The sequence below is a fragment of the Myotis nattereri genome (genome assembly GCF_964212035.1).
Source record: "Myotis nattereri genome assembly, chromosome: 10".
Classification (NCBI taxonomy): domain Eukaryota; kingdom Metazoa; phylum Chordata; class Mammalia; order Chiroptera; family Vespertilionidae; genus Myotis; species Myotis nattereri.
The window spans coordinates 27,714,360-27,785,132 of NC_138085.1; the positions used below are offsets into that span (position 1 = coordinate 27,714,360).

A 70,773-nucleotide genomic window follows, 5' to 3' on the forward strand; every position below is an offset into this window, starting at 1 on the left:
CACACTATATATAAAATTAAAACCACTGCCATTCCACCCTGGCAGTGGCGTTGCTCATGATTAGCTTCGGCCCACACACTGAAGGATTGTGGGTTTGATTCCTGGGCAAAGGCACTTGCCTGGGTTGTAGGTTCAATCCCTGGCCCGGGTCGGGATGCATGGTGGAAGCAACCATTTGTGTCTCTCTCATCAATGTTCTCTTTCTCTCTCCCCTGTCCTCCCTGTCTTCCAGTCTCTCTAAAAATCAATGGGAAAAAAAAGATTCTCTGGTGAGGATTAACAAAACAGAAAAAACAAAAAATTCAAAAAACAGAAACCACTGCCATTTCCATTCCTCAAGGATTAAAATTCTATCACACACAAAAATATGAATTATTTTACTTGTAAATACAGGCTTTAAAAATAAAACTTCCCTTTTAACTGATACATTAGAAAGCTTTACCCTTTTTATAATTTATCTTTATTGTTGAAAGTATTACAGATGTCCCCTTTTGTCCCCCATTGACCCCATCCACCAGGCTCCCCAGGCCTTCACCGCACTGTTATCTGTGTCCAGGGGTTAAGCATATATGCATGTAAGTTCTTTGGTTAATCTCACTCCACCTCCACCCCCTTCTCTCAAATATGTCAGTCTGTTTGTTGCATACTTCAATGTCTCTGGGTCTGTTTTGTTCATCAGTTTATTTTGTTCATTAGGTTCCACATATAAATGAGTTAATGTGATATTTGTCTTTCTGACTGTCTTATTTCACTTAGCATAATACCCTCCAGGTCTCTCCATGCTGTCTCAAAGGGTAAGATATCTTTTTTTTCTCACAGCTGCAAAGTATTCTGTGGTATAAATGTACCACAGGTTTTTTTATGTTTATTTATATATTTTTTAATTTTGTTTTATTGCTTAAAGTATTACAAAGAGTATTACATATGTCTCCTTTTTACCCCCTTAGACGTTCCCCTGACCTCCCCTACCCCCAGTGGCTTGTGTCCATTGGTTATGCTTATATGCATGCATACAAGTCCTTCAGTTTATCTCTTACCGCCCCCCCCCACACCCCAACCCTCCCCAGCCTTCCCGCTGTAGTTTGACAGTCTGTTCGATGCTGCTCTGCCTCTATATCTATTTTTGTTCATCCGTTTATAATGGTCTTTATTATCCATAAATGAGTGAGATCATGTGGTATTTTTCTTTCATTGACTGGCTTATTTCACTTAGCATAATGCTCTCCAGTTCCATCCATGCTGTTGCAAAACCACAGGTTTTTCTTTCTTTTTTTTTTTTAATTATATTTTATTGATTTTTTACAGAGAGGAAGGGAGAGAGATAGAGAGTTAGAAACATCGATGAGAGAGAAACATCGATCAGCTGCCTCCTGCACATCTCCTACTGGGGATGTGCCCGCAACCCAGGTACGTGCCCTTGACCGGAATCGAACCTGGGACCTTTCAGTCCGCAGGCCGACGCTCTATCCACTGAGCCAAACCGGTTCGGCAAAACCACAGGTTTTTCTATCCACTCATCTACTGATGGGCACTTCGGCTGTTTCCAGATCCTAGCTATTGTAAATAGCGCTATGAACATAGGGGTGCATATGTTCTTATTGATGTTTTAGGCTTCTTAGGTTCTATTTCTAGAAGTGGGATCGCTGGGTCAAATGGCAGTTCCATTTTTAATTTTTGTAGGAAACTCCACACTGTTTTCCATAGTGATTGTACTAGTCTGCATTCCGATTAACAGTGTATAAGGGTTCCTTTTTCTCCACATTCTCGCCAGCACTTGTTTGTTGATTTATTGATGATAGCCATTCTGACAGGTGTGAGATAGTACCTCATTGTCCTTTTAATTTTTATCTCTCTGATGATTAGTGACGTTGAGCATTTTTTCATATGTCTCTTGACCATTTATATATCCTCTCTGGAGAAGTGTCTGTTCAGGTCTTCTGCCCATTTTTTAAGTGAGAAAGCTTTATCTTTAACTGACATACTTTGTGAATATAAAATATTCCACATCTCTAATATTTCAAGATCTGGAGGCGAAGAATTGGACCTGATAAAGCCAGTAACCTGAAACAATAAGAAAACTAAAGTCACCAATAAAAACTAAAACGGTTCCACTTACCTATAAATGGTTTATGCCCTTGCATCATAGTAAAGGTCCCTTTAAGGAAACAAAAAGCAGATGGACTGGACTCATCTGAACCAATGATTTGAAATTTAAAACTTTGTGGTGAGTTATGTGTGTATAGTGAACACCCTGAGCAACCAGTAAAACGCTGTTCACAGATCCATGGCACTGCACATGCTTCAGAGGGTCTGTGAGAGTATGTTCCAGTAACACACCAAAGCCGGAGAAAGAAACAGAAGAGAGAAAAAGAGAGGAAATAAAGAGAAAACCCCCAGCAAACGAGCGATTTCCAACTCCTCTCCAGTATCTGCCTGCTTTCAGATGCTTTTCAACAGGTCACAGTGTGGCTTTCAGACAGTTGCTTTTTGTACATCGCCCAGAATTTACAGTTGTCACCACTGGGCAAGTTGTTCTGAGAGGAGCTTACTTGGCCAGCATTAGAAGCAAGCAGTGTCTTGTTAATCAGTTTTACAAAAATGCTTTTTATTTGGAATGAGGCTTAGATGTAATAAAGAAGCACTCAAGTCAATAGCAAAAGTGTTTGTTCTATAGCTTCCCAATTTGGAAAGGTGATGTACATTGGTTTCATAAATTCTATTATTTTATGTGAAATAACTTGTTATTCAGAATAAAATTCCAGTCTTTGTTTTTTGTTCTCATATATGAAAACGGACAGGAATAGTGAAGAGTGTCAAACAAGATCCATGGGAAAGAGGCAATTCATCTTTTCTTGGCCGCTGATGACACCTGCTGGCTCATGTATGGCAGTGGCTGGTGTTGTGCAGAGTGTGGAAGTGAGGGAGGATCCCTGTAACACAAGTTCATTCATTTCCTCCCAGTTCAGATGGAGGGTCAGCACTTTTCTCGTGTCATGAGTTAGAAGTCTACTCAGGGCAAGTAAAGCAAAACCCACCAACCCCTTCAGAGCTGATCTGCTTTCAGTGTCCCCACCAAACTGTACATCAGCACCATGGACAGAGCCCACTCTGGTGTCCACAGGATCCTCCAGGGCAAGTGAGTCTGGGAGTGCACTGGGTCCTGCCTGACTCAGAGACCCAGGCAGACCAGGAAACACAGCTGCTGCTCTCGGTCCACACCCTCCACACCCGCTGCCTGAGGCCCCTCCACTCTTCTCTGCAGTCAGGCACCCGGGACAGGGCTGGAGCCCCTTCCTAAGGTGCCTGGAAAGGGGGAGGCACTGGAGAAAGCCACCACGCCAGCAAGGCCTCCCTTTGCCCACCCTCACCCTGACAGCACCCTTTCATCCAAAACACAGGGGCCTGCAGGGAGTGAATCTCTGGGTCCCGTGATGGAAGGTTTGCAGCAATAGTTCCAGGCCTCCTGCCCTCTCCCACCCCATCTGCAAAGAAACGGCCGCTTTTCCCATAGAGAGGGAAATCTGTTTTCCCACCTCTCGGATCTGAGCTGGCCTTGTGACCTGCTCTGGTCAACAGGATGCAGTGGAAGCAAAGTACCAGTCCCAGGACTGGGTCTGTTTAACCACATTGTCTGGTTTCTGTGTCTGGTGTCCTGGCTTCTGGGGCCTGTGGACTCAGGCCAGCCAGTTGCTGGAGCCCTGGGACAACGGAACACCCTCCCTGCCCCCAGCACACCTTTTACATGCAAACCAGCCCATCCCCCTGCCTTTTCTACTCTTACTCTCCTGAGACACCAGTGCCCCACACCCACCCACCCCAGTCCATCCGCCTACCCAGTCCATCTGCCCCAACAGCCAGTCTGGGTCAGGCACAGACAACTAAGGCACCCCACACTGTGACCTGCTGAAATCACTCCAGCTGGCCAATTGTCACCTCCTTAGCCCGTTACCTGTCTCACCCACTCCTTCCCTCAAACTTTTCCTGAAGTTTCCCTCCACCTCTCTGCTTGTGGCCCCCCTGCAGCCTGGTGTGCCCCCTCCTCCTAGGAACTGTGAGTAACAAACTGCCTTTTTATAAATATATTTTTATTTATTTTCAGAGATGAAAGTAGAGGGAGAGAGAGTAAAAACATCAATGATGAGAATCATTGATTGGCTGGCTCCTGCACGCCCCCTACTGGGGATGGAGCCCGCAGCCTGGCATGTGCCCTTGACCGGAATTGAACCAGAGACCCTTCAGTCTGCAGGTTGACGCTTTATCCACTGAGCCAAACCAGCTAGGGCACAAACTGCCTTTTCAATGACAGGCGTCTCCTAATCTGTGGGCCTCACCACACCTGGATGGACCTAACACCCAGGCCGTGCTAGGACAGGGTCTCAGGAGGTCTGGCACATCCTGCTCGGTCTTGCCCTGCACCACTGCCTGCTGACAGCCGGCTGGTTTGGTGGAGTGTTTGGGTCCAGCCCCAGCAGGTCCAGGGGTTCCCAAAGGTGTGGACGGAGTCGGCGAATATGGAATGACATGGAGGCAGCGTTCAGTTGATCAGCATAGCCAAGTTCTCCAGCCAGGTTTGGTAGCCAGGTTCTAGCCAGGTTCTCCATCCAGGTTCTCTCTTTATTGTCCTGTTACATCTGTATTTATACCAGTTGATTTTAATCCTATCTATTCTATTCCAAAGGTTAGGGGGTTTGAATTAATCTAGTTCCGTTGAGTTTAATCCTGTCTAGGTTAATCTCTGTGTTCCATTATAAGGGCTATTCCAAGGTCACTGCTCTACTGATAAGCTACAAGGAAGTGACTGAAGCAGATTATCCTACCCAGTAAAGGTTATGTCCTCCCAGCCTCGCTGCTTGCCTTCCCTGGGACTGCCCTGTGTCGGTGGGTCTCCAGGGATACAGGCTTTGGTGCTTTCCCTGGTGGGCAGACTCCTGGGGATGTGGGCCCAACAAGTTCCAAATTTATTGCCAACAGTCTTAGTCCAAGTTCTTCATAAGTAGTACATGGTATTTTTGTAACACTAGGGGGGTTTCACTGATTATTCTCTTCTTTAGTCCTGTTAATCCCTAACTCCAGGGAAAAATTCCTCACCTGGGGAAACAACCTTTCTCGGAGAGGTGACCTTGGTTAAAACACATAGTGCTAAGAAGGGGAGCAAACATATTAAGAACAGTATGCCATATATGCCAGGCCCCTTGAAACATATGCTGTGCAGATGTTTCTTCCTTGCAGCGACTGTGTCTAGCAGCAAGGATGGACTAGCTTCTGGCAGTGGAGGACAAGAGGTCTGGTAGAGCAGAGCCCACATGGCAGCCTAGACCCACCAGCCCAGCCAACCTAGCGCTGTGCAGAGACCACAAGGAGCCCAGTCCTGGTCCCAGTCCAGGATCAGCTGTCGCTGTTGGGCCCAGAAAAAACTGTCTGGGGCTCCTGGTAGTTCTGGCATCTTCCCAGGCTCCAGAAGGCATGAGGATCCCTGGAAGGTCTGAATAAGAACTGAGGTTGCCTAGAATTCTGGTTCCTTGGACCTCTACATTTCATTACACTCTTCACTAGGGATCATTTAAAACAAATACGAAAGTGGACTAGAATGACAAGCAGCCTTCCAGCTCTAATGATCAACTGCCAGAAGGGCCAGTCTCCAACTCCTCCTCGTCCAAGCTCCTTAGCGAGGCAGCTTGGTCACTGGATGTCTCTGCAAGGTGTCACCGTGGCTAGACTGAGTGCTTCCCCGAAGTTCCGTAGCTCCATGTGGGCTGATGGCTGGTCACGTGTCACAGCCAGAGCAGCCTCAGTGTGGAGAGAGCCATTCTGCTTCTGCACCCATGCAGGATGCCACCCCCACCCTGTGGTGTCCGTCTCAGACATGGCCTATTCTGTGGACACGCTCCCACTTGTACCTGGGCCCACTGAGCACTGGCATCACCACCAATTGCATTTGTGAGAAGCTACTATCTGGATTTTGTTCAAGCAAAACGTGCATTAAATGAAGATGTAGTAGGAATCATCTTCCGAGTCCTAGAAGGCGGGCCCGTTGGTGGGGACTCCCCTGGGGAGGGAGTCACTTTTTGGTTTAGTGTCTCAGTGGTGAGGGGGCAGGGAGCAGTTTCAGGAGCTTCCACTTGGTCTGTCCCTTCACAAAAGCCCTTACTTGGGTCCGGGGAGAAATGTGGCAGTTCCGTCAGTGAAGTATGCCTAATGTGACTAGGGCAGCCGTGGGCAAACTACGGCCCGCGGGCCGGATTCGGCCCATTTGAAATGAATAAAACTTAAAAAAAGACCGTACCCTTTTATGTAATGATGTTTACTTTGAAATTATATTAGTTCACACAAACACTCCATCCATGCTTTTGTTCCGGCCCTCCGGTCCAGTTTAAGAACCCATTGTGGCCCTCGAGTCAAAAAGTTTGCCCACCCCTGGACTAGGGACACAAGATCAGTCCAGGGTCCCACTGGACCCACTGTGAACTGAAGTCCAGCCCAAAATATGCCCGTCTAGTGACCATGGGTCTTTGGCTCCTTAGACCTTAGGGGCAGCCACCAGCCAGGATCTACAGTGTAGCTTCCGGTGGAATGAGCACAGGCTCTAAAAGAGACCAGGATCCGATTCTTGTGCTCATTTTTTCCAGGATTTTTCTTGGGAGAGGGAATGGGTTTGGGGGAGGGGGAGGCAAGAGCCTTACACTCCCTGCGCCTGTTTGCTTGTCTGATTGTTGGCAGGATGCGGTCTGACTACCCATGTCAAGTGTTTCCAACGTTGCCTGGAATAGCCTAATGACACCAACACCATCCACTTCTTTGGAAAGAAAATACATACCTCGGCTCTTCCCATTCCTTCATCAGTATTTTAATAACTTACTTTCCGTAGTGTTTTCTTATTTTTCTAATTTACTTTCAAATCTTTTACATCATTTAATTATTTTTTAATCCTCACTCTAGTAAATGTTTATTGATTTTAGAGAGAGAGGAAGGGAGGCAGAGAAAGCGAGAGAGAGAGAAACATCATTGATTGCCTCCCATACGTGCCCTAACTCAGAATTGAACCCTTAACCTAGGTATGTGCCTTAACTGGGAATCAAACCCTCGACCTTTTGGTGTATAGGACGACACCCCAACCGACTGAGTTACCTGGCTAGAGCCACCATTTCGTTATTTATAATATTTATTGTAAGTGGGTTAAGCTGATATAAATTTCCCCTTGAGAGTTCAGGTGGCTTGACCCTTATATTCAAATTATGAACCATACAATTTAACTAGTAACTGTGTTCCCTACACTAGCATTTAATTTAGCAAGTTGCTCTTTTTAAATGTCAGTGAGGGTGTTGGTATGTGTGTGGAATTCTGAACCGTGGTGAATGGCTCAGCTAGTTGGTCAGGGACCTAGAAGGAATAAGATGGGGAGATTAGAGACAGTGGTTCGGAGGAAGACACTTCAGGAGGAATCTATGCACTGGGCACAAGCTGTGGGCATGAAGATTGTGTTTCCTGTCAGTGCCCACCAGGACATCCACATCCAAAGACTCACTCAGAGCCGGGAGACAGGAGGGCTTAGCTGGGGCCTCGCCTGGCCGCGGTGTGGTCCAACTCCAGGGCTTGCTTGGTTGCTACACCGAGCAGCAGCATGGGCTCCCTCTCCTCAAGGCTGACCTGGCTCAACATTTATCTACCACCACCCGATGCCATCTCTGGGAGGATATCCGCCAGTCGCTTGGCAGCAACATGGTTCCATCAGCCCTCTTCTATGCTGGAGGGGACCATGGCTTGTTACCGACACCTGCCCCACAGGCGGCTGTGCCTCTGCCAGCACCACTGTGCAAAGGCTCACTGAATGCCTCATGTTCCAGCGTGGGCTTCTGGGTAGTGTCACCTCAGAACATGGGATTCGTGGGTGTGAATGAGGCACAGCAAGACCAAATAATGGCACCCACTACTTCTTCCGTGTTCCATCCCATCTGAAAGAGTCCAGCCAAGCAGGAGTTTAGAATGGCCCACTAGACCTGCAGCCCTGGTAGGGTCTTGGGATCAACCTTCAGGGTTCGGACAGACCTCGTCTTCCACCCAGCGTGGGGATCTGTGCGCTGGGCCAACAACCAGGGTGCCCGGTCCTGCAGCTGGGGGAGGGGAGCATGCCTCCCCCCCTCACTCACAGTGAGCCAGGCGCCAGCTCTGGGAGTCCCATTCTGGCCACGTGAGGCTCTACTGGATCCAAAGGCCCGGCCTAGGAAGAAGGAACGCGGCACTAGGGGACGAAGTAAGGTTTCCGTTTCTGTGGATTTATTTGTCCTTTTTACAACCTCTCAAGTGGGATACTTTTCTCTAACATGACCATTTAAGGCTCCAATTACCTATAAAGACTGCGATAGGGTGTATGGTCATTATTTTTCATTTCTGCACACTAAGTGATTTCTACTATGGTTTCTTCTTTGGCACATGAATTATTTAGAAGTTAGTTCATGAATCTCCAAATATAGCATTTTTCTGATTTTCTCTTGGTGAATACTTTCCAATTTAATTGTGGTGCGGTCAGAGAGTGATAGCAGTCCTTTGGTGAAATATGCCTTGTAGGGCCAAAACCGGTTTGGCTCAGTGGATAGAGCGTCGGCCTGCGGATTGAAAGGTCCCAGGTTCGATTCCGGTCAAGGGCATGTACCTGGATTGCGGGCACATCCCCGGTGAGAGATGTGCAGGAGGCAGCTGATCGATGTTTCTCTCTCATCGACGTTTCTCTCTCATCGATGTTTCTGACTCTCTGTCTCTCTCCCTTCCTCTCTGTAAAAAATCAATAAAATATATTTTTGCCGAAACCGGTTTGGCTCAGTGGATAGAGCGTCGGCCTGCGGACTGAGAGGTCCCAGGTTCGATTCCCGTCAGGGGCATGTGCCTGGGTTGCGGGCATATCCCCAGTGGGAGATGTGCAGGAGGCAGCTGATCGATGATTCTCTCTCATCGATGTTACTAACTCTCTGTCTCTCTCCCTTCCTCTCTGTAGAGGATCAATAAAATATATATTAAAAAAAAAAAAGAAATATGCCCTGTAGAATCTTTTTCCATAAAAGTTCTATGTGAGAGTCAAAACAATAGCTGTTGTTCTATTTCTCCCTCAAAGTTAAGCTCGTTGGCTGGAGAGCTTAGTCTGTATGATAACGTCATGATCTAAATATGACAGAAAGTGAGGTGGAGAATATCCCACGGATGGCAGCATCGTGCATTTCCCCTTGTAATCCTGTCCATTTTAAAAATATGTTTTTTATTGATTTTAGAGAGGAAGGAAGAGGGGGAGAGAGAGAGAGAGAAAAAACAACATTGATGTGAGATCAGTTGATTCCTGCATTCTCCCTACCAGTGATTGAACCCACAACCTGGGCACCTGCCGTGACCGGGAATTGAACTGGTGACCTTTCGGTGCATGGGATGATGCTCAACCTACTGAGCCACACTGGCCAGGGTGTTCTGTCCAATTTTTTTATAATGTATTTTTATAAGGTATTTTGATGCTGTTTAGGTGCATACATATTTGTACTTGTTCTATGTCCCTGGTGAATTAAATCTTATATCACAATGTGGTGATTCTCTATTGCTAGTGATACTTTTTGCCTTAAATACTATTTTGTCTGATAATAGCAAGGCTATATTCACTTTCTTTTTGTTAGTTTGTCTAAATATATCCTTGTGCATTTCTTTACTTTAAATCTTTTGGAAATCAAATATTTAGACATTTCTTGTCAACAATATCAAAGTTCTATTTTTTTGTAATCCATTCTGAAAACCTTTATCTTTCTGAAGTGAGAATTTTCAGTCATTTGTATTGTATCTATATTATTACAATTTATATGATAACCAGCGATCTGTTGGATTTTTTTGGCTACCTTGTTTTGTGCTTTATATTTGCCTTCTCTTCCATTAGTATTCCTCTCCGTCTTCTTTTGGATTGATTAAATATGTTTTCTAATTCATATTTTTTCTTTGTACAAGTGTGGGATTTATATTTCTAACCTAGTAATTTTTACCCTAGATATGTTGACATTCATGATGAATTTATTACAATCTAAAATGAAGTAACAGCCCTACCCAGATTGCTCAGTGGATAGAGCATTGGCCTGCAGACTGAAGGGTCCTGGATTCGATTCCAGTCAAGGGCACATGCCCGGGTTGCGGGCTAGATCCCCAGTAGGAGGCGTGCAGGAGGCAGCCGATCAATGATTCTCATCATTGATGTTTCTATCTCTCCCACTCCCTTCCTCTCTGAAATCAATAAAAATATATTTAAAAATAAAAATAAAATGAAGTAACAGCTCCATGGTCCCACAAAACGTACATAGACGTTTGACTACATTGACCTTACATCCCTCCCCCATGTGTTGTTCATCTCATCATTTTCAGCCCAGCGGACATCATAAAGTGTCTCACACCATCCTGTTCTTCATGTTTTTCCGCCTCTCTGATCTTCCTTCCGGATCATTTTCCTTCTGTCTGAAGTGCATCCTTTATAATTTACTGAAGCTCTCTTGGGGGAAAACACGGTATTTTGTTAACCTGAAAATGTCTCTATTTTGCCCCATTCTTGAAGCATATTTTCGTTGAGTGTAGAATTCCAAGTTGGCAATCTGAGCAGAAAAGAGTGAACATACAGGCCCGAAACTGCTGTCCTTGGGAAGGCCTGCCTGCAAGGTTGGCCCTCGGTGGCGCCTGGACCCTTGATTTCGGGAGGGCGCCCACCGTGCCCTGGCTGATGAATGGCTCGCGGCCCCTCCCTGTTGGTACAATGTAGTTTATGCTGGCCATCTGCTTTCCTGCTGGGAGTCTGGAATTTGGGCATTTGCTAGACAAAGGATGCGTGCTACGTGACCAGTCCCAGTGACGTCTTACCCGTGGAGCCTCTAATGAGCTTCCCTGGTGGCCGCCTCTCACGTGTGTCCCAGTTCACTGACCTGGGAGAGCCTGGCGCCCCCCCACACACCCCCCCCCCGCGTGTTCCCCCCACCTCTCGCTTGGTTGATTTTGCACTGTATCTTTTTACTGTAATAAACCATAGTGGAGAGTCGTCTGATGAATTGCTGGGCCTGGGCGGTCCTGGGGACCCCTGATACAGTCTTTATCTCAGAACACTGGGTATGTTCCATTCATCATCTTCTGGGGAGAAGTCAGCTGTGGGTCTGGGTGGTACCCTGACATTCTCAGCTCTGGCAGTGACTGGCATAGGGTAGGAAGGCAGATACCGCTCTCAGTGTTGGAGAGAGGGAATAGACCGAAGAAGAGGTGGTCACATAACCAGGGACTGTCCAGAGTCCAGGTCACCAGAATTCATGCCCCAGGGATGCCGGAAGCATTTCTCGGGCCTGAAATCAAGCAAGAAGCCGTCTCCAGGGGGAAGGGTCAGAGTATTCTTTTAAAGGAAGGTGGGCAGCTCTGGGGCATTTACCTGTGTCTGCTGGACTCACATTAAAGCTTAATGGGAGGGTGTGGGGGGGGGGTGAGGGGTGGTGGTGTAGTGGTGTCCGGTTAAATGGGGCCACAGGCTGGGAGTCTTAGAAGCCCAGGGTCAAGCATTCCTGGGAAGCTGCTGATGGGGGATGGGGATGGGGGATGGGAGCAGGGTAGTTAAGGGCCCAACAATGGGCAGACAGGAAGAGGCTGGAGGTCTGCTCCCCCTTGTATCTCCTGCTCCCCCCCCCCCACCTCCGTCCCCGACCCCAGCTTACTTTTAGGTGAGGAGAAGGAGCAGACTTCCTGTTTGGAATGGTTGGGATCTGCAGGTGGGATCAGGCCCTGATCCCAGGGGAGAAAATTGGGTCTTGGCTGAAAGGCACACAGAAGTAACCCTTTCATTATTTTCAAGGTCTCTGGCCCAGTCCCCCCTGGGGTGGGGGTGAGGGGTGAATACCAGAAGTGAACACAAATCTCCTAACCAAGGGAGCCTAGGGCATCTGCAAAAAGCTCCTGCAAACATGTCAGCTGGTGTACTCCTGCTTGGACACTGCAAGATATTTTCACCTAACCCAGACGTGCTCCCAGGGCCCGAATTCTAAGCCCCATCCCTTCCTGATCCTAACCAGAGGAATGCAGAGGAGCCCTTTTGCCAGATCGCTGACCGCACTGCGCACCTGATATCCGGCACGCCTACCCTACGGAAGCTGGAAGATGACCAAGTGCGTCTTCAGGCTGTGATTTTTTTTGTTGTTGTTTGTTTTTTTTTGTTAATCCTCACCTGAGGATATTTTTCCATTGATTTTTAGGGAGAGAGGAAGAGAGAGGGAAAGACAGAGAAACATCAATGTGAGAGAAACACATCAACTGGTTGCCTCCTGCATAAGCCCTGACCAGGACCAGGGCCCAGGCCGGAGAGAAGCCTGCAACCGAGGTAGATGCCCTTGACTGGAATCGAACCCGGGACCTTCGGTCCGCAGGCCAATACTCTATCCGCTGAACCAAACCGGCTCAGGCAGGCTGTGGTTTCAATGGGGGATGGAAGGGACCTCTTATAATGTTATAAGGAAACCCCTCTAATGTGTGAAATAATTATTGTGTGAAATGTTTGCTGTATGGAGACCCCAATACTCTGTAACTTCTAAAATGTTATAAACAAGGTGAACGCCCCACTATCTTGATGTGAACGCCCTAAGCCCCCAAAGTGCCAACGCCCTGCTCCTAGCGTAAGGCACACCATCTGGCCCACACCGATAAGACACAAAGTGTTTACTACCGGCACCGGCCCTTCTTCAGTTGACGTCTCCTGCCTGATCAGAGGGGGACTCCACGAACCCCTGCCTGACTGCTGTGCTGTGAAAGCCTGAACCAACTGCGGCCACCGGGCTGTCGCCGTCTTCGTCGTCCGTCTTTCGGTGTGCATCGCCAGGTGGCCTTTGCCAGAGCCTAGGACCCACTAGGAATAGGTAAATAAACCTTGTGTGATTGCAGACTAATTCTGTCTTGTGTGTTCATGTGTTCCGGTTCGGCTCAACTGTCTAGACATTGAAGTACCAGGGGATAGGCTGTTATTGCTGGCCCCTGGTCACCTGCATATGTCCCACTAAATCTAGGCAGATAATTAATTGGGACAGGACCCCCACCTGGAGCTATTCTTTGGTTGATTTGCAGTCATCCACTGTCTTCTGCTGGAATACAGTAGTCCCCCCTTAACCCTGGAGGACATATTCCAAGACCCCCAGTGAACACCTGAAACCACAGATAGTGCTCCTATGGCATACAGTGGGTTAGCACCTGCTGCAAACCCTACACATACCTACCTATGATGACGGTTAATTACAAATAAGAACTGTAAGAGATTAACAGCAATAACTGATGATAAAATAGAACAATTGTAACAATAAACTATAATAAAAGTTATGCGAATGTGGTTTTTCTCTTTCAAAATATCTTATTGTGCTGCACGCACAGCATGGAGACGCCAGACAAAGGGCCGACTCATGCCCTGGGCAGGATGGAGAGGGGCACAGCTGAATGGGGGAGATGACATCACGTTACTCAGATTATTATGCATGTTAAAACTTACAGAGTGTTTATTTCTGGAATTTTTCACTTAATGTGTTTGGACCCCGTTGCGGGTAACTGAAACTGCGGAGAGTGGACCCCAGGTAAGGTGGGCCCACTGGGCATCTGTGCAGAGCAGATGTGATTTCAAAGGGGGGCGGGGGAGGCGCCACCACCCCTGCGTGCTCGTCTCTTTATGGGGGCATTAGGCAGTGCCAAACCCTGCCAGGTGTGGTATCCTCTTTGATAGGCTGTTTTGGTGTGTGAAGCAGTTTCAGAGGCTTCCATTGGACCTTTCCACTGCAATAGTTCTTCCTTACAGGCCGACTATGTGGAATAACCATGTCCTCCCCACTTGCGTATTTGTGGGTGGGGAAGTGCCCGCCAGGCGGACCCATGGCCGACATGCACCCACTCTGCCTGGGCCTGGCCCGGGACTCCGTCTATTACACGGCCTCTGGAATGATGATGCTTGAAATCTGTGGTTTTCAGTGTTAACTCACAGCCAATCGTCCTTACCATGTCTGGCTGTGCCCCTGTCTTCACGTCCAGTTCCCTACGCACATGGCGCCCAGGTGCCCTTGGAGAAGGACGGAGGGGCGGTCAGCACTGCGTTTGCCACGATGAGGTGGGACCTTCCTCCTGCAGCCTGGCCTCCTTTCGGTCAAAGGCCTGAAACTAGGCACCGAACCTCATTTACTGGGACGGCTGCCTTGAGTCTCTCCTGTCCACCCAGATCCCCTTTGGTTACAGAGGGAAGCTCTGTCTTGTCCCAGGGGCACGGTGTCTGTCACCACCTCGCAGTCCTCGCTGGAAACAGACTCCTCGGGCTGCCAGGTGTGACCGCCGCCCTTGCCATGTGTTCCAGGCAGCCACGCACCCGTCCCTGGCAGTGAGTGCTGTCGCCTGGCTTCTGTCACTTCAGGACGCTGCCACCCCCTCAGGGTCGGGAGCACAGTTCTGTAGCGGCGTCTCCCACCAGCAGCCCTGGCCCAGAGAGGAGCCGCCACTGAGCTCCTCGCTGGTGCTGGCGGCCCCTTCACAGCACATGCCTTGGTCCGCAGGTGGACAGGTGTTCTCCAGGGCCTCCTGAGGACAAGCACCTGGTGGCTGTTCCGTCTTCAGGAGTCTCCTCTAGCATGCCCTCCTCTCCGAGCTCGGAACCTTTTTCCTGGCTCTGCTTCTTTCCGTGGAGCCATGGCTTCCTCTAGGCTTGCACAAGCCAGCCCAGCAGAGCAGCAGCGCCAGGCCCAGCTCCTTGCCAGGTGTTACACCTGGACCCCATGACGGTGCTCCCAAACCAACCAACTCTCTTTTACCAACTTAGACGGCTTATTGTTTATGTGGAGAGAGACATGACTAGTTTGAGGTGCCAGTCCCTGCGGTCCTTGCTCTATGGGGGGGGGGGGGGAGGGGGCGGATAGAACGCAGGGTTCTAGGTGGCCCCCTGACCCCACCCTGCTGCAATGCACTGCATAGTCCCTCCCCTTGAGTGTAGGCGCCACCCCTAAACTGCAGAGTGCTGTGGGCAGAATAGCAGATCCACACCCAGCATATGTGCTCACTTCCCCTCATCCCCAGCACCGCTGCCTTTCACACTGACCAAACAGGTGATAGTGCAGAGGCTGCAAGTCTCCAGGCCTGCCTCCTGCACATCTGTATGGAACGAATGTCTGCCATGTGCCCCGGGCATAGAATGGATTTTAGGTTATTATCGTGGCTGCAGGAGGCCCCTTGAAAGACTCCAATCGGCCAGTCTAACCAAAATAGACCTCATTCCTCCGTCCAGGAAGTAAGGCTGCAACACAGGCCAGCGGAGTGTCTGTGATGGGCTCAGGCTGGGACGTGTCTCCCTCCTGCCCCCCTGAGCCTCTGCCCCGTGGATCACAGAGCACCAGGGACGAGGCCCAGATAAGCACCAACATCCACAGCACAGGCCGCTCCTCTTCTGCTGGGAGCTTAACAGGCCAGATGCTTGAGGCCCTGTGCCGGTTTGCTCATCTGTAAATCAAACCAGTTAACGGCCACACGTCCAAGCGGAAACCATCCCCACATGCCATGATATTTTGAATTTAATTTAAAAAATCAATTTGCAATGAATATTATAAAAATAAACATAGTACTCACAATTCGGGTGTTCTTGAATATTTTCAGCTGAAAATTCTCAGGAAGAATGATTTTAAAGTTGGTCAGGGCTGCCTCTTAGGGAAAACATCTTTTCTTCATAAATGCGCGTGGCGTGTGGGGAAGGTCCGCCGCTTGCGTCTACAGACGCCTATGGCATACAGTGGGCTAAAGCCAAAAGCATTCTTCTGATTGTTTGGCGTTAGCACTGATGCGGTAAGTGCATATGCCAAGCGCTGTACCACTGCCTAGACCGCATCCTAACAACCATCAATAGCATTCGCTTCTTCTGAAAAGTGTAAAGAGGGACAGAAGTATATGTTACTATTTATCAGCATATTAATAACTCATTTTATGCATTTTTAATTAATCCTTACTTATTTCCAAATTTTGTCATTTTTTAAAAAATATATTTCATTGATTTTTTTACAGAGAGGAAGGGAGAGGGACAGAGAGTCAGAAACATCGACGAGAGAGAAACATCCATCAGCTGCCTCCTGCACACCCCCCAGTGGGGATGCACCCGCAACAAGGTACATGCCCTCAACCGGAATCGAACCTGGGACCCCTGAGTCCGCAGGCTGACGCTCTATCCACTGAGCCAAACCAGTCAGGGCGTGTCATTTTTTAATAACAGAATGTAGGGGAGGAATTTAGGACCAGGTCAGCCATCAGGTTAAATGAACATTCTTTTTCTTTTAATAATATATTTTTATTGATTTCAGAGAGTAAGGGAGAGAGAGAGAGAGAGAGAGATAGAAACATCAATGAGAGAGAATCCCCTACTGGGGATCGAGCCCGCAACCCAGGCATGTGCCCTTGACTGGAATCGAACCCAGGACCCTTCAGTCTGCAGGACAACGCTCTATCCACTGAGCCAAACCAGCTAGGGCTAAATGAATATTCTTACAGGACAGGTGGAATAGTCAAGGCCCAAAGGACCAAATGACTTGCTTCTCGTTTTCAAATAATTGAGCTACACGATTTATCGCTCACTTCTTAACATTTCATCTGTATCCCTTGTCTAGAATTTAATTTGGAAAAGGTTTTCAAAAATTTGTAAGACTAGAAAATGTGTCGGGACCATAGCGACAGGCATGTGGATTCAGGGAGCGTTTCTGCGGAGCCAGGCTGAGGTTTGTTAGACCGAGGGCTTCAGGGCTCCAGGGCTCCGACCCTGCAGTTTCATCCCACAGACCTGGGTGGAGCCCGAGGACCTGCGTTTCTGCCAAGCTCCCAGGTGATGCTGCCCTGACGCTGCCAGTCCACAGGGCGCCCCGAGAACCACTGACGGGTTCTGGCAACACGGAGTTAAAGCCAGAAAATAGCCATCAATTTCGACCCCGGGCAAATGAGGAGGCGCAGACCCACCCCAACACCTGGTTGGGAGCTCCCCAGGGCTGGTCACAGCCCCCACCTGGTGGCAGGGCGCCAGCTCCCCGAGCGAGCGCCGGGAGCCCCGTGTTCATAAACTGCCCACAGTTTATGAACTATCCACAGGAAAAGGCAGCGGGCTTCTTGGGGGAAGAGGAAATGGGGGAGGAGCAGAGTGGGCATAACTTTTTACTGGCTGTTCAGCCCTTGGAATTTGCCCTACCAATTGTTAAGAACAAGACAATAGGCCCAAAATAGTCAGCGATGCTAAACCCCACATCCCCAACCAAGACTTTAGTTTCCGCTTTCCCGGAAATGGAATCTCAGGCCAGTCAACCAGGAATCTCCTGACTTCCCTGGAGGACAAGTGACCTTCTCTGCCCATTAGGACTTGTTTCCCTCCCTTCTGGCGATGGAAGGCTTTCATTTTGCCCAGCTCCTCCGAGTTCCTCTCTGTCTGCTTAATGGGAGGCTTCTGACTTGAACCGACTTTTGCTCACACTTGTCAAATGTTTAATATGCCTCAGTTTAATTTTTAACACTATATATTTTATGTAGCGAACCAAGAAAAGTTAAATCCCTATTTTTAATGAAGAAAAACAAGTTGTAAGGGAAATAGGCACAGAAGGAAAAAATGTAAGGAATGAAGCTTGTTCACGCACACGTGGCCGGTTAGGTCCTGGGACGGAGACCTGAGGGGGGCCTGAGGAAAAGCTGCTGTTTACTGAGCATCCTGCTGAGCTGAGCGGGGGGGGGGGGGGGGGGGCCATATGGGGGGGCCCATCGGAGCCAGGCCGGCCCCAGGCTGCCCCAGTGTCTCCCTCCTGGAAACCAGGTGTCTGCCCTTCCTACTGGCCCATCTTATTTACAAGTGCCAAGTAATGACAGGCACTTCTTATGGGGGTGGTCAGGGAGACAGACCTATGGCTGCTTCCAGAAGGAGAGGATATCCAATGAACTAAAGGCCAGATGAGAATCCAGGTGCCCAAAAGAGACAGGAGAGAGAGAGGGGGAGAGAGAGAGAGAGAGAGAGAGAGAGAGAGAGAGAGAGAGAGAGAGACTGAATTAGTTCTGACATGATTTGAAAGCATGTCTGTGGGGAGCGGGGGACTGGAGCAATGGGAGGAATCTGCAGCGATGGCTGGGAGAGGCGGCCTGGAGTGTGGGCAGCCTGTGGAAGGACCTGTCCGTAGAGGAATTTCCAGAAGAGGGAAGGGAACTGTCACCGCTCTCCGGAACAAAGCCCGAAGCAGTTTCTACTGCAGGAAAGAGCTGACCTCCTTACGTATCTAATAAATACTTACAGAGCGCATGGCGTGTCAGGCCCTAAGAAAAACCGTTTTGGTTAAAATAGAAGACTTACCTGACACTGTCTTACTAGAGACCTTTAGAAGGCACTGGTACCACCAGGAGAGGCCACGCCTCCCGGGAAAGGGGCAGGAGAGCAAAGGCCCCATCTCCGCCTTCCAGCCACATGAACCAAACATCCGCTGCAAATGGATGGAGTTGCCAGGAAGGGGCGCCCTTCCCCGCTGGATTTTCCGGTTGCCTCCGGCCCGCAGCAGCTGCTGAGCTTGCCCGGCAGAGGGCAGCCGGGGCCCGAGAACTTTCCTCGCCGCCTGCTTAGGAAACAGGGCAGATGGGTACCTAGCCCCTGGCTGTCCACTGGCGGTTGGGCACGATGCCAGCTCACTGGCAGCAGCTGCCCTAGCGAAACAGGGCGCTCTGGGAGGCTGTGAAAAGCTACTGTGGATTCTCCTTGAGCTGGGTCCTGCCTGGCAGATGCTGGGCCTGGCACCCTGCCACGCTCACCTTTGAGAGGATCCTGGAACAAAGGGGCGTTGGCTTCTCACCCAGTGCAGGCTGCTGGCCCCGTTTCTCCTAACTGTTCAGCATCTGCTTCTTGGAGGATAGACTCCTGGAGCCCCAGAGCAGGAAGGGACCTGGGAGCTGCTAGTCCAGGGGTCGCCATTTCAAAAAACTCTCAAGTCACCAGGGACCCTAAATCGTGAAGCCCACTTAGGGTGAGGAGGGGGGTATGGAGGGCAGGGGGCTGCAGTGGACGGGAGAGACAAGCCTGTGCAAAAGCTCCTAAATGCAACTGCTTCTCTGACTGTGCAAAATGCCCCACGGCCGTGGCCTGGGCTGGGACGCTGCCTCCCGGCCTCCCCTTCACGTTAAACAGCGAGCTGCCAACTGTGGGGGCACGGGGCTCCCAGGTCTGCCAGCCCCGGCGGCTGCGCTTCCTTCCTCGGCCCCGGATCCTGTTTGGAGACAGCGGCGTCCGGGCCCAGGACACTCCCGTTCCGAGCGGTGAGTCAGCCTCCGAGCTGGCTGCGGGCAGCGCGACTCCAGACAGGCCCTCCGTCCACTGTTTCCAGCGAATTCCCGCTGCTGCGGCGCCGCTTCCTCTGCCCACCTCCCTGTGGCCGGGAACCTTTACTTACTTGGGGTTTTTCCTCCTTAGAAGGAGGTCCTACTGGGAAGCACCCAGGAGCCCTTCAGCCGCGACCCCTCCCATCTCACCGAGCAATGACGGAGGCGGGCAGCCTGGCCCTGTGCCCTCGGTAGGAGGGTCAGTGCCACAGGGGGGCGCAAAGTGAGGTCTCGGCCTCCCGAGGAGCGGGAGCTGGGCTGTGGCCCCATTACCAGCCAGGGCGACGCCCTGGGGACCAGGAGCGAGTGCTTTTGGTGGAGCCAGCCACGTGAAGACATGAGCTCACCCTCATGTGACTAACCCCACTGTCCCAGAGCCCTCCTCCTAGCGCCCCCCCAAGCAGCGCGTGCAAAGGGGCCTGAAACTGCAGGCGAGAATATCATCTGAGAGAGGGAGACCAGGGCATTTACCCCTTAATTGAAGGAAAAGGGAACAGTGGGTGAAAAGGGGCCACGCACTCACCCTGACAAGCTCAGGGGAGGCCTGCACGGCGGCCTTGCAGACTCAGAGACCTAAAGCAACCACAGAGGATGGTCTGAAATGAAAACTTTCTAACTAAAAGCCATTCGTGAGGCCCTGGCCGGGTAGCTCAGCTGGTTCGAACGTGTCCGGATACACCGACATTGTGGGTTTGATCTCTGGTCAGGGCACCTACAAGAAGCAACCAATGAATGCATAGGTAAGCGAACAACAAATCCATGTTTCTCTCTCTCTCTCTCTCTCTCTCTCTTTCTCTCTCAAAATAAATAACAGTTTAAAAGTAAATACTTAAAAAAAGCAGTTTGTGTCCTAGGCCGGTGTTTTTTTCTAACAAAGGTCAATATTTTTTGACTGAGCCTGCCTGTTGTCTTTTTTTGCATTTACGATAACATACCTGATAACATACCTGTGGAATATCAAAGTAATTTCCTTTTATTCGGACTCCTGAAAGCATAGCCGCCTGCACGGGAGCAGAGACCACAAACCCCTCATTGTGGTCATTATCATGTTAATTGAGCTGTTAACCCCCCGGTACCCACCATCTAAAGGGAGCCTTTGTCTATTCATTTCATGCAATCCCAGAGCTTTCCCCTGCTTTGCTCTCTCCTGCCCCCCTGACCTATCACCAATGGGTTTCCTGTAACTCCTCACGCCTCCTCTTTGAGTGTAATGTATACAATAAGGTAGAAAACTGCCATTCTCTGGAGCATTTTCTCAATCCATTGAGAAATTGCTTCCTCGCAATTGCCATCGGTTTGGCTCAAATAAACTCATAAAAATTCTTACAGGTTTGACATTTCTCACTTTGACAAGAGAAAGAAAGAAAAAAGCACACACACAGACAAATGAGGTCAGCCACCTTCAGGGCACCTTGGGGGGGACAGAGGGAATGAAAGAATATTTGCTGAAATATCTTTTTGTTCCGACTTGATTTTTGGAGGTAGTTTGAAGTTTACGTTTCAAAAATAAATAAAACTCACAAGGATGGGTAAAACCCTAAAATTGAATATACACAGAAATAAGCAAATGAAAAAGGATGCACTTTGACACCTATCTTACTAATTGATAGTAAAAACAACTGGCCCCGTGCTGCGCGTGAAACATTTTCTTACGGTTTCACTTAACATCGGCGACATCTCCAAGCGGTAGGCACTATTTCTATCCTAGTTTCCTGGGAGGACAGCGTGCCTCCGTGAGATTAAGGAATGTGAAGGGACTTGAGCTCAGATTTTGTATCCGGTCTGTACTGGGTCTCAGTACTGAGATCGATGGCAGGCACAGAAGTGTGATTTAGGTCCCGGCGTTCCAGGAATCTACAGCCTCAGAGGTAAACAATATCGGGAAGCGGATGCTGAGGGAAAGAATAAGTCCCTTATCAGTAAAGATTTAAAGGCCACTGAGATCTTGGGAATTCCGAGCAGTCCTGTGGGTTGGCTTCCTGGAGGAGATGAGATCTGAACCAAACCTCAGGCGGGACTGAGGCAGGTGTGGGAAAGGGCGAAGGAATTCCACGCAGGAGACTCCGCCGGAAGCAGAGGTGTGGAGCGGGGCTGGTGTGCGGGAGCCAGGGAGACCGGCCTTCGTGGACGGACCACCCCGAGGGCACCCGGGGAACTCTCTCGGGGACTCAAGGTGGGGGTGACCCTACTGGAGAGGGTCCACAGGTGGCTGGGTGCGCTTGGTGGATCCCCAGCCCCTAACGCTGGCCCTTAGCAACTGCACATTGAGACGATGTTTGCCCGTCCCTTCTCAATGGGCGCAAAGAGTGCGAGGAGAGGCAGGCACTGGACTCTGGGTCTACAGAAGGGGGCAGGAAAGGAAAGGGCTCCTTTCCTTGCTCTGCTTTGCTCTTCCCTCTCCACTTTCTCAGCAGAGACTACGCAGCAGGAAGAGGCCACTCCCTGTTGGCTGAGCTGAGAACGCCCCGCAGCTTCTCTCTAAATCCCCGGAGAGCTGCCCCCAGGGGTGTGAGAAGTGGGTGGGGGAAGCGCCTTCTGTTCCGGTCCGCTCCCGCCAGCCGGCTGGGTGCTCAGCAGGGCCTGTGAGAGGAAACAGAGGCGAGAGCTGGGAGGGAGCAGGGAGACCGGCCTGGCTGGACAACCAGGCGGAAGCTTGAAGAAAATCAAATAGGAAGATTTTGACAAACCTGGAAAAGTCCTTGAACAAATGAAACACTGGCCCTCAAGTGCTGCCCTCCATATCATCCCCCCACTTTTTTTTTTTTTTTTTTTTTTTTTTAGGATTCACTGTGTGGTTTCTTTAATGGGCCAATGTTAATATTCTTTTTAATTTAAAATCTTTATTATTGACAATTTTGCAAATGTTCCCCCACTCCTCAACTTCGCCCACTTTTTCCCAGCTCCTGACCCCTTCCTTTGGCCGCCCCCACACTACTGTCCGTGTCCACGGGCTGTGCATGTATGTTCTCTAGCTACTCACCTCACCTTCCTTTATCCAGGGCCCCTACGGCCCTCCCCTCTGACAGCTGTCAGGCTGGTCCATGGATCCATGCCTCTATTCTATTTTGTTTGTCACTTTATTTTGTTCGTTAGAGTCTACATCTTGGTGAGATCACATGGTATCCGTCTTTCTCTGACTGGCTTATTGCACTTAGCATAGGGTAAGAGTTCTTCTTTTTACAGCCGCGTGGTAGTCCCTGGTGTAAATGTACGACGGCATTCTTATCCACTCATCTACTCATGGGCACTTGGGCGGTTTCCAGATCTTGGCTATTGTAAAGTATGCTGCTGTGCACATAGGGGTGCCACATTCTTTCTGATGGTGTTTCGGGTTTCTTAGTATATGTATCCAGTAGATATATGAAAAAATGTTCAAGGTCACTAATCTACAGAGAGATGCAAGTTAAAACGACAATGAGGTATGACCTCACACCTGCCAGAATGGCTACCATCCATAAATCAACAAACAATGAGTGCTGTGAGGATGTGGAGGAAGGGAGCCCTCCTGCACTGCTGGTGGGAATGCAGACTGATGCAGCCACTGTGGAGAACAGTAGGGAGTTTCTCTAAAGTTAAAAATGAAACTGCCTTTTGACCCAGGGGTCCCTCATCGTCCCCATTTAAACAACAGCAATCATCCCAGAGGATAAAGCCATCATCTGGCCCCATGGCATCTTTTCGTCTGTTTGTTACCCGTGTCCCTGCGGGCTGCCCCCCCCCCCCACACACACACACCCACATTCCCCACTCCCTCCCCCACCAGCTCTGTGTTCACACCCAGTGGGATGCCGTTTCCTCTTTCCCTTCCCAGCCAAACTGAAGGAACCCATGGGCCACCTCCTCTGGCAGCACTGGGACCCCTTTGCCAAGGTGGCTGCCACATCCTGTCCCCGTGTCACAGTTTTTCACCCCCAATTCAGAGCTCCTGAAGTGCAGAACCAGGCCGGCTCTTCTCTACCCCCAAACAAGAGATACAGTTTTTGATGATATTTGTAATGTTGGGTGAATGGGTGTCTGCCCCTTGAAGCAACGTTTCTATAACTTTTTAAACCACAACCCTCGGTAAGAAGTATTTTTTACTTATGACCCAGTTGAGTCTCTCTCTCTCTCTCTCTCTCTCTCTCTCTCTCTCTCTCACAAACACAACAGAAACAAAAGTGTCAAGAAATAACACTCATGGTGGATGCATCCAATTTCCTCTTTTCATGTGTTTTTTAAGTGCTTTTTGGGCTTGGAAGGTGGAAAGGCAGGTCCTTGAGCACAAAGAGGAGCTCTCATTGCAAATGTGGGGGGAGTTCCCCTCAGAGCCGGTCAGATTGGGTTGAAGCTGTAAAGGAGGAAAGGCTCCGCCCTGATGTGCAGCGAGCCTGGCCCTTCAGCGCAGGTGACAAGGGCCTGGGCCTGCCCTCAGTAGTTTTCCTGTCCAGGCCTTTTTAAAAAATGTATTTTTATTGATTTCAGAGAGGAAGGGAGAGGGGAGAGATAGAAACATCAATGATGACAGAGAATCATTGACTGGCTGCCCCTTGCACACCCCACACTGGGGTTAGAGCCCACAACCTGGGCATGTGCCCTGACTGGGAATCAAACTGTGACCTCCTGGTTCATAGGTCGATGCTCAACCACTGAGCCATGCCGGCCGGGCCTGTTTGGGCCTCTGTAACTTTCCTTCACACAGTCATCCTGCCTCTCAGAGCATTCCTCAGCTGCTTGCTGCCTGCTCCTGTTCGGTGCCAACCTTTCTGATGCTCACCTGGGCTGTAATGCGGTTCCTCTTAATGGGCGGCTGCTTCCAAGAGCTCCGGGGGGAGGGGGTGGCCAGCAGGCGTTTGCTGTGTGACTATGAGACAGACAGCTGCACGGGTGGAGCCTGTCTGCCCCATCCTTCTCCAGGCAGAGAGGCAGGTCAGGGGCGCTGCGTGGAGCCGCCCCGGCAAGGTGACAGGGTCAACAGTAGGTTTACAAAACCCAGTCATCTCTTTGTATAGAAACCGCACAATTAAAACATTAAGACAGTGAAACTGGGATTCAGAGTAAACCTGGGCAGATGTGGCGCTTAGGGCTGGAGTTGCTGGGGAACCAATGAGAATGGCAGGTGACAACCAACCCAGGGCAGGGCACCCTGAGCCCAAATGTGACCTTTGCCGCTCCCTGCGGATCACCAACCTGTGCCTCGGAGCACCTTCCCTCTCGCTGGGCCTCGCCTGACCGCCCTGACGTGTGGGAGGGTGGTCACCCCGCACCCCACCGCCACTCCAGCAGGTCAGTATTCCGGGAGAACACTGTCACTGCCAGCGACGACAGGCCGGGAAACATGGATCGCATCACACTGGGGACGTAAGTGGTGCTCCTCTTTGTCCCATGATGGTGGCAGCCACACATCGGATTCGATAACGGGCCTGCCACCTCAGAGGGGACCCAGGTGAGAACATCCCAGAGGGTGCCAGCTGGTCTCAGCCTGCGTCTGGGCGCCGCTCACCCGGGGTCTTGTCCTGTCAACCTTATCGCGCGCCTTCCAGGAGGACAGCACTGTGCTGTCAGCCAAAGGGGAGGAATTTGATTTGTAGTGAATGTGAGCAGCTCCATAGGTTAGAACTAAATGAAAGACTAACAGCTCTTCCTCTGAACTGTTTTCCTAGCTCTGCTCTCTGTCGCACACACTTGCATTGGTTGTCACACAGAAGCCAGCATGGCCCTGCTCCCGGGAGCTGACCTCCTCCACTTAAGGAAAGCCAGAAGGCCTGGCCAGCGCAGTGCAGAGGGCCGGCGCTGAGCCTGAGCCCTGGCCTCATCGGTGGCATAGGCTGACGGCACTGCTCCCAGGCTGCGAGGACTGAGGGGACACGGGCATTCCTGAGGCCGTGGTAACTGTCTGAGGTGGCCTCCGTGCCCAGAGGGGAGGTGGAGGTGACGAGCCCGATGGAGCTGAGTACATTTTTCCCATTGGGAATCAGTGGAAAATGAAGCTGGAGGGCAGAGGAGGCCCCACCCTGGATTCGCCTTGTAGGCAAGGGGGCGGGGGGCGGGGGGCGGGGGGGAGACTTCATGAAATCGACGGCTTTAGCAGGTGAATGTGGCCCCTGTGAGGTAGGTTGCAAGGGGGTTGAGGCTGGAGGCTGGGGAGTAGCTGAGGGTCAGGGGCAGGGGTCTGTGCTGGACATAGAAGGCGGGACAGCACGGGGAGAGCTTTAGGAGGACTCCCATCGGGGTCCTCACTGCATCCTTCTCTGTCTGCTCTCTCCTCCATGTCCTCTGTCCCTCCCTCTCTGGGGCAGCCCGTGTCCTTCCATCCCCGGGTCAGTGTGTCCAGCGGCTCAGCAAATGCTTCAGGTGAAGGGTGCGCAGCAGGCGTCCAGGTGACCTGCTTGGGCTGCGTTGTTGGAGTCCTCGGCGGGAGGGCTTTGAGAGAGTCACGAGCCCATGTTTTCGTTAGAATGTGAGTGAGAAACGCTGCTGGTTAGACCTCACAGGATGCTACAGCCCGTGGGGGCGCCTGATACCGGGCGCGGCACAGACAGGCTGGGCGAGAAGAGGAAGTGACACCGCTGGGCCCGGGGCTGGCGCTCCCTCTACTCCAGGCCAAGGAAATCGGGTCACCCTGCCCAACCCCCCCCCACCCCCCCCCCCCCGCAGCCTGCCAGACCCCGGGGAACCCCTGCTGCCTCAGAGGGATCAACCCTAAAGAAGGGCCATGGAGCAGCCGTGGGTGGCCTCTGGGTGAGGGAGGACCCCAGCCTGTTCACCCTGCAACTCTGGGGCAGACGCCGTGCTGTGGAGGGGAGTTTAGATGAGTGGTCTTCTCCCACGTGGAAGGGCGTGTGCAGGGAAGTGCTGGGAGGAGGGTGAGGAGGAGCCAGGGAGGGCTCCTGATGGGAAGGTCTGCAGAGCTGGCTGCCCTCCACACACAGGGGCACCTCCGAGGGTGTGCTGGGAGTGAGGACGAAGGAATACCCAGGAGAGGGGGCACGGGTGGGAGCTGACAAGAGGCACCCCTTTGGGAGAAATTTTGAAGGCTGTAAAAACGCATGCAGCCCTGGCCGGCATGGCTCAGTGCATAGAGCGTCAGCCCATGGACGGAAGGGTCCGGGTTCGATTCCGGTCAAGGGCACGGACCTCAGTTGCAGGCTCCCTCCCTGGCCCTGGTTGATGTGTCTCTCTCGCATTGATGTTTCTCTCTCTATTTCTCTCCCCCTCCCTTCCTCTCTCTCTCAAAATCGATGGGAATATATCCCGTGGTGAGGATTAACAAAAAACAAGCATGCAGAGCAACTCCTGCAGTGTGTGAGCCGAAGGGCTCAAAAGAAGGCCTCTCTCCCTGGCCAGGTAGCTCAGCTGGTTAGAGCGTTGTCCCAATACGGCAAGTTCGATCCCCGGTCAGGGCACATACAAGAAGCAACCAATGAATGCATAAATAAGTGGAACAATAAATCGATGTCTCTGTATCTCTCTCTCTCTCTCTCTCCTCTCTCTCTCTCAAGTCAATTTTTAAAAAAGGGGGGCTGTGAGGTTTCAGAGCCTCTTAGAGACACAGAGAGTCATGGGGAGGCTGCTTGGGAGGCATGTGAGAAGCTGAGACTCTGCTTTAAATGTGTTACATTTGCTGGAATTTATGACTGTGGGCCAGGAAGTGGACGTGGGGATCTAGGGCAGCAGCTGGTGAGGTGAGACTCAGAGGGAGATGTGGAGAGAGGCCCTGGGTGGGAGGCGGAGCCAGGGAAGGAGACAGTGCAGCTGCATGGCCGCCGACAGGACGGCCTTAAGGAAGAGGTCTGCCAGCATCTTCCACTCAGGCCGTGGGCAGAACAGGGCGGAGCAAAGGCTGGGGGCGGAGCTGGAGGGGAGGAGTGGGGGTTTCTGCAGGTGGGGACGGGGGTGCACGTCAGGGTCAGGGGAGCGGGTGGAGAGGAATAGGTACAGACCCTGATCTCCAGGAGTGTGGGGCAGGCAGACGTGAACGTGGGAACCGAGGGAAGCCGTGGGTGTGGAAGGCAGAAGGGAACAGCTGTGAGAGAAGCACCGCCCTGCCGAGGAGACAGGAGAGAAGAGACAGGGCCAGAGGAGGTGGAGGGGAGATGGAGATGCTGGTCTTGGGTTTCTCAGCAGCACCCCCGCCATCCCCCACCCCTCTGTCTGTGTCCGGCCCTGGGCCCACCACTGCCTGTGTCCTTTCTTGCAGTGAGGCAGCGGAGGGAGTCAGGCTGCTGGCCAGGCTGGCTCTTTCTGGGACCCTGAGCACCAGCAATTCTGCCTTTTCCCCTTCGCCATGGACTCCTCTCTCCTTTCCCTGTCGCAGGGCCCCTCAGAGCTGGGAGCTAGGAATGGGCCAGGGGGTTGTGAACATTAGTGACTCCCTCTGATGGCAAGTGGGGACAGGCCTGTTAGGTGTCAGGCACAAGCAGACAGAAGGGAAGTGAACGTGGGTAACCCCGAGGAAGGGGGGTGACGACCGGTTAATCACAGCATTCTTGGCAGCAAGCGCTGAGACGCCCAGTAACTGTGGACTTAAAGTTGTGAGTGAGTCTGTATCTTCAGGGTCTGGTTACCCACGCAGGCCCCATAGCAACCACTGTGCCAACAGGCCTGTGTGGGGAGGAACTTCAATGGCCAGGATGTGACTGTGAGGGTGACCTCACCGAGAACACGAACAGGCACCGGGGGCGGGAGGGGTGCCGGCGGCCGGGCTGGAACTGCTGGAGTGTGAAAGCGGGAAGAGGCTGGATGGACTAAGGCGGTGGTTCTCAACCTTCCTACTGCCGCGACCCTTTAATACGGTTCCTCATGTTGTGGTGACCCCCAACCATAAAAGTATTTTCGTTGCTACTTCATAACTGTAATTTTGCTCCTGTTATGAATCGTAATGTAAATATCTGATATGCAGGATGTATTTTCATTGTTACAAATTGAACATAATTAAAGCATAGTGATTAGTCACAAAAACAATATATAATTATAGATGTGTTTTCCGATGGTCTTCAGCGACCCCTGTGAAAGGGTCGTTTGACTCCAAAGGGGTCGCGACCCACAGGTTGAGAACCCCTGGACTAAGGAGAGGACTTCATGAAAGTGGGAGGGACAATGTGAAGGGAGAGACTGGTCAGTGCAGGAAAGAGAAGAACGAAGGGGAGGAGGAGGAAAACATTCCCCTCTGAGCATGAAGAGCGAGGCTGGTGCTGATAGAGGAGCTGTGAGTGGGCAGTAGGCTCTGAGCACATGTGACCTGAGGATCTGAGCACCCCGGCCTGAAACTCGTCTACGCGGGTTGGGTGTGTAGCTGGTAGGGTTTGGCAATGCCACGCAAGTGGAAACATTCACGGAGCCCGTGAACCAGCTCGTGAGCCTCACGCTAGGACACCCACTTTATCATGGGCTGCGGTGCAGATGTGAAGAGACGAGAATCAGGAGCTCTGTGCCCAGCGACAAGCAAAGGCTTCGGAGACAAGGCCAAGTGAAAGGAGCACGTTGCGTGCCTGTGCACAGCATGATGTCATTCGACGGGAAAAAGAAAAACGGCATCTAGTACAGAAAAGTATAAATACCTTATTGGTTTATGTGCATCACAGGAATTTTAAAAATTATTTTATTTATTGATTTTTAGAGAGAAGAGGAACACACACACACACACACACACACACACACACAGAAAGAGAGACAGCAATTGGTTGTTCCACTTTCCTATGTGTTAATTGGTTGACTCTTGTATGTGCCCTGACTGGGAACTGAACCCACAACCTTGGGGTATTGGGATGACGCTCTAACCAACTGAGCGGCGCAGCCAGGGGAAAAAAATTTTTAAAAGCCACTTTACTGTGTGATTTTGTATGTGTGATTGCCATACAAAAATCTGCACATGTTTAATGTACAAGTTGATGAACTCACAAGAACAGTTAATAGCTGTTTGGGGCTTAGATTAGAAAGTTGGGGTTCTAAGGAGGGGCACTTTTAACTTATACTCTCCTGTATGGTGGCATTTTTAGCACAAGCACAAACCAGTGAGCTTGGTAGTTCCAGTAACCACACTGTGTGAACTAAATAGGCAGAACACACGTCTGATAATATACACAGACAATGGGACCGAATATTTGCTATGAGATCACCCTAGAGCATGAGTTACTCTCTCTTTCCTTCCTTCCTCTCTCCCTTATCTGGCCTGAAAGCTCCTCTGGCCTGAGTCACTCCCATAGTTTAAGTCTGGAGGCAACACAGGGCAGTGGGAAGCACGCTGGGCTTGGGGCCATTCACTCGCTGAGCGCCTGCCGGGCCCACTGTGCCAGGCCCAGGCGACTCCTGCTCACTGGGTGGCCGAGGGCTCTTGGCGCTCACTTCCCTGTACGATGGGCAATAACTCTGGCTCTGCCTACATCACCCAGCTGTGAAGGGAAGTGGACAATGCTTTGAAGGTACCTGGAATCAGGAGGGGAAGAGCCCTACACACAACTTAAGGTTTTTATAAATCATCGTCAGAGGCATTATCCAGGGTCACAGTTTAAAAGTCCAATTCCTGCCCTGACCGGTTTGGCTCAGTGGATAGAGCATTGGCCTGTGGACCGAAGGGTCCCAGGTTCGATTCCAGTCAAGGGCATGTACCTTGGTTGCAGGCACATCCCCAGTTTGGGATGTGCAGGAGGCAGCTGATCGATGTTTCTAACTCATTGATGTTTCTAACTTTCTATTCCTCTCCCTTCCTCTCTGTAAAAAAAAACCAGTAAAATATATTTAAAAAAATAAAAGTAAAACCCCAATTCCCTGCAGATGGTGGGTGTGGAATAGTGAAGGGGACAGCCATAAAATGAATATATTTTGGGGTAACAGTGAGTTGCCCCCAGGAATAAAGTCACTTTTGGAAAATTGTGGGAAGGATCTGCCCATAGTGGATGAGACCACCAGTTACAGAAGCCCTTCATCCTAAAAGATGGTAAGTGTAGTTATAGAAAACCTGGGGACACCCAAACCAAATTTGCACCCCAATGTATTGACTGCTTGCTGAAGGCCAGGTCCAGTACTAAGCACGTTACTTACTTAATCCTGTGACACCCTGTTACCTCCACTAGACTGAGGAGAAATGTGAGGCACAGAGAGGTTCTGTATCTGCCCACGGTCAGAGCAGCAGTGGAGCAGGATTCTAACCCAGAGCCACATGCTGAGCCTCTCAGCTAAAATGGAAGGAGTGCTTGCTCAGGGAAATGGGACTTCATGGAGAAGAGTGGTGGTTTTCAACACTGGACTGAACAATAATGTGGTAAGGTAGTTCCTAAACTTACTAGGTAACAAGAATCTTTATTCTTGTACAGTCATGTCATTGGGTCAACAACTTACTGCATATACAATGGTATTCTCATAAGATGACATGGGATCTGAAAAATTCCTGCCCTGGCCAGTTTGGCTCAGTGGATAGAGCGTTGGCCTACTGACCAAAGGGTCCTGGGTTCGATTCCGGTCAAGGGCATGTACCTCGGTTGCAGGCTTCTCCCCAGCCTGGGCCCTGGTCAGGGCGTGTGCAGGGGGCAACCAATTGATGTGTTCCTCTCACATTTCCTTGGGTGAGGATTAAAACAAACCAAACCAAATTCCCATTGCCTAGTGATACCAGCCATTGTAACGTCATTGCTCATGGGGGTGTGGGGAAGCTGGTGTGGACAATACAGCACTGACAGTCGTATAAAAGTGCAGCACATACAATGATGTGCAGTGAGTGCATAATACTTGGTAATGATAATAAACAACTATCTAATGGTTAGTGTACTAACCATGCTATAATTTTATCATTATTTTAACATGTACATTTCCATGTTGCTCAGTGGTTATATCATGCACAGAAGGGTCATGGTTTCAATTCCTGATCAAGGGCCCATACCTGGATTGCAGGTTTGATCCCCAACCCAGGTAGAGTGCATGCTGGAGGCAACCAATTGATCTCTCTCTCTCTCTCTCTCTCTCTCTCTCTCTCTCTCTCTCTTTCTCTCTCTCTCTCCCCCCCACACACTCCTTTTCACTCTCTCTTAAAATCATTGGAAAAAATATCCTCGGTGAGGATTTAAAAAAAAAAAAGTGCTGTAAAACAGGATGCCGTGTTGTAGCGGCACACAGGAGCACATGGCTGAAGAGGCAAGAGAAAGGGAAACTGTAGAACTCCCAAGGAAATGCACAGTAAAGGGTTTCGCGGAAGCTTTTGCAGACCTCCACAAGGTCCTTAGAAAGCATGAAAACATGGACCCCAAACTGGCAGGTTTGTGTTCATAGAGAGGAATGTGCATGGAGCAGTATCTGCTTACAGCAAAGCTAGGATGAGAAGGAGGAACAAAGCAAGCAAGCACCTCCCCAAGAAGAGCCTCAGGCATGCCCCTCAGGAGGGTTCCGGAAGGAGGCCTGTTATCAGAGGAGGCCACAGCTCCCAGCCTGCGACTGCCCCTCAAGACCTCCCAGTGGGACTGATGGGAGGTGCCAGACAGTAGCACTGGTGATCCTGACCCTGCGGCCCTAGGCTCATGGGTGTGTCTGTGTCTTAGTTTTTAACAAAAAAGTTTAAAAAGTAAAAAAAAGTAGAAAAAAGCTTATAAGAATATAAACAAAAAATATGTTCGTACAGCTGTATAATGTTTGCGCTTTAAACTGTGTTATTAGCCCTGGCCGGTTTGGCTCAGTGGATAGAACATCGGCCTGCGGACTCAAGGGTCCCAGGTTCGATTCTGGTTAAGGGCATGTGCCTTGGTTGCGGGCGCATGCCCAGTGGGAGTGTGCAGAAGGCAGCTAGCTGATCGATGTTTCTCTCTCATCGATGTTTCTGACTCTCTATCCCTCTCCCTTCCTCTCTGTAAAGGATCAATAAAATATATTAAAAAAAATAAACTGTGTTATTACAAGAGTCGAAAAGTTAAAAAATGTAAAAGTTTATAAAGTTAAACAGTTACAGTATGCTGAGGTTAACTTATTCAAGAAAGAAAACTAATTTTGATGAGCTTAGTTTAGCCCAAGTGTTCTGCGTTCTTAGTCTATGGTAGTGTCCAGCAACGTCCCAGCCTTCACATTCACTCACCACTCCTTCACCGACTCACCCAGCAACTTCAGTCCTGAAGCTCCATTTATGGAGAGTGCCCTGTACAGGTGTCCCAATTTTTATCTGTTTTATTGTATTTTATGGTACCTTTTCTACTTTTTTCTGTTGTTGCTAATCCTCACCCAAGGATATCTTTTCCATCGATTTTTAGAGAGAGTGAAAAGGAGGAAGGGACAGGAAGAGAGAGAGAGAGATAGAAATATGAGAGAGACACATCGATTGGTTGCCTCCTATATGTGCCTCGACTGGGGCTGAGGATGGAACCTACCACCAGATATATGCCCTCGACTACGAATCAAACCTGAGACCCTTCGGTGAGTGGGCCGGTGCTCTAACCACTGAGAACGTTGGCCAGGGCTTTTCTGTTTTTAGAGACACAAATACCATTGTGTTACAGTTGCCTGCAGTATTCAGTACAGTCACAGGCTCCAGGTTTGTAGCCCGGGAGCGATCGGCTACACCGTACAGCCCAGGTGAGTAGCAGGTGAGACCACCCAGGCCTGTGTAAGTGCACTGTATGATGTTCACACAATGACGAAATCACCCAGCGACACATTTCTCAGAACATGCTCGTCCTTTAGCATGACTGCAATTGCTCCTCAGTCTGTAATGTGCATGTGAATCACAGGGGGGCCTGGTCTAAATGCAGATTCTGCTTCAGTAGGTCTGGATGGGGCCTAGGATTCTGCAAGCTCCTTGCTGCTGGCCGGCGGACCACCTTTGAGCAGCAAGGCCTAGGCAGGGATTTTCCCATGGAAAATGAGGATGTTAGCTTCTGCTCAGAACTGGACTCACCCATGAGGCAGTTCCCAACAGCTCAAGTCCCTCTTTGAGCCCTCAAACACTTGCATTTCTGGGCCTGCAAAGCTGAGGTGCAGGCCCAGACTCAGGTAACTCCCCCAAGACAGACAGTTTTTCTCCAGTTTTGTCCACCAAACCCTGACGGGCTGTCCTCAGAGAGCTGTCTCCAGCTGAGGGTGCAGATGAGTGAGGGGCTCTGAGCGGGCTAGGGGGTCCTGAGGACAGCAGTGTGGGTGGACTGTGGGACGCGTGTCCTGGCACAATCCCTTGTGCTCTGGAAATGTTTGCTGGGAGAGTGAAGGATACGTAAGGGTGAGCTGTGTGGCTGGATTCAGGAGTGGGTGGTTTGGTGGGAGAGGAAGGTTTACTTTGCCTCCTGAGTGGTGATGTTTATGGCTGGTCCTCAGTGTGAACTTCCAGGTGGAAGGAGTTGTGTTTTGCGAGGGCACGGGCTGGTCAATCTTGTTGATGGATTAAATCCACAGCAGACTATTTGTTGAATGAATGAATGAGTGAATGAGGAGAAGAACTAGGGAAAGTGATGGAGTGCCTGAAGTTGCTGCCCTCTACCTCCTCCTGGGCCGGCTGTGGGAATGACTCACGTCCTGCTACCCACTCACTTTCTCAGCCTAAAACCACATGTCCTGGGTGTGGCGGCAGTGAGCTGACCCTCCCTGCTTCTACCATAGGATCTTCATTACACGCAGTTGCTGAATTTCCAGCAGTTGCCCTTCCCTCCTTTCCTGGTATGAGCTGAGAGCCCGGGCTGGAGAAAACAGGGTCTCGGTTTAGGTCTCCAGAGAAGTCGTTCTGAAGACTTGTTCAGGACACGGGGCTGTCCTGAAGCTGGCTCCAGGGGACCAGACGCGTCGGGGCTGTTTCAAGCTCTAAGAGCTGTGCTTCTGCCCCCCTGTCTGGGTCCTGTGACACCTCACACCCGAATGTGTGAATTCAAACCCCAAAGGGAAGGGACCAGGCGATGAGCAGTCAGGGAGGAGGCACATAAAGTCCGGGGCGGGTGGGCCAACCCCCCACGCCTTGTGTTGGTGGAGGAACAGACCAGTTTGCCTGGCACAGCCAAAACCCAGCTCTTTTTTTGCTGTGGGACGCTAGCCTGAAACCACTCCAACCAGTGAGTCTCCGCATTACAGCTTGGCTGTCTGGGTGCTTGGACGCGCCTCCCCCTCCACGCTCTGTCTGTCTGGACATTTCAGTGGACCTTTCGGGGCAGAGCCATGGATACTGGGTGCCCAGTCCTGTTTCAGGGGGAGGGAGGAAACGTTTGAAGACGGAAGCTGGTCACACCCAGGGCAGGTGGGAAAGGGTGGTGGTGATGATGACGTGTGGTCCTTGAGACAGCCTTTTGAACCGACTGCCTGTAGGATTTGGCCATAGGTGGGTACAAGACAGAATTCCTTTTTTGAGAAGTCTCAAAAGAACAGATTCCAGTAACTCTAAGACATGGTCAGGCCACTGCGTCAACATTACTTCCGAAGAGAGCATGTGCCCTGGCTTCCTCCCTCTTCTTCCTGGGAAACTGAGGGCGATCTTGGAGTCAGGCCTCCTAGGAACAGCCTTTTCTATTCCAACAGGGTTTGGGGAGGTTTAAAATATAGGCTGTACAAGCAACAGAGTACATTAACAAAAATGAGGAGGAAAGAAGAGGAAGTAAATGTGTTAACTTAAGTGCAAGAGTTAACACCCAAGGGCATCGCATTTGCCTCTGTTCTTACTGACACCCAGGTTTGAAAAAGCACTTAGAAACCTGAACGTTGTTAGGTTCCTCGCTGGTGTAAAGGTTGCTTCATTGTCTGTGCCTCAGTTCCTTCGCCTATAAAGCAAGGTCAAAGTACGTCATCAGAGGTATACCGAGAATGTCACGTGAGGTAATACACACAGAGCACCCGAAACAATGCCCGGCACAGTGGGCATTCGATTGCGTCATAGATATCGTTATTACTACCTCACTCCTCCGGGGCTGCAGTCAAGTGGACGGCAGGGATGGGTAGAGAGGAGGCAGTTCTCTGCTCAAAGGCTCCTCCCTTCTCCTCCCTGGTTATTCCTCCCGATCTCCTCCCGGCTCCCACAAGTCCCGATGGACAGCCTCTGACTTGCTTTGATCCTGGTCTGGCTCCACAGCATCCCCAGTCCCAATCTGGAGCAAAGTCTACTGTTATACATCTCTCCTGGAACTTGCTTTACATGCAGTCCTCCAGAACATGACTAACACACTTCCTTAATCTTTGACTATAAATATAAACTACGTGACAACCAAAGCATTTGAAACATTTGGCTAAAGCCTATCTTCTGTAATGATAAAAGCGTAATATGCTAGTTAGACCGGATGTCCTTCCAGACGAAGCTGACCCGGGGCTGAGAGGGAAGCCAGGGTCCTGGGTGCCAGAGGGAAGCCAGTGCCGGCAGCCGGAGGAAGGAAGGCCTACTCTTGCCAGAATTTCATGCATCAGGCCTCTAGTACCTATATGTTAACTAAGAATTAAATTTTTTAATTCTAGCAGCCAAACATACTAGGGGCACTAAAATCACAAGGGGCTTTGCTATAGTCACATGACCAGTGAGTCGCAGAGCCGGTGGTCTGGTTTTACAGTCTATGTGTTTAATCACTAGACCAAATGGCCTCACGAAGGTGTTGGAAAGTGTGTGCCAACACCTTGATTCTAACAGAGAAACATACTCTTAGGATCTCTGCCCTTTTTCCCTCATTCAGTCACAAGGTCAGAAACCAGCATCTCTGTGTGTCCTCATGCCTCCTCTTCTTTTCCACTTTCAAGGCACTGTAACTTCTCTCCACAGGCAGAGCCCCTTTCCTCCTTTAGGGGGCGATGAAGGCGTCCGGACCAAGGCAAGTCCAGGTCTCTAATGGCATTTTCCCCCAAGTGAGGCCGTCAGGACCCACCTCCAACCTCGCTTCCCCTTTTAGCCCACTTGGCAGAGGCATTAGGAAGATCATTCTAGAGTCTGAAGACGTGGACAAAATTAGCTTGTAATGCAAGGGGATTCCCTTCGAAACTTCCACTCCCTCACACCCACCCAAGGGGCTTATGTGAATGTTTCCCCACGTCCCACGTGGTTCAGGGTTCAGGATCTGGAAGAGGGGCCGCACGCAAATGAAAGAGACAAGAAATAATAATTTGTAAATACTGGGGTCAGGTGGGCAAGCCCAACTCAAGGGGAAGGACTTCCACTGGTGCCCAGGCCTCGCCAACCTCTTATTCAACTTCGGATACACATCTAGCTCTTAGGCAGGTAATTGCGGTGACAGACTATCTTAAAGTCAGTACATATTAGAAGGATTTACTCTGAGACTATTTGGTCAGGAAATAGCTTGAGCCCCCATTGTCTAGACTAGACAATCGGTGCATAACTCTGGTCCTTGTCATGGGTTCAAGGTTCACCAGCATTCCGGGACCCTTGTTTGCACTTCTCTGCTAGTGAAGACAATGGGCGGCTTCCTGCAGGCTTGGCCTGTGCTCTCACCTGGGTGGATTACTCACCCGCATGGACATTCGAATGGCTGGCTGCCCCATGGCCTCACACAGAGGCTGTCCAGCAAGTTTGCCAACTTAAGGAGTTAATACCGCAGACGGGCAAAAGTACACCCACGGACAGATGAAATAAACATACTGGGAAGAGTTCTAGGCAATTTCCTTATAAATAACTGCTTAGAAAATTGTTTTAAATGGCAGAACTCTAAGGACCATTAACAGATGAGTCATTTTATTCAACTTAAAAAAATATGTTATTGTTTTTATTTCAGAGAGGATGGGAGAGATAGGAACATCAGTGATGAGAGAACCATTGATTGGTTGCCTCCTGCACGCCCCCTACTGGGGATCGAGCGGGCAACCCAGGCATGTGCCCTTGACCAGAATCAAACCCAGGACCCTTCAGTCCGCAGGCTGATGCTCTATCCACTGAGCCAAACCAGCTAGGGCTCAACTTTTTCATAACCTTGAAATGAAGTAAGGGTGGAGGGAGGGGTGGATCCCAGAATTACATCTGAATTGCCCTTCAGGGTCAGTGATCCCAGACATGCACTTCCTTTTTCAGCCATGACCTTGGGCTCTGGAACTTTGTAAATTACTCACCACAGCTCCACCACAGGTAGGTCAGGGGATGCTCAGGTGGAATTTAAGCCTCCATAGATGGCTCAGACATAGCAACAACTTACAGATTTATGTCTTTGTTTCTGTTCTTCAGTTCAGTGCATGGCTGCTAGATATGGCAAAGGCTCTAGAAGGGGCAGGGCTCTAGAACATTCTAAGCCTGGTTGGTCTTTCTGGTTGGAATTTTTTTAAACTATATTTTTATTGATTTCAGAGATGAAGGGAGAGGGAGAGAAAGATAGAAACATCAATGATGAGAGAGAATCATTGATTGGCTGCCTCCTAGACATCCCCCACTGGGGATTGAGCCCACAACAGGGGCATGTGCCCCTGACTGGAATCGAACCTGGGACCCTTCAGTCCGCAGGTCCACGCTCTATCCACTGTGCCAACCAGTGAGGGCTCTGGTTGGAATTTTTTAATCTACCACCCTGACAAGAGACCACTACCTTACTCTCCCATGGCATGATTGGTTGTCTGATTCTCAAGCTGTATGACGAAATGCCACCAAATGTGCATAACAGCAAATGTTATTAACGTGAAAAACCACTCTATAGACCACGTAGGGATCAGAAGTCAATTTATCTTCCCGGATGGGATGCAAAGAGAACATGGCTTTCCATCCTTTGTACATCCAAAAACATGTCTATTCAGGGAAAGAGAAAACGGTAATTAGCATTTACTGAACGCCGAGTTCTAGTCGCTCTCAGACACAGTCACACGGAATTCCAGCCACAAGGCAGGTACTGATCCTAAAAATTCACGATCGGGAGGGCGCAGTCGGATATTCTGGGACTGGCTCGTGGGGACGCAGCGCAGCGAGCGGAGCAGGGACCGCACTCCGCATTGGCGTCCTCCTCCTCGCCCCGCCCCCGCGCCTGGCGGAAAACACTGGCGTCCGCGGGGGTCGGTGACCCGGAGCGTCCCGGCGCCCCCGGACGCTCTTGGGGACCGCCTGATTCTCGGGATGGTCCACGGGGCCTCCATCCGGTGCGCGCCGGCGGGAGCGAGGCCCACGCGCCTCCCTTCTCCGGGGCGGGGCGGCGCCTGTCTGGCCAAGGGCATCACAGGGGCGGCAACGTGGGGGAACTGGGTTCGCAGCATCACCGGTCAGGCGTGGCCTCCCGACGCGGTTACAGATGCTCTCCAAGTGCGGATGGGGGCGCGGCCCGCGGCATAAACCGGGGCTCGCGGGAGGAACCAGGAACGACCGTGATCGCGGCCTCAGAACCCCACAGACGACCCCACTGTCACCAGGCGGCAAGGCCAGGCCAGGCGAGGCGGAAACCCCCCGCCCAGCCCCGGAGTGATCGGCTGCCTGTGGGGGCGTGGCCTCCGGAGCGCGACGGGCCAATGAGCGCTGGCGTCGGGCTTTTCCCGCTGGGCCAGCCCGCCTGGCCGGAGTGCGTCACCGGGGGCGGAGCTCCGAGGTGGATCGCGCGCGCGCGCGCGCGACGGGTCACGTGGGCCCCGCGAGCGGACTATAAAGTGCGGCAGGCGGCGGGTGCCATCCGAATGATGGCCGCCGGCGAGCCTGGCTACTTTCTCATCCTCCGTTTCTGAGGCGCTGCGCTGCGCTGCTTCCCGGAGGTTCCCGCCCCGCCCGTTGTGTGCTCGCCGCCTGGACCTCCCCGTCTGCGTCCGCTCTCGTCTCCGTGGTGAGTGGGGCGCCGCGGGGAAGGGCGCTTTCTTTCTGGGCAGGCGGGATTCCTGCCTCGTGCGCCCCTCTCCCCCCCGCCCCCGCCCGCGGCCTTTTTGGCGGTCCCGGCGCGTGGGAGCGGCCTGTCTCGGTGTCCACGGAGGGCGGGTGGGCGGGCGCGGGGAGGGGCCCGCCACGTGCTGGCCGCGCGCCCGGCCCGGGGCTGTGGGCAGGGGGCTGGTGGGCGTGCGCCATCGTGGTCCTCTGTCCTCCGCAGGATGAGCCCTTGTCCCCGCGCGTCCTCGCCATGGCCTTCCGCGCCGCGCCGCTAGCCCCCCGGAGCCCGAGGTGTCCCGCACCGCAGATGCCCGCGCGCAGCGTATAGCAGCGGCCGGCCCGGTGTCTGCCGCAGTTTACAGTATTTAATTTTATATAATATATATTATTTATTAGAGCGTCTGTGATACCTCATACTCATTCTGTTTACACGCCTGAAAGCCGCGCAGCAGTAGTTCTTGTTAGTTTAAGGCCGCTGCTCCGGGGATGGCGTCCACCGCGGCCACGCTGGTGGCCAGCGCCGCGGCGGCCACGCTGATGGCCAGCACCGCGGCCACGGCCCCCGGCGGCCCGCTGGAGAAGTACCTGTGGATGCTGGTCCTGGGCTTCATCATCGCCTTCGTGCTGGCCTTCTCCGTGGGCGCCAATGACGTGGCGAATTCGTTCGGCACGGCGGTGGGCTCGGGGGTGGTGACCCTGAAGCAGGCCTGCATCCTCGCCAGCATCTTCGAGACCGTGGGCTCCGTCCTGCTGGGCGCCAAGGTGAGCGAGACCATCCGGAAGGGCCTGATCGACGTGACCATGTACAACACCACCCAGCACCTGCTGATGGCCGGCTCGGTCAGCGCCATGTTCGGTGAGTTCCTTGCGGGGCGCCCCTCACATGACTGCCTGCAGCCTGCGCCGCCTCCGTGATGGGGTTTTGTCATTGACTGAGTCAAACTTGACTGTGTTGCAGGTTCGGCCGTGTGGCAGCTAGCGGCTTCGTTTTTGAGGCTCCCCATTTCTGGAACCCATTGTATCGTGGGCGCCACCATTGGTTTCTCCCTGGTGGCTCAAGGGCAGGAAGGTGTCAAGTGGTCCGAACTGGTAAAAATTGGTATGTTTCATTCAGAGTGGCTTCTCAGTTCTTGTCCTCGCCCGTGGCATTGCCTCTGGGGAGTGTTGTGTTGAAGGGGCAGAGGGACAGGGTCAAATTGTGGAAACAGAATAGCACTAAAATGTAAAGTGCGTTTTGGTTCCTGACTTTTGTTAGTTGTTGATATTTGTTCTTCGTGTGTTCTATTCCAGTGATGTCTTGGTTTGTTTCTCCGCTGCTTTCTGGGATCATGTCCGGAATTTTATTCTTCCTTGTTCGGACATTCATCCTCCGTAAGGTAATTTTTCTCTCCCCCCCTTTTATGACCTTTAGGGGGTCTGGTATTCAAACCAGTAGCGTTCTTGCAGTGTAATTGGTGTGTAGGTACATGGCCTTGGGAAGTTGAAAAATTCTTTGTTCTGTACACCTTTTGTATGTTGCTAAGTTCTCTGCAAGAAGCAAGCTTTCACCAAGAGGGTGTTGGGGGGGGGGGGGGATTGAACGAACGCTTTGGCGTGCCAAGGAGAGACGGAGTGGAAAATCAGGGAAACGTATTTAAGGTGGTTTTGCCCAGCTTTGTGCAGATTACTACTTTAAACGACCATCATGCCGACTGTTTTGAATTGTAGGCTTGGGGTTCAACAATTCACAATGTCCCCTGTGGCTTTTTCTTAGTTCCACGTAAATGGAGTAGTTTGGGTCTACGTAGTTAATTCAGTAGAGCTGATTACCCTTATAACCTGTTTATAAGCTTCTAGGTGGAAACCCTACTTCTCACTGTGACTTAGACTCTAATTCCTTAGAACTGTTTTGTTTTTCTGGGCCAGAAAAAAAAAAAATCCAGAGAGCCATTTCATTTCCTGTCCACTTGAAAATGCCTTTTCGGGGACCGATAGCATTTCTTTCATCAAGAAGTCTGATGTGGGCTCCAAGGTGGACAACAAGGGGTGTTGTCATTGGACTGAGTTACAGTGAGAATAAATGCGTTTTTCTAAGAAAACAAAGTTGTCCTTTTTCTGAGGTAAATGGCTCTTAACTGTCCATTGTAAGCTCTTAAAAATGCTTCTAAGCTGTAGAAATCTGAGTGAAGGGAGATAAGTAGCTTTGCCCCCAGGGGAAAGAATATGTTCAGACCCACTCGTTTGGTCTAGTTGTAGGCTCCTCTAGGGAAGGAATTGTACCTCTTCTCTATAGAAACTGACTGGCATTAGTATGGAAGAATAAAGCCGTTCAGTGCTTTGCAAACTTGAAGCATTTGTAGCCTGGAATAATTTGAGAGTAAACAATTCATCGATACTGTCTCAGAGCTTGGTATTGTTTATACTGCAAGCTGGTATGACTACATCTACCTTCCCACTTCCCATAGCTGTCTCGTAGGACAATGTGATGCTCAAATCGGAGGCTTGCTAGTAGTCAGACCAGATGTTTTAGTAGTAGTAGTAAGTCACATCAGTGAACCAGGAGAATTGATAGAAAATCCCTTATTAGGGAGTCCTGCTTATATAAAGGTTTACACTGGGTCTCTGTTGATTAATGAGAAGCAGATGCATCTGATACTGGAGGGGTTATATGGGTCTTGGGACAAAACAAACTTGTCTTCTTTACGGGGAATGGTAGTGCTCTGAGGTACAAAGAGAGATTTTTGAGATGCCAGACCTCTTGTTTGAGGAATGCATGCTAGGTACTTTTATCCCCAGTTATTGAGAGCTTCAGTTAGATATATTAACTTCATTTTTAAAAAAAAGTGTTTTTATTGATTTTAGAGAGAGGGAGAAAGGGAGAAACATTGATCTGCTGTTCCTGCACGCCCCCTACTGGGGATTAAACCCATAACTTGGACGTGTTCCCTGACTGAGAATTGAACCCGTGACCTTTGGACCTTGATGCTCAACCAACTGAGCCACCCTGACCAGGGCTATATTAAGTTGTGTGCCAGGCCAGCACAGCCAAGGGTTCGGTGAGCCTGAGGGGGGCGGTGAAGGATGTAGAAAAGACAAAGAGAATAAGCTGGGTCTAAGACTCTAGGTGGATCTCCCGTGCCTGGCTAAGGCCACAGAGAGAGACCCAGGCAGCAAGCTGAGTCTTTATTTTATAGTCAGAGGTAAACAAGGTAGTGGTCACCATAGTTACAGCGTTCTTGTGAGTTTCACTTGTTTTGGCAGCACTTGCTGCACCTCCCACAGCCCATTAGCTACCCAGATAGGATCTAGGGAGCTCATAAGGTCAAGCTTAATTATGCTAAAGAGGGCTGTGCCCTCTAAGCTGGGACTTGTTTGTGGCTTTGCCAACAAGTCAGTCTGAGGCTTAACCCTACAGCTGCTCCCTACAAAGTTGTATGGGTATTAGGGTGGACATGATCAAGAATAATTGAAATAGTGTTTAAACCAAAATTGACTTTGAGGGTCTTCCTCACTTTCCTCCTTCCCCCACCCCTCCACCCGGGGGCATGCACTTCTGCACATATTCTGTGTCCATTCTATCAATAACCCGAGTTTTCATGCAATGAGTGACTATTTCTGGCTAGTTAGGTTTTAACTCTCAAGAAATCATCATTAGATGAGTAACTTTTGGGGGTCCTGGCTGTTAAAATTTTCCAATTTAAGTTTTTTTTTGTTTTGTTTTAAATATATTTTATTGATTTTTTACAGAGAGGAAGGGAGAGGGATAGAGAGTTAGAAACATCGATCAGCTGCCTCCTGCACACCCCCTACTGGGGATGTGCCCGCAACCAAGGTACATGCCCTTGACCGGAATCGAACCTGGGACCTTTGAGTTCGCAGGCCGATGCTCTATCCACTGAGCCAAACCAGTTAGGGCCCAATTTAAGTTTTTGTTTTGGAAGTTGACATTGAAATTACTTCTTAAAAAGTTTCCATTCTCTGAATGTCTGTTCCACGGGCATTGAGTAGTCTACTAGGGAAAAGCAGAATAGAGATGAGGTAATTCTGTTAACGCTATTGCCTGGGCAAGAGCCCTAGCCGGTTTGGCTCAGTGGCTAGAGCGTTGGCCTGTGGGCCAAACGGTCCCGGGTTCAATTGCCGTCAGGGGCTTGTACCTTGGTTGCAGGCGTCTCCCTGGCCTGTGCCCTGGTCAGGGCTCATTTGGAAGGTAACCAGTCGACGTGTTTCTCTCACATCAATGTTTCTGTCTTTCCCTGTCTCTCCCACTCTCCATAAAAAACAATGGAAAAATATCCTTCTGAAGATTAACAACAACAACAAAAAAGGACTGGCAATAAACAGGAATAAGGGAAGGGGAGGTTTTCCTGTGGAGTATTTAAATTCTAAATACTTTCAGCATTTTCCTTCCCTTCTATTGGGAATCACACTGGACATCTTTTCAAACTCAGAGAAACCTTTTTCTTTAGACAAAAGCTTACTGGAACATTCACTATGTAAAACAGGAACTGTTCTGGTTGAAGATAGGGAGTTATGGAGACCCCTCTCCCATCCCACATAAATGAATAAGACATGTTATTTCCAGATAAAGTTTTAAGGGATGTTCGATGGGTCATTTGGTAATATTTCATAAAATTGTTAGCCCTGGTTACTTTTTAGCCAGTGGGAAGAGGAGTGACTGCGAAGTCTGGAGTGAAAGGGAGCGGTAGATTGCTCAGGTTTTTCCTTTTACCCAGACTCTTAGGAACTTTTTTATTTTTTTAAACCATGAGCCTGTGATTTCATAATAAACTGGTAGTAGTGTCATTCATTCCCTATCCCAGGTAATTCATTACTGATTACTTTGGAATATGTAATTGAGCTATACAGAAAAGTAAACACAGCCCTACCTGGTTTGGCTCAGTGGATAGAACATAGGCCTGCGGACTGAAGGGTACCCGATTTGATTCCAGTCAAGGGCACGTGCCTGGGTTGTGGGCTCGATCCGCATAGGGGGCATGAGGGAGGCAGCTGATGGGTAATTCTCATCATTGATGTTTGTCTCTTCCTCTCCCATCCTCTCTGAAATCAATAAAAGTACATTTAAAAAAAAAGAAAAACAAATACATGGCTACTTCTTTTTGACCAACCAAGTACAGTTTGATTTGATATCAAAATACCAAGTATTATTTGAAAATCTGTTAAAAGAGAAGTCCCTACCTAAGTCTAGAACCCTAATGGGTTTTGATTGGGGGTAGGGTGGGTCTTAAGTTCCTTGAAGAGTTTTCTTCAAACCATAGATCTTTTTTTAAAAAATATATTTTATTGATTTTTTACAGAGAGGAAGGGAGAGGGATAGAGAGTTAGAAACATTGATGAGAGAGAAACATCAATTCAGCTGCCTCCTGCACACTCCCTACTGGGGATGTGCCCGCAACCAAGGTACATGCCCTTGACCGGAATTGAACCTGGGACCCTTCAATCCACAGGCCGATGCTCTATCCACTGAGCCAACCGGTTAGGGCCCATGGGTAGTTCTTAGTAGAAGAAAAATGTATACACCCCTCAAGTTCATAACCTATTGACTGCCCTTGGGGTGTGACCCACATTGTTGAGTCGCTCGGGAAAGCTTAACAGTCCCTAGGTTCTCTATGTTACTCTTGGTTTTTATTTTGGCCATTTACCTGTAGATAGGGGGGCTAAAACTCAGTGCTTTTCAGTAAGGGCCCATCTCTACTGACTTGGAGTGGCACCTTATTTTCTCTTGTTTCGTTGATCTTAAGCTAGTGCCTCCCTCTTCCCACTGGTTATTCTGGAAGCTTTAGGATAACTTTTGGGTCTTTATCTCTTTCTCTTCCTCCCCAAGATTTTCCATTGGATTGTGATCAAGATAGCAGTAAACCTATAGGTCAACATTTTTACAGGTTAGCCTTCCCATGTATTCAGATCCATGCTCTCATTCCTAAGTGTTCGACTTCCGTCTTTTCCTGTAAAATTAATACACATTTGTTGTAAGTGGAACTCTTCTTGTCTCCAGTCACACTGGCCTTTTTGCTGTTCTTAAACATTTCAAGTTTCGTCTCAGGGCCTTTGCACTGGCTGACATCGCTGTCTAGAATATTCTGCCCCAGGCCCCCACTCCCACCCCCATCTCACCAGGTAGCCAGGTAGCCGGCTCCTTCTCTACCCCTAAGTGTGTACATGGTTGTTGACTTAAATATTCGTGTCTTTGCTCCACTGATTCTTCCTTCCACCACCCCCCTCCCTGAATGAAAATGTACTCCTTCCATCATTTTCTCCTTACCCTTCTTTATTTTTCCTCAGCATTTGTCAGTACATTACATTGTTCTGTGTTAGAATGTAAATTTCAGTTCTGTGAGGGCAGGGGCATTGTCATTCACTTCTGTATTTCAGTGCCAAGAACAGTGCTCGGCACAGTCGGTTGAATGAGGGGTAATCTGGTGCACACTTGGTTTTTATCTTAGCACTTGGGTAAATAAATCATTAATAATGGTGTATTCATCAGGTGTCTAGATTAAGGTGGTTGTTATAGGTATATTCTACTACATAGCGTATTTGCAAGAAATTTTTACAGGTAAGAAATGTTCTAACATATCAAGGCCTGTTTCTTGACATCTCTTAACAAATGTCTAGTACGCCTTCAGGTGTGTGTTCAGATTTACGTCTGGAACCCTGAGTGTTAACTGATTTTTGGGGACATTACTGGTATAGGTAGTCTTGTTAAAAACTGATAAAACAAAAACTCAAAACAAAGAACACATAAACTTACTTCAGGAAGCTGTAAATTGGCCTTGATGAGCAGAGTTCCAGGAGCAGATGTAGGAAAAAGCCCAACTGGGCTCGGGAACTACTGTGGAGAAACAGCTGTTGGCATCGGAATTCCTGAACCTGTCCTTTTACAAGGTTGTATAGACATGGGCTCATTGTCACAGCTTTTAGGTATTGATCTTAACGTTATTTTACAGGCAGATCCAGTTCCTAATGGTTTGCGAGCTTTGCCAGTTTTCTATGCTTGCACGGTTGGGATAAACCTGTTTTCCATCATGTATACTGGAGCACCTTGTAAGTACATATCAAAATATTTAGATGTGAATTTAAAGTTGTTTACAAAACTTGCATTAAATGCCCAATTTACCCCTTTTTGCTTTACAGGGCTGAAATCTCCTAGAAGGTGGCTGGCCTGCACCCATTTCAGAAGGCTGCAGGCTAGTGTATGCTGAGTTAACCTAGATAGTTTTTCAACCAAAGAGACCTGCTCAGATTCTAAATCACTACAGACCTTTACTCTTTAGTCTTCACAGGACCCAAGATAATATGGTCTCTCTCCCTTTCTCCTATCTATGCCTAAATACTGGCATTGGTACTGGCCTCAACTGCTGGCTGCTGAAGAGTTCTTAGTTCTATTTGGTCTTCAATAATCAGCCATTTAGCACTGATTTGCTTGATATTTTCATTTTCTCTCCCAAATGGAGCCACTTTTATTTCTGCACTGATTTGCTTGATATTTTCATTTTCTCTCCCAAATGGAGCCACTTTTATTTCTAAGTACTAAATTTACTCCCCTAAACCTGCTTGGATGAGAAGAGTTGGGATGTTTAACACCTGGCCTTAAGTGCATGTGGAAGAAGAATTCATGCAGCTAAGAGGAAAAGTAATTTGTGAGAATGTAAAAATTGAAATACTCATGTTGGGGCTAAGGCAATTTATGGATTAAATTATGATGCATGTTTAATTTAGCAACTGAAAAAGATTGACAACTTGTAACTTGTCAGCAGGGCTATACCTACCTTGATCAGCTTGGTTGTGCTGTCTAGGTTTATTTGGCATGAGTGTCTTTGACCATTAATTCAGTGCTCCTGTCCTTTGACTGGAAGAAATACATGTATGTTGTTGCCCGGGACACATGTGCATATAGTGGGGGAGAGGGGAAAGGGAACTGGAAAGTATCTGGAAGCTACGTGACCTATGAGAATATTGATCTTCTTTAAAGCTTACTAGACACCTTGCCAAATGCTGCAGGCAAAGGAAAGCTTGGATGCAGCATTTCCATTGGTTTAAATTTGGTTCTTCATGCTAACCTAAGAAGTCTCCAAGAGACTCTAAGCCAACCGTGGGCAAACTACGGCCCGTGGGCCGGATTCGGCCCGTTTGAAATGAATAAAACTAAAAAAAAAAAAAAAAAAAAAAAAAGACCGTGCCCTTTTATGTAATGATGTTTACTTTGAATTTATATTAGTTCACACAAACACTCCATCCATGCTTTTGTTCCGGCCCTCCGGTCCAGTTTAAGAACCCATTGTGGCCCTCGAGTCAAAAAGTTTGCCCACCCACGCCTGCTCTAAGCACTGGTGTTTATGTAGCAGCAGCAGAGCTCATAGTTCAGTGAAATTAGAAACTTAATATTTTCAGTTGTTTTGAAAAGGGAACTTGGATATTTTTGCTCTGCCTTTTGTGGATCATTTACAAGAAAAACCAGTCTTATTTCCCTTTTTAAACTTGGAATGTGGGCAAATTTAAATTGTGATGGATATTGATTGCATTTTATGTATATTATAGTTTGTGTGGCTTTTCATGAGGAAGCTTGATAGCAGGAATTGAAATGAAAAGATTTGTAGTCATTATAAAACTTGCATTTTGAAGGGTTCTCAATTTACATACGACTTTAAAATAGTAATCATTTTTGAGGGGCCAGTAGAATTGTCATTTTATAAGTAATTTAATTCAAAATAAGTAAAAGAACGCAGAACAACCATAAGTAACTAAGCTCTTGGATAAACTAGAAATCAAAACATCTTTTAGGCTTAAATAGATTCTATGGTGTTTTGCTTCTGTCATAAATAATATACTAGAGGCTTGGAGCCTATTGACATTTCAGTGGTAAGCAGATGGAGACTGATATTACTGATCCCTGAGCCTTATGAAAAGGTAGACAAGTTTCTAAGATACAGCTTATGAGTGCAGCTACCACTAAATTATTTTTGTTTTGTGAAAGACTCCTTTGAACTGTTCTTATCTTTTGATAAGTAATATCCTTGTTTTCTGTATCTTAGTCTAAGAGATAATAATCTTGTTGTAAAGGATTTTGCTGGAGGATAGTACAGTGGCTGTGATAACCCCACAGAGAATTCTATCAGTATAACAGATGTGACTCTGGCACCTTCCTGTGTAATGTGCACAGCCACCATCTGGAGACGGGAGTGGGGTGGTTCCATTAACTTCCATAACTAGTAGATTCTCAGTATAGTAATCCCCATTATCTAAGGCAAAGAAAGGGAAAAGGCTAGTTTGTGAAGGCACTTGGGAGGCAGCAGTCTAGTAGGTATTGAAAGTGGGCCAGACTGGTGTGGGTGTCAGGTGACAACTAGATTTTCCTCCCAAGTCTGTATAGCCACGAGCGCAGTTGATCCTGTGGACCTAAAGCTGGCAGCTGCTGAAGGGCGATGGGCTGGCGTGGGGAACCTGAGTCCCCCTAGGAGGGTTTACACACTGTGGCAAGGGCTTTAGCCCTGGGGTTTTCAAGATGCACCATTTTATCTCCTAGTGCTGGGCTTTGACAAACTTCCTCTGTGGGGCACCATCCTCATCTCGGTGGGATGTGCAGTTCTCTGTGCCCTTATCGTCTGGTTCTTTGTATGTCCCAGGATGAAGAGGAAAATTGAACGTAAGTATCACATTGTAGCAGAAAATTTAACTTGAAATGTGCTATTTCTTTTTGTTTGGCCACCTATAAAATTCCAGTATTTGGATATATTGGCAATGTCAGAAATTTTAAATGAATATTTGAGGCTATGGGTTTATCAACCAAAGTATATTCTTACTGACTTAAAATTATCTGAGACTGGTCAGAGGGAATGTTGGACCTATGCTGTGGATACAAGCTGGGCATTTATTAGTGAACTGTACCTTAATCAGTTTCCAGTAAGAGCAAATGGACAGTGTAGACTACATTAAGTGAGAATACTTAAGGGTACATTAATGAAAAAAAATGATTTCATAGAGGAAATATTTACCCTAATTCTGTGTGGAACTTCGTATTTAGACATTGAAAGCTATGGCTGTCGTATATATCCGACCTCACAGTTCTCAGAATTGTAGCACAAATCCTGGAGGTGAACTTCTGCAAGTGTCCTTTAGCTTCATTTAGGCCATTGCTGCACACAGTTGTGCTGTAGTTAAACACTGAGTACATTCTGGTTAGTCTTAAATCTTGTATTCCTTTCCTTACTGGTGGAGTTCTCTTAGTACAGTCTTTCTCTGCCCTTTTCACTTGCAAATGCTCAGTGGGCGATGTGGTTTGCTGTTTGGAAGGGAGGCAGCACCGGCTGCAGTGGCCTTGGGAGCAGTGCTGCGTCATGCAGCTGCACCGAGCGCCTGCGCACAGTGGGAGCGAGGCTCAGTCCTGACTGACCTCGTTTCCCCTCAGTCTGGGAGAAGATGATACAAGTCTCCCTGATGTTTTATGCTCTGCTCTAGCTTGACTGTGATGCCTGAATGAGCATGTAGACTCTGGGCATTGGCTTGCTAGGCAGAAAATGTCCCTGCCTAGTTGTGGAATTTATCAAAGGCACATCTCTTTTACAGAAGTGGAAATTAGAGTTGTCATCTTCCATTGCCTGCACTGAGCTGTGTTGCTTCGCTTGAATTCATGGAGGGGTTTTTGGGGGAATTCCTTTTTTAAAAACATGAACTAGGTGCAGTCCACATTTCGATCTGTTGCCAGCCTTGGCTTGAGTTCCTTTCACTGCAGAACAGGTTGTCAGGGAACGAAGCATGGCCTCTGTGTAAAGGAAGGACACCACAGAGCCCACGGAGCCTTTGCTGCGTGGTCCTTCACTGAAAAGCTTTGCAGCCCCGATGCTAAGTGTCCTGCATTGTTGGTTTCCTCCCAGGAAAAACGAGACGTGGCAAATACAACAGGCAGGAAGATGATTCTGGATTTGTACTGAAGTTTACATATGTTGAGATGGACTGTTTTGAAATGGGGAAAGGGGAGATGTGGAACAACTGGGTTTGGTCAAAACCAAACAAAAATTTCTTCTTTTCTAGGAGAAATAAAGTCTAGTCCTTCGGTAAGCCCCTTAATGGAAAAAAAGAATAGCTTGAAAGAAGACCACGAAGAAGCAAAGTTGTCTCTGGGTGCCATAGAAACCCGGAGTCCCGTCTCCGAGGCGGGGCCTGGCCCCGCGCCCCTGCGGGCGGTGGTGGAGGAGAGGACTGTCTCCTTCAAGCTGGGAGACTTGGAGGAAGCGCCGGAGCGCGAGCGGCTTCCCAGTGTGGACCTGAAAGAGGAAACCAGCCTGGACGGCCCCATGAACGGTGAGTGGAATTTCTTCGGCGGGGGAACAGTTTCACTTTCCTGCCGGTGCAGAGGCTCACTGGTGCCTCGTGATGCTCTTGATGTTGATGTTTCCTTTTGGTCTTGGCCAGGTGCAGTGCAGCTGCCTAACGGGAACCTAGTTCAGTTCAACCAGGCCGTCAGTAACCAGATCAACTCCAGTGGCCACTACCAGTATCACACGGTGCACAAAGACTCCGGCTTGTACAAAGAGCTGCTGCACAAGCTGCATCTTGCCAAGGTGGGCGACTGCATGGGAGACTCCGGCGACAAACCCTTGAGGCGCAACAATAGCTACACTTCCTATACCATGGCAATCTGTGGCATGCCTCTGGATTCATTCCGTGCCAAAGAAGGTGAGCAGAAAGGTGAGGAGATGGAGAAGCTGACGTGGCCGAACGCAGACAGCAAGAAGCGAATCCGAATGGACAGTTACACCAGCTACTGCAATGCTGTGTCTGACATTCACTCGGCCTCCGAGATGGACATGAGCATCAAGGCAGAGATGGGCCTGGGTGACCGAAAAGGAAGTAGTAGCTCTCTAGAAGAGTGGAATGACCAGGATAAACCAGAAGTCTCTCTCCTCTTCCAGTTCCTGCAGATCCTCACAGCCTGCTTTGGCTCATTTGCCCATGGCGGCAATGATGTCAGGTTGGTGACTTTGAATCTTAGCGCTCATTCTGTTTTTAGACTGTTTACTTTTTTATAAGGCTATGCTTGTGGCTGCGGTGGTGATGCCATCTGTGAGACTGAATATCTAGGTAGGATGAGGTAATAGCAGTTAATTGACTTAATAAAACAAGCAGCAAAATTTTCTCTGGAGAGCTTTCTGTGGGTGGTAAACATATTGTTCAGAGAAGCCTTTTTGTCTATGGAGATGGGACTCAGTTCTTTGATAATAAATTTTGGGCTGTAAGGTAGAAAACAACATCTTTGCCTTGTGGGATGAGTTTGCAGGCTGTTGGCATTAGTTCTGTGGTTCATAAACTGTTGCAGCCCAGAGTTGCTTTAGGCTCCCTATGAGAAGACAGCCCCCACATGCATGGTGCCCCTCAGAGCAGCTCTCGTCTTGTGTATGTGGGTTCCATTCATTTTCTGTGAAACAGACCTATTTGCTAAGTGAGCTTCAGGCTTCATTCAAGACAACTATTAAGTTACGCAGTTTTCAGTTCTGTCTGAAAAGTTAATCTTTGCCCTCACTTTTCTTTTCAGCAACGCCATTGGCCCTCTGGTTGCCCTGTATCTGGTTTATAAAACGGGAGATGTATCTTCAAAAGTAGCAACTCCAATATGGCTTCTGCTGTACGGCGGTGTTGGCATCTGCATCGGTCTGTGGGTGTGGGGAAGGAGAGTCATTCAGACCATGGGCAAAGATCTGACGCCGATCACACCCTCCAGGTAAGCTGGGAAGGGGGTCTTGTTCCTGAGGTACACACAGCTGTGGTGCTGCCACATGAATCACTCTTTAGTTAAAGTGACCCAGTTTGTCTAAGTTCTTGATGATCTCACTGTTGCTGTGAACTTTTTAGGTTTAACTCCAGTGGTCTCACAATAATAACTTTTTCTGAGGAAGATAGGTCTGCTAAGAGTGAATTGCTGTATATACTCAGCCTTTGTTTTTTTATGATGGTCTGTTGCTTTTTTTTTTTTTTAAATCTTATTGATTTCAGAGAGGGAGGGAGGTGGGGAGAGAGAGAAACATCAGTGATGAGAGAATCACTGATGGGCTGCCTCCTGCACACCCCACACTGGAGATCGAGCCTACAATCTAGGCATGTGCCCTGACCAGGAATTGAACCGTGACTTCCTGGTTCATTGGTCAATGCTCAACCACTGAGCCACGCCTGCTGGTTGCCTTTGTTTTATTTGGGACCCAAGAAGGATGTCTAACAAAAGTCTTCAAAATAAAAGTGAATGTTGTTCGTGGGCTTCCACAAAACCTTACAACCTCATGCGTTAGAGAAGAGGGAGAAGAGAATTCCCATGGCCTGATTGAAAGGAGATTTTAAGAATTCTAGCCAGCTAAAGAGGTCCATGAGTGGGGCACAGCAAGTTGGCATTAATTTTGAGGTAGTGGTAGCTTATAAAAAAAACACCAAGTTTCATTCTTAACAAGTCATCTTTTTTTGTCCACAGTGGCTTCAGTATTGAACTGGCATCTGCCCTTACTGTGGTAATTGCATCCAACATTGGCCTTCCCATCAGTACAACGCATTGTAAAGTAAGTGTTATGTCACGTGCTATGTCATTTGAATGGTTCTGGTAATATGTAGGCTTTTAAAAAATACATATTTTTTATTGATTTCAGAGTGGAAGAGAGAGGGAGAGAGATAAAGAAACATCAATGATGAAAGAGAATCATTGATTGGCTGCCTTCTGCATGCCCTACACTGGGGATTGATCCTACAACCCGGGCATGTGCCCTGACCGGGAATCGACTCTTGACTTTCTGGTTCATAGGTTGACATTCAACCACCGAGCCACACCGGGTGGGCTAGGCTTTTTTTTTTTTTCTTTTCTTTTTATATATACTTTGGTTTAGAAACTTTTATGCAGTGGATCTTGAGGAGTTGTAAGTTCAGGACATGTGTCAAGAATATAAAGCCTTATCATAATATACCCCAGTTAACAAATTGAATGGTTGGGTTTTTATATTGCCTTCATTCTCCCACAGGTAATCTCCTTAATGCGTTATAAGTAAACCAGCTTTCCTGGGCTTGGTCTAGTTCAGCAGTTACCTACTTGAGGTCATGTGCCCCTTCACCAGAGCACCATTGGAATTAGTAACCAGTTCTCTTGCCTGTTTCTCTCCTAGGTGGGCTCTGTTGTGTCCGTTGGCTGGCTCCGATCCAAAAAGGCTGTTGACTGGCGACTTTTTCGCAACATTTTCATGGCCTGGTTTGTCACGGTCCCCATTTCCGGTGTAATCAGCGCTGCTATCATGGCGTTCTTCCAATATGTCATCCTGCCCTGACCGGTTTGGCTCAGTGGATAGAGCGTTGGCCTGTGGACTGAAGGGTCCCAGGTTCGATTCTGGTCAAGGGCACCAAAAATAAAAAAATAAAAGAAATATGTCATCCTCTGAGTGGAAGCTATTTGGGATGAGAATCGTGCCAGTGTTTGGACCGCCACAGCATTCCTGCTCCTCTGAACGATTACAGTGAGACAGGAGACCCAGGACAATCTACAGTTTGGGAGCTGTGGGAGGAAGTATTACTTGTGCTACATTTGCTTTTGTGCTAAATATGACTTGTCTCAAAATTAGCTATTTAAATAGCCAGGTTTCCACTGGTTCCTATTGGCTGTGACTTCCTGTACATATTTATCTACTTTTTGTACCCAGCTTCAATTCCATTATGTTTTAATGTTGTGTCTGAAGATAACTTGTGATTTTTTTTTTTTCTTAAACACCATTCAGAGCCATTTGACATATAGTGTGCTCTGGTTGGTGGTGTCACCAGCTTCTGCCTGAACACGCACAGGGATGTAACAACAAAAACATATCTGAAGCTTCCCTTGTAGCTCTTAGTCAAATAGTCATTTGCACTCTGCCCTCCTGTTGGCAGTGTCAGGTGGTTCTGTTGGCATTTGTGGCGTTTGTGGGGACGAGGTTGTTGGGCACAGTAAGAATTTAAATTAGTAACTTCCTGCAAGCAGTTGACTGACTGACTTATTGCTATGAAAAAATAGGAAGAAAAGCCTCTGGCAGTTGTGATTTCTTTAAGATTTCTGGCAATGTGGGATGGATGAATGGAGTGTGAACTTTGGGCAAGTTGGATGGGACAGCCTTCCATGTTCATCTGTCTACCTCTTAACTGAATAAAAAGGCCTACAGTTTTTAGATAATTGGTTGTCATGGTTTTTGTTCATATGTGAAGCATCGGGGCTCCTGATTAGTTGTCTTTATCCATTAACAAGTGACACCAATATCCGACTTCGGTTTTCTCCACTCCTCCCTGTTACGGTTCCTGTGATCTCACGACACATGACATTCTCTATGGGGACTGTTGGGAGTGTGGCATATTTCTCTTTAAAAACATTAAGTTTTTTTCAACTACAGTTAACATTCAATATTGTATTAATTTTAGGTGGATGCATTTTTCCTCATACTAGCATAACCTAGGCGTTTCACATTGGCACACACAGATCTCTTCACTGTTTTTAACATCCACAAAGTTCCCTGTTTGAACAGAGTATTTTGTGTTGTTAATTCTCACTCAGCATTTTTCCATTGATTTTTAGAGAGAGGGAAAGACAGAAACCTTGATGTGAGAGAAACACATCGATTGGTTGCCTCCTACACACCCTGACCAGGGCCCGGGCCGGGGAGGAGCCTGCAACCAAGGTACGTGCCCTTGACCAGAATCGAACCTGGGACTCTATGGTCTGCAGGCCAATGCTCTCTCCGCTGAGCCAAAACAGCTAGGACTGAATGGACTGTTGTATGATTGTTTTCCAGCTTTGCTGTTACAACGAATGCTCAGATGTGTGTGTGTGGCAGGCTCAGCTTCATTGAACAATCCTCGGTGTTGCTTTCTTTCGTCCTGACCATGATCTACTTTCCTTGGTCAGAATAGTAAATGGAAAGTGTAGCTTTGCAAACTAGGTTGATGGTTTCTGCCCCGAGAGCAAGTTTTAGGAAGATGCTTTTTGGCAACAGACTGTGCCTGGGAGATTAGACTTGTGCCTGAGGGATTAGACCACTGGTTGGGTACACGCTCCACAGCATCGTCAGTAAATGTTCATCAGGCTCTGCACTAGGCTCTTGATGCACATTTAGCCCTTGAGACTTGCGGTAGGTCTCACCCTTATTTTACAGCTGATGAAAGGGGCCTGGAAAACATCTGTGTTTCACAATACGTGCTAGCAGAGAGACAGTCTTTGGGGCTGGCTGGAGGTGGCCTTGTGTGGCTTTATTTGAGGAAGGTGGCTGGGGCTGTACTAACAGGAACCTGGTGCTATGCCCTGAACTGAGGTCCTGGAGGAGACCCTCTGAGTTTTAATACTGGCTTCCTCTCCTGGAGCCATATGACCTCACAGAGCCGGGCCGTCTGCTCTGGCGTGAAATGGAGATTAGTAAGCCTCCGACATTTTCCCTGTGACTCAGGAAAGGAGGGGGGCAGGTAGGGGGTGAGTATTTTTTTTTTTTAAGTTGTTTTATTGCTTAAAGTATTACAAAGGGTATTACATATGTGTCCATTTTATCCCCCCGCCCTAGACAGTCCCCTAGCCTCCCCTAAGGGGGTGAGTATTTTTAAATCAAGGTTGTGTGCATATGAAGGAGTCAGGTGGTTCAATAAGGCTTGTAACAACAATGGATCTTCCATCCCTGTTTTTTCCTTTCCTAAGGCACCCGCTTTTAACCCTGGTTCCTGTGTGTCTCGGTGTTAGCCTTCCCTTCTGCATACACAGACCCTAACCTCCCACCATCACTTTGGTAAGATCAGTATTCTGAGCATTTGAAAGGTAGTGCTGAGCTGCTGAGTCATACAGTGACGCTACCGTGATCACTTCCTGACATTTTGTTGTCCTGTTCTTGTCACTAATTGATCTCAAAACTCCCAGTTGTCTGATTTTGTCTCGGGGACCATCAAAAGCGACAGGCATGGTCTCTCTCCATCGTGGAAGGAAGCCTTACTCACAGCTTCTCATCTCATCTGGACAAGTTGTATATCTGTCCTGAAATCTTCCTCATCCTTCTGGGCATTTCTTTTACCTCCTTTGTTAAATTTCCCATTTCCCGTAGCCCGTTTTTCATTTTTTTTTTCTTTTGGCTTACTCCCTTGCTTTTGTGGAGAATGTCCTCTAGCAGCTTCCTGAGAAAGAGCTGGGGAGGAGTTTGTTGAGACCTTGTGTGTCTGCACGTGTGTTTATTCTGTCTTCACATTTAATTGGTCATTTGAGTGTAGAGTCTAGGTTCGAAATAATCCCCCTTCAGGAATTGAGGGCACTGCGTTGGTGGAAGTCTGAACCCTTTCTGATGACTTGGTGCGTGTGCCCCGCCTTCCTTGCCGGAAGCTTGTTGGGGTATTTACTCCTTAGTGTGGCTAACTTGACAGTGCAGAGGTGGTTTATTCTTCAGTGGACTGAGCACTCACTCCTGTGAAGCCCAGAAATTCACATCCTGCAGTTCTAGGAACTTCCTGAATTACTGTGATATCCTCCACACCTTTTTCTTTTTTCTCCTAAGCTATTGAACGAGCCCTTTAATTTCCCATTTTTTTGCTCAATACATTCTTACTTCTCTGACCTTGTCCTTTATGTCCTATTTCATGGATGCGATCAGTACCTTTTTCTTAAATATTAGTGGTAATTTTAATTTGTTAACATGGTTCCCATTTTTGGCTCTGGCTTTTGCTCTGGTCTGTGTCCTGCCACGGCTTTCCTTGGCTGCCGGGTGCTTTTTGATCTCATATTTAAGAGCAGAAAGAAGTGCTGGTGGGAAGCTCAGTGCGCGGGCGGTGCTGGTGGGACTGTGGCGCCTTCGTCTCAGGCAGTGCTTTTCCACTAGTTGTGATTTTTGTGGCAATATGTCAAAATATTGGCAATATTGAGACTTCTGGTTGTCACAGTTGGGGGATGCTACTGGCCCGAGAAATCTTGCTATGAACACCCTACAGTGTACAGGGGCCCCACACAAAGACGTAACCCGGACTAAAATGTCGAAAGTGTTGAGGGAGAGAAACCCTGGGTGAGGTGATCCCAGAGAAGAGCCAGGTCTCAGTGTGACTCAAATCTGTGGGGCTGGCGGGGAAGAGGTCACTGTTCAACTGCGAAAGTAGGTTTACAGCTGTGAGTATGCAAAAACAGTTTATTCTTACATTATTACTTGTATTATTTTCCATACCAGCAACTGTAAACCTACTTTTGCCCCACCCTGTGTTTCTCTGTTTCCAGCACCGGTAGTTCCGCTTCTACATGCACGGATTCTATACCACCAGTTTGGGTAAATAACCCAGTCTCCCAGCAACGTGGTTCAAATTTCAGGTGCTGTGGCATAGGCACTAACTCGAATGCTAGCTCTCCAGCCCAGAAAGCACACCTGCAGAGCCGAGGCGCATCGGCACCAGTGACCTGCCCAGGTCCCCCCTCATCTGTGGGTGGCTGCTTGCTGCGCATCTGTTACTCTGCTCACTCGATGACGGAGCTCTTGGCGTCGCCTCCTGTTCTCCCAGCGGTGGGGAGGGCTGCAGAGATAGGGCTTTTAGTGCCCCTGGTGGGTTAGCTCCTCATTCTCTTCGGGACTAGGACAAAAGTATCAAAACGTGCTTTTTTACTGTCAAACACAGCTCTCATCAATTCGGCCAGTGGACAAAGAGGTTATTTCCACTTCTCATGGACTTTTGGACAGGCTATTGCTGCTACGACTGGAGATTTTACAATTTCTTTAGCTGAGGTTTGGAAGAAATCGAAAGCATCGTAGCAAAAAGTGACAGTAATGCACAGTGTGGCAGAATTCAAACTGAACATAAACTGGCTTGTATTTGACCATGGAAAGGCTGGCGCTGCTGCTGTGAGGAAGTTGGTGAAGGTGACCTTGTCAACATGAGGGAGGAAAGGGTGCAGATGTCTCGGAGGAAGTGACTGATGGGACTTCACACGCAGGGACTTCTCAGAGATGGTTCACAGCAGTGAGAAAAGGTCTGATGTGGGAAGCCCATCCCCAAACACTTCCATCCCAATATTTCTAATGATTTAAGTCAGCGGGCTAAGTAAATAGTAGCTTAGCTATTTTTTGATTTCCATATACATTTATAACTGTCATCTAATGTTTTGAGAAAAAAATTTTAAAGCTCATGGGACGACCATCTTACCTAATAACAGTTGGTTATTAGACCACCTTGCATGGTCACATTTGTGGACCCACAGCTACTGTGCAGAGCGAGGGCGGCCTTTGTGTTACGTGCCCTCAACTCTGCCCACTGTTTCCCAGCCCATGGGCCCTCCATGGTGCCCTTTGTAAAATAAACGTCCAGTCTGATGCCACGCGGAAGACCATGCCTGGCCGCAGTGTGGGGCACAGGCGTGGTGATTGCAACTGTACATGAAAATAGAAGAGTACAACGAGCCGCGGGCACCAGGCGCCCTCCATCCAGCTCCAACCACAGTCAGCATTCTGCTCTCGCGTCTGCTTCTCCCTCTCAGAAACATTTTTACCGGAGCATTTTAAACCTAATATCATCGGACCTGTATATTACTTGAAGCTAGATCTAAAGGTAATGTTTTGTTTTTAAATGTCACCACAGGAGCCCTGACTGCTTCCTAGACTTCGAGTGACAGCGTTTCAGGGGCCACCTTAGCCTCGGCCGTCTCAGGCTGGTCCCTTGTCCCCATGTGCTATCCCGCTGCCACAGTTCAGTGGTTTTGTCTCCTAGCCCGATGACTGTGATACCCTTGTAATTAACTAGTTACTAATAATAGAAAAGGAACAAAGGGAAGACCAGACATAGACATGGTCCCTGCAAACCACAGGGAGGGAAACACAGGGAATTTAGGGGCATCCCCAGGAAAGTTGAGATGACAAAGGGAATATGACTTGCTTGTCAGTCACACCTGGGAACAGAGGTCATTGGCCAGAGTGGGTGTGAGATATATAATCCCCTAAACAAATTCACTCTCTTGGTTCCTCTTGGCATGCTTGGCTCATGGCTCGTGGCTCATGCTCGGCTACCTGGCACAGACCCCACACACAATGGACTAAATGGACTGCAGCTAGCCTTTGCTGTCCTGGACCCAGCGCAACATGGAATGGAAACTCTGAACACTGACTTTGCTTCTAGCTTTACTGAAACCCAGATTATACTTCTACAACTGGAAATAAAGCTTTCTACCATACCTCATCCTCCCGTGCAAGTCTCAGAAAATTCCTTTTCTCGGGATATCATTAGAGGTCCACCTCCAGCAACATCCAGTGGGAAAGGGGGCCCCCACTTGGTCTGGTAACAACTGTGTCTCTACAATAGCCCCTTACGGCCATTTCGGTGGTGTTTCAGGGGGAGTTTAAGGTCAATGTTTCAACCTGTTTTTACCTAGGAATTCTTGACTAGTTGATATTTTAGTCATTTATTTGTTTTAATCATCTGAGGATTTTTTTCTTTTTTAAAAAAAAAAATATTGATTTTTTACAGGGAGGAAGGGAGAGGGATAGAGAGTTAGAAACATCGATGAGAGAGAAACATCGATCAGCTGCCTCCTGCACATCTCCCACTGGGGATGTGCCCGCAGCCAAGGTACATGCCCTTGACCGGAATCGAACCTGGGACCCTTGAGTCCGCAGGCCAACACTCTATCCACTGAGCCAAACGGGTTAGGGCCTGAGGATTTTTTTCAATTCATTTTTTAGGGACAGTGGAAGGAAGAGGAAGAGACAGAAACACTGATGTGAGAGACACATCGATTGGTTGCCTTCCGCATGCCCCCAAGCAGGGCTGGGAGCCTGCAACTGAGGTATGTGCCCTTGACTGGAATCAAACCCGGGACCCTTCAGTCCTCAGGCTGACGCTCTATCCACTGACTAAGCTAGAGCTTAGTCTTTTTTTTTAAGTGAAAAATTTATTGGAATGTTTAAATTGAAAATTTTTGAACAATTAAGCATAGAAGGTAGAGAATGAGAGAACCTTGCATGCTTTTCCGTTTCCCTGTTCTATTACCCAAAGGTAACTGTCAGTGGCTTGCATGTCTTCTAAGGCATTTTGCCTGTACATATGTGCACATACGTGTGCATGTGGGCACAAACACACCACACACAGAGTCATTCTGAGAGAGGAAGCTGCTGCTTCCTTGGTAAAGCCCTTTTAGTGTCTAAAAGTTCAGTGGTGTCAGAATGAGCAGGTCAGTGTTGAGTCACCTGGTTAACCCCCTGCAGTGGCTTATATAATCCTGCATTGTGTACTTGCAAGTTACCATCGTCTTTGCAAGCTGGGCTAAGCTTTGGGCTAAGCTGGGGCTTTCAACAGTTCATTTCCTTATTGGCAAGGAAATAAAGGATTTGTTCTCACCCTACCTTACTCTTGACTTCCGGCAACTTAAAGCTGCTTAGAGTCCGAAGGTGACATGCTCACTAAAAGCTGGGCTGTGGTGTTTCCTATAAAATCCACTGGCCTGGGGACACCCGGTCTATTAACCCCTCTCTACTGTGTTTGTGCAGTACATATGACTCACAAATATCTTTTTTTTAAATGTGTTTTTTATTGATTTTAGAGAGAGAGGAAAGGAGAGGGAGAGAGGGATAGAAACATTAAAGATAAGAGACTCATTGATGGGCTGCCTCCTGCATGCCCTCTACTGGGGATCGAGCCCCAAACCCAGGCATGTGCCCTGACCAGGAATTGAACTGTGACCTCCTGGTTCATGGGTCAATGTTCAACCACTGAGCCACACCAGCCGGGCCGATTTGCAAATATCTTTGCCAATGATTTTCTCTTGTCTCACACCTGATCTTGCTCATCGCTCTAAATTTCAGTAAGGCTACCGCACTCCTGTCCCGAAGTGTGAGAGTCATTTCTCTTTAGCCCTGTTCCTCTGCCTCTACTTGAGAGGCCTAAATCCTAATTCTTTAACGATCCTCTTTTCAGCTGGGGCCCTGAGATGTCTGGAAAGCTTGGAAGGGTCAGCCAGCTGGAGATCTTGGAGGTGCTCCTCCCAAACTGTTACCTTTGTGGCAGATGGAGACATCAGACCCTTAATCGCTGTTTCAAATAACTACGAAAATGAAACACTAGAGCTGCTGATTGGTCCTCTGCCTTTCTAGCCTTCCATTCTATTTAGACAGGATGCGGGTTTCCTCGCCTCATCTGAACAGGCTGGGGTGCAGGGCAGAGGAGCCAGACGGTGGTGTTCTGGGGACGGGGATGGCTGCATTCCCAGCACGGCCTCCCCTCCCAGGGTAGCACTGCTGAAGACCCAGATAGAGGCGCCTACCTCCCATTCATTCTATTTCTAGAAGCCAGCAAATGCTCTCTAATTGCAGGCTTGGGCGAACGCCTCAGCAGTGTTTCTCACTGTGCTAATTGGTAAAATATAATTTTCAACTCACTGTGTCCTGCTTTGCAAAATAATAGTTGGCAGCTGAGTTGCCAATTTGGTTCCTAAAGTGAAACTGCTTTTTAGTTTAGCATTAGGGATAATGGGCCTTTGGAAATCCCCGGGAGACCTGTGCTGTGTACGAGGACCATTAGAGTTCACGTTTCCGCCTATGAGAACCAGGCGCCTATTGATCTGATGTCTTTTCCTGGGCTCTTTTATTAAATTAAATTTCAATGGTGAATTTTGGGGGGCCGGCTTCTGGGAACATTAGTCAATACTGCCCATTAGTCGGGTCCTATGATGGGCCTGTGTGCTCCTTATTGAATTGGAAGGGAGGTCATTTTCTTTGGGCTGAGACGTTAGCTTCTGGCAGGCTCTCCGTCAGCCTCAAGGTGGTTGGCCTCGCCAGCTTTCTGGAAATACTGTCAGCTTGTGAGTGTGAAGTTGGTGTGACACTTGGCTTTTCTTAGAGTGGCTGTTGTGTCCACGGAGAATCGCTATCTGGCACAGAGAAAGGCTTTAAATTGAAAGTTTAATCTCTCTAAGCTTCAGTTCCCTTGTCCAAAGATTGGTGATAATAATTGTACTGATGTTACCAGATTTTTATGAGGATTCAGTAAAATAATGCATGTAAAGTGTGCAGTGCCCGATACTTCATAAATCGTGTTTATTAACTAATCTAATCATGCAAGTAAATGTAGGTAACTTTTCTTGATATGGTTCAACTTGACACTGATACCTTCTTTGACTGGGGTATGACAGGTAATTTTCCTTAATGATACCTTCATTTCTTAAATCTGAAATGAAGAACTTAATTGAATGGATTGCCTTTGAAGGCAAGTCTATAAGACACTGTATAAATTAGGATTAGGTTAAACCTAATGGCAGAAAATACCAAGAACAGAGAAGACAGTTTATTTCTCCCCCAAGTGTAAGAAGCCCGGTGCTGTTACAGTGGTGCCCTGGTCTCCCGGGTAGGGAGGCGGGCTCCACCTTCACCATGTGGTGACTGCCTCGAGACCCCAGGCCCCAAACTGCCAGCTGCGGTCATTGGTAATGTAACCGATAAGTCTGCTCACTCAAAGTCCTGATGCCTCGTGAGGTAAAGTACACATCAGAGGGTGGGATATGAGCCCCACTCTTGGTACCAACCTCTGCATCGGAATCCAATCAGAAGATGGGACTCATAGGTGTTTAACAGAATTTAGTTAAAGATGGAAAGTGTTAACTGGGTAACTGAAATGGCCCAAAGCAAACGCTAAGGTGTCATGGAGGTAGCAACTATGGAGGCTGGGGGAACAGACAAGACGTTGGAGCTATTAAAACTTTAGGAGCTTGGCCCTGGCCGGCTTGGCCCAGTGGATAGAGCATTGTTGGTCCTCAGAGTGAAGGGTCCCAGGTTCGATTCTGGTCAAGGACATGTACGTTGCTTGCAGGCTCAATCTCAGGCCCTGGTTGGGGCATGTGCAGGAGGCAACCAATCGATGTGTCTCTCTCACATCAATGTTTCTCTCTCTGTCTCTCCCCCGCCCTTCCACTCTCTCTAAAAACCAATGGAAAAATATCCTCGTCTGAGGATTAACAACAACAACAATAACAACAACTTTAGGAGCTTGGAGAGGAGCCCTGTGAGGCTGATAGATCTCTGGGGAAGCGGCACCGGGTGGCTGGTGCTGACGTCTCAGCGTGGAAGGGTCGGTGGGCCTAGGGCCCATACCTGAGGAGGGCATGGTGGCGGCTGGTGACTTTGAGAGGCTGACTGTGAGGGCTGCCAATCTGTAAACAGAATCAACTGCTGCAGAGGAAGGAACTGCTGCATCAGAGTGAAGCAATGTGAGGTGGCTGCACAGGGACAGGAAGTGAACAAGCAGGAAGTTGGTCTCCGCAGGTTCCTCTCAGCTCCCCTGTTGCAAACCACAGCAGGGGAGCAGCTGCAGACCAAGGTGCTCCGAGGGTCCTGGCCCAGCGTCACCCCAAAATGCAGAGGCTTAACAACTGGCACAGGGGTGTCTGCCAGATCTCTCCACTTTAAAAGTATCTTTGGCATTGAAAAAAAAAGTGCCTCATCTCGGGGTGAAACTTTCAGATTGTGTGACTTCCCAACAGTCTTTTGTTCAGTGGCCTTGGTGTCCACGGATGAATCTGGTAGCTGTAAAATGGTGATTTTCTCTTTTTCTCGATCCTGATCCTTGTCCTTTATTAGTTGGCATTCCTTAGTGAAGGAGAGCCTTCCCGCCTGTCCCCTGTTCCCTGCCCTGAGAAATGTGGTTTTCGGTTGGGTGGCCATATGCCCAGATGGAGTTGTCCACTGGGAACAGGGGGAGAAGATACTGGCCCTCCATCCCAGTTCCAAACAAGCCATCCTATCCCTGCAGTTGCATCCCTGATTGCTTGAGCTGTACAAGCTCCAGAAGGGATGGGAAGGAATTAGTGTTTTGTACAGGAAAACATGAGGGAACACAACAGGACTTCACTGGGGGCTTCTGTCTCAGGGAGGCCCACATAGGCTGGGGTCGTCAGCCTTGTCTGGGCATCGGCCTCGCCTGCAGAGCTGGGGCCTGGGCAGAGCATTGTGGTATCACTGGTCTGGGAGAGACCCGGGCATCAGGAGTTTAGGAAGCTCTCCTGAGGATTCCAGCAGGCGTGGAGGCTTGAGAACCCTAAACCAGGAGCCAGCCTGCCCACACGGGGTGAAAGTGTGCTCTTCCTTACGCTCCATCAGGTGGGATGAAGGAACCAATGAGATTTACTGGCATGTCTTGCTGTCCAATCAGCATTTTCAAAACTCTGCCCACTGTTAGTGTTTGACCACCTGGTACATTTGATCTCTCCCTTTCAAAAAAGAGTTGACTGTTCTCATAATGCTGGCCCAGATTCAGGCACCCAGGCTAAGAGTGCGTCTCATGACTTCAGTCACAAACTCATCTGAGCTTCTGTAAAACGGGAGCATGCTTTTCCGCCTTAAGATGGAGTGAATCCAAAGGTGAATAAATGCTCAGGGGTGGGCTGTGGGAGTGGAAGTGGCAGCAGTTGCTACTCTATGCTGAGCCTCTGGCACCCCCATGCACACCCAGCACTGGGCTGCACACTTAGCATAACGCGGGCCTTCATAAAAATTTGATGTGAACTATTTCAGGCATAGAAAAGGCTATCTATATATAGAAAAGGCTAAGTGACCTACTGTCCATCCGTCCGACCGTCTGAGCAGCCGGTACGAATGACACGCACTGGCAACTTAGAAATAAACGTTGACTCACCTGCGCGACACATATAAAGCTCTCACTGGCCCTAATCACACACAACGCCAGAATGTATCTGAAGACCAACTATTGGTGCAACGTACCTCTGAAGCTGAAAGAAAGCATCATCATCAACAGAATATGTCTGAAGACCAACTACTTAATTTCCTTTCAATGTGCAAGAATCCATGCACCGGGCCACTAGTATAGGAATAAAATAATGACCATTCATGTACCCACCACGTAGTGTAAGATTTCAGGGCCTGGATTTGCTCTCCCCTGGTTCCATTCAGGCAGAATGGAACTACTGACTGAATTTAGTGCTCATTATTTTTTAATTTTATGATAGATGTATGTGTCCCTAAGTGATACATACCGTTGGTTTGCAGGTTCTCGGGCTCTATGTAAATGACCTCACACTGTATGCATTCTCACACAAATTACTATTTGTTGTTTAGCATTGTAGTTGTGTGATTCCTCCACGTTTTTATGTGGCTCATTCATGACCACACACATGTTTATCTGATTTCCGGTCAACACAGGTGGTTTCAAATTTTTGAAAATTAAAAACAGTGCTACCATTTGCCTTCTCATATGGGTTTCCTTGGGCACCTGTGCAGGAGTTTCTCTGGGTCTAAATCAAGGACTAGAATTGCTGCATTGTACTATATGTTTACCTTTAATCTTATGAGATCTTGCCAAATTGCTCTCCAAAATTGAACCTTTTTGTACTCTCATCGCCAGTGTATCAGAGTTCCAATTCTATGCCTTTGTCAACACTTGGTATTTCTCAAACAAAAATATTTTGCCAAATACATTATTTCTTTTTTGGGGGGGATGGGGTAATGCTCACCCAAGGAAATTTTTTCCACTGATTTTTAGGGAGTGGGAGGGGAGGAGGGGGAAGGGAGAGGGAGAGAGAAAGGGAGAGAGAGAGAGAGAGAGTGAGAGAGAGAGGAACATAGATGAGAGACACATCAATTGGTTGCCTCCCAAACACACTCCACCCGGGACTGGGGTTTGAACCTGCACCCTGGGTATGTGCCCTGGTGGGGAATTGAGCCTGCAGCCTTTTTGGTGTATGAGATGATGCTTCAATCAACTGAGCCACGGGGCTGGGGCTTCAGCTGCTGACCTTTGAGATAGTTTGTTAATGATGGAACCAGAGATGCAGTGAAGGCAGACACTGGGGACAGGTGTTCTTTATCCTTCGTGGATATCGCGAAATATGTGCATTGAAACATTTCCCCACTTAAATGCCGCTGTTGCCTGTTTGTGGGGTTTTAGTGCCAGGGTCTTGGGAAGCTCTCCCATATCAATGACCCAAGGTGGAGTGTTGGACTCAACACAGCCTGATTTGAGCATAATTATAAGCATTTAGATAATGCCGGCATTTTCCGAATGCCTAGCACACAACTCCATCATCCCCAGTGAACACAGTGGTCGCTGGCCGCCTGGTCTACCCCGACTGGAGAGAACACTTGATGGGCTGAGCCTTGGTCTGCCTGCTCCCCACTCCCCATGTGAGAGAGGGAGCCCCCAGCTCCCTCTCTGTGTAGAACTTGCCATCAAACCCCAGAGTTCTTGGGAAGAGCCGCTGATCTGTGTGAGCACAAAACCGCTGCGATAGGCCAATGAAAACCGTGTTTTGGAAAGAGAGAGGCTGTGCGGGGTGTCGCTTCTGCAGAGCTGCTGGGCTGACACCAGGCTGGTGCCTCCTTGCTTGGTTCCTCCTGAGCCGCCCTCCTGGCGCCGAGGAACTGCCACACTTGTTGGGGGGGGTGGGTGGGAATGGGGGGACAGCAGCTCTGGCGGGCCACCTGTGTCACTGAGTACTTCTTTTTGTGACAGTCGCAAGTGGTTTCCTAGATTAAGCACTGTTACATGGCCCCTGTCCCTGAGCGCTCTGTGCCCCTTTATTGAGGGGCTGGCGGAGCAGGCAGCGAGGACCTGACTCAGTGTGGTGTGGGGCTCTAGTTCCTGACATGGGTCCCCATTTTCTGGGCCTGCATGTCTGTAGCTTTACCCCGGGTCTGGCAGGGTTTGAGCCCTGAGCTTGGGAAGAAATAACAAATGATGTTATGAATCTCTCTAAGAGATAAGGGACCAAGTTTCTCCAATGACATAAGTATTCCTCTCCAGATTTCAGGGCCCAGGCTCCAGGCTGTTTCCTTTCCGTTCCCACAGGAAGCCCCGTGCCGTGGCCATGTGATAGCTCAGTAGCCCCAGGTTTCTGGTGGGGACTTCAGTCCTTCCAACTCCAGCAGCCAAGACAAGCCAGTCCTACCCCACTCCAGGATGACATGTGAGCAAGTGTGGTCTCACCAGGGTGACCCTCAGGACTTCTGCTGGGGATTCTGGGGCAAGGAATGTTCTGCCACGTGATGACCACACCCCCAAAGGGAAGCGTGCAGCCCCAGGTATCCTCTGGGCGTCCCAGCCTTTACTACGGGGAAGGCAGTGCCGCGCCAAGGGAAGAAACAGGTCCTCCGAACGTCAGCGAGCTGCGGGGGCAGGCCTCCCCGTGCACTTCTGTTACCTGGGCCCATGCATTTCTTTCACTGTTAAGCCAGTCTGAGCCAGGTTTTGTTTCTTGCAACTGAAACCATCCTAATGGTACCCTTGGGGTGCCGATCACTACTTTGATTTGAGCCGTGGTCCCTGATGTGTAGAGACAACTTGGAATTACCACCTGAGAACCCCAGGGCCCTGGGCTGTGGGCTCCGGGGGAGACTGCCCTGACCTCTTTGTCCTAAGAGTCCTGGCAGAGGTGGGCCCTCCTTCCCAGAGGTGAGGGGACCTAAGTTCCCTGTCCTGAGGGACTTACCGTCACTCATGTCCACGCAAATATGGTTCCATCACTGGGCTTCAAGGGCTAGTTCCCTATGCGGAGTCTGGATACCTTGTAAATATTCATGATGCCCTTTCCCCTACTTAGTCATTCCAGCAGTTCAAGCCATGGCCTCGACCTGGCCCATTCGGCTCAGTGGGTAGAGGGTCTGGGTTTCGATTCTGATCAAGGGCATGTTCTTCGGTTGCAGGCACGTGCCCTGGTCAGGGCAGGTGAGGATTAACAACTACAAAAAGCACCACCAAACCCCCCACACCCCCCAAAACAGCCTCTTGCTCCTATGCCTGTTTTCTGTAGCACCTTTCCTTTGGTTCTCACCATATGACCCTGGGGACGTGGCTTCCAGCCCCAATCAGGCGCCTTTTCCCTATCAGCCCTGGGCAGCCAGGAGCCTGCCTGGGCTCCTTGACATGAAGGTGGGGCCTCCCTCTCCCCTGAGTCTGCTTGGGCCTCTCTCGCTCCTTTCCCTCTTAATTGATCATTAAGGTTACGTATCCTCTGTGAATGATTAAAAAAAGAGACTGGGCGAGCAAGAGCATAAACTGATTAAAAGTTAATACTCAGTTTAATGTTAACACTCAGTTAAATTACATCAGTGAGAATAGTTTGGTGGTATTTTCCATATAGTCCAAGAATAGACATCAAATCATTGGGACTGAACAGACTCAAGTATATGTGATATATAAGAATGTACTGGGTGCTGCCCTGGCCGGTGAGGCTCAGTTGGTTGACGTCTTCCCATGCACTGAAAGGTTGCTGTTTTGATTCTTAGTCAGGGCACAGACCCAGATTTTGGGTCAATCCCTGGTGCAGGGGGGTGCAGGAGGCAGCCCCTTGATGTTTCTCTCTCACATCAACGTTTCTGTCCCTCTATCCCTGTCCCTTCCCCTCTCTCTAAATATCAATAAAAATAAAATGTTAAATAAATAAATAACAGAATTTACTGTGCGGTACCTCCTGTGAGATGTGGCTGGATGAGCTTCGACTCTCAGCTGCCTGCAGCTCCCAGGACTTTCCAGCTGCTGCTGTTGAGCTGACAGCTCTTTAAAGATTTGAGCCCAAACTTGGCTAATTTTTTTTAAATTAAATATGTTTTTATTGATTTCAGAAGGAAGGGGGAGGGAGAAAGAGATAGAAACATCAATGATGAAAGAGAATCGTTTGATTGGCTGCCTCCTGCACGCCCCCTACTGGGGATGGAGCCTGCAACCTGGGCATGTGCCTTGACCAGGAATTGAACTGTGACTTCCTGGTTCATAGGCTGATGCTCAACCACTGAGCCACACTGGCTGGGCTTGGCTAATTTTTCGTATCCATTTGCAGTTGGCAGTGTGAATGCTGTCCCTCGCTGGGCCTTTGCCCCCAGGTCAACCCCAGGCTGGGTCCCGGGAGAGGGTGGCACTGGGCTTGGTGCTCCTGCCCAGGGCGCATTAGCTGGGCTCTGCCGACCTCAGGCCCTTGTGTAGAGCGGGGACCAGAGCTCCTTTTTCACTAGGCTGCTGAGGAGAGCTGGGCGGAGTCTGAAGGGGAGGAAGAATCTGTTAGAAACACAGTTTCATCAGAGTTAAAGCTAATTTTAAGAAGACATTTGGAAGTGGCTGCTGGGACAGAGGTCCCTAAACTCCTGGAGACAGGACTGTGTGCTGGGTGACCATGAGGGGACGACACTTAACTTGCCCAGGTCCAGTGTCTTTATCCCGCTGTGGGTGGCGATTCCCAGGACCCTTTACAGCTGAAAACTCCAGGACCGTCAGTGTGGCGGTGCCAGCTCCCCCGACGTTGGATGACTGTCACCCGCAGCTCTCTCCGTGCCCCCTTGCTCCTACCAGCACAGTGGAAAGGCAAGCCCAGCCCAATGCAATCGTAATGTTTCTCGTAGCCACATTTTAAAAAGCGAAAAGACACAGGTGAAATTAGTTTTCATAATGCATTTGCTTTAATCCAAATATTGAAAATATGATTTCAACACATAACCAGCATGCCAGTTATGGATAGATTTTATATTTGTTTTTGCTATTAAGTCTTTGATACCTGGTGTCGGCTCTGTGGGGCTCAGAGCAGAGAGGAGCTGGAGGGCTGGAGGGGAAGGCCAAGTTATCGCTCAGCCACAGGAGGGCCTGGGCTGTGGGCCTTGGGTGGGTGGGTCTCCCAGATAAGCTGCCCAGACAACAGATTCCTGGAGCCCTTCTTGAGGACCCAGCTGCCCATCTCCCATGACCTATGGTGTTCACCTGCACAGGGTATTTCGGGTTCCATGAGGTTTGGCCCCCCAGAGAGGCTTCAAGTGCCCCATAGAAAGGAGTCACCCACAAATACAGTGACGCTATTGTTATTATTATACCATGACAGTATGTGTGCACTTCGATACGATGGTTCATATATCATATGAAGACAGCCTCTGCCCAGGCAGTGCAGTGTCCCCAGCATCCCTGGTGGCAGGATGGATGCAAGTTATTCCCCTGTTGAAGGCCACCCCCCACCCCCACCCCCGGTTCTCAAGCCCAGTGCTGCCTGCAGGGGGACTGCTGCCCAGCTGGGGTCTGCAGGCTGTGTTTCCCAGGGTGTGGCCAACCAAGAGATTACTTACTCAAGTGTGATCATGAATTTAGGTGATTTTTCTACCAAAAACTGTATTACAATGAAGGCAATTACCTACCAACCATGAGCTCCTAGCTCTATAGCCAATGTTTCAGCAGGAGACAGGAAAGGGCTGGGTCACACAGGAAGAGACAGCCTGGGTGAGTGAGGGTGAATGAGGTGAAAGACCATGTCAGCCCGGCCCTGCCCCTCTCCATGGAGGCCTGCCAGGGGTCCCTGTGGACATCAGAAAGATGCAGAATAACTGACCAGCTCCATGCACCCACGTCAAACGTTCCTTGTGGATGAACTAGAGCTTCAGCATGCCTTTCTGAGTTGATGAAGAATTTCACAGCATGACCTTGGTGAAGAGCCAGGAGAATACGTTTCCCGCCTGTACGGTGGCTGTGAAGATCAAGCTACCAGTTTAAATGAAGGCACCGTGAGAACCTGAAGGCCACAGAGACATGGAGGTTGCTATTCTGAGTAACCATTACTATTGATTTTTTCTTAATCTCACTGCAGCTGGTATTCATCTTGGGGCTTCTGAGAATCTTCTCACCAAAAACCCCTGCAGCCTTCAACGCCCTGGATAAGAACATGAATTTGCCCTCGACCCACGGCCCAACTTCTCATTCCGACATCTCATTCAGTCCAGTGGCCAGGAACTGGCTGGAGCTGGAACTCGCTCAACCTCTCCCTCCCCGCCACTCCTTTTTCACGACCAGATAAGAAA

At 49.0% G+C, this 70,773-nt stretch overlaps 1 protein-coding gene across 8 annotated transcripts; it reads left to right on the plus strand.

The window, feature by feature from the left end:
* Positions 1-39,358: 39,358 nt before the first annotated feature.
* SLC20A1 (solute carrier family 20 member 1) lies at positions 39,359-54,191 on the plus strand. 8 transcript variants are annotated; one of them, XM_081101242.1, is made up of 11 exons: positions 39,408-39,890; positions 39,993-40,133; positions 40,325-40,410; positions 45,976-46,072; positions 46,163-46,221; positions 48,552-48,671; positions 50,057-50,326; positions 50,438-50,996; positions 51,558-51,743; positions 52,482-52,566; positions 53,161-54,191. In XM_081101242.1, the coding sequence occupies exons 6-11, from the start codon at positions 48,653-48,655 to the stop codon at positions 53,317-53,319; spliced, it is 1,278 nt and encodes a 425-aa protein (XP_080957368.1). In that variant the 5' UTR covers positions 39,408-39,890; positions 39,993-40,133; positions 40,325-40,410; positions 45,976-46,072; positions 46,163-46,221; positions 48,552-48,652; the 3' UTR covers positions 53,320-54,191. The 8 variants fall into 8 exon arrangements, 7 of the variants coding, with proteins under 7 accessions (XP_080957367.1, XP_080957373.1, XP_080957368.1 ...); XM_081101243.1 differs by having other exon boundaries at positions 39,512-39,890; positions 46,163-46,661; XM_081101244.1 differs by lacking the exon at positions 39,408-39,890 and adding an exon at positions 46,540-46,676 and having other exon boundaries at positions 40,113-40,133; positions 46,163-46,481.
* The last annotated feature ends 16,582 nt before the right edge of the window (positions 54,192-70,773 follow it).

What these genes read in the sequence shown, in the direction of transcription:
- SLC20A1 (XM_081101241.1), top strand. Translation starts at nt 39,521, where the DNA reads ATGGCGTCCACCGCGGCCACGCTGGTGGCCAGCGCCGCGGCGGCCACG. An exon ending in GTCCGAACTGGTAAAAATTG is followed by an intron (nt 40,134 to 40,324) that starts GTATGTTTCATT and finishes GTTCTATTCCAG; the next exon opens with TGATGTCTTGGTTTGTTTCT. An exon ending in GGACATTCATCCTCCGTAAG is followed by an intron (nt 40,411 to 45,975) that starts GTAATTTTTCTC and finishes GTTATTTTACAG; the next exon opens with GCAGATCCAGTTCCTAATGG.